At 40.7% G+C, this 72089-nt stretch overlaps 1 protein-coding gene across 1 annotated transcript; it reads right to left on the bottom strand.

The window, feature by feature from the left end:
• Nucleotides 1-20484: 20484 nt before the first annotated feature.
• On the bottom strand, nucleotides 20485-47896 carry LOC130870850 (cytochrome P450 3A11-like). Its single transcript, XM_057763750.1, has 13 exons — nucleotides 47758-47896; nucleotides 46737-46830; nucleotides 44591-44643; nucleotides 35462-35561; nucleotides 34848-34961; nucleotides 34671-34759; nucleotides 34226-34374; nucleotides 31451-31578; nucleotides 29027-29096; nucleotides 26898-27058; nucleotides 25251-25477; nucleotides 23624-23786; nucleotides 20485-20895 (listed from the first exon to the last, which is right to left on the bottom strand). Exons 1-13 carry the CDS (start codon nucleotides 47826-47828, stop codon nucleotides 20800-20802), a joined length of 1515 nt encoding a protein of 504 aa, XP_057619733.1. The 5' UTR covers nucleotides 47829-47896; the 3' UTR covers nucleotides 20485-20799.
• Between the last annotated feature and the right edge of the window lie 24193 nt (nucleotides 47897-72089).

Raw genomic sequence — 72089 nt, 5'->3', positions numbered from 1 at the left:
ATAAAGGGAGAAAATAAAGACTTACTAAAATTCAATAAAAATGAACCACACAACATACCTAAATTTAGGGGATGCAATAAAAGTGTTAAGAGGAAAATTCATAGCACTTAATGCCTACATAAGGAAACTGGAAAAATCCCATGCAAGTGAATTAACAGAACATTTAAAACCTTTAGAACGAAAAGAAACAGACTCACTGAAAAGAACTAGACAGCAAGAAATAATCAAATTGAGAGCTGAAATCAACAAAATAAAAAAAGGAAACAACACAAAGAATCAATGAGAGAAAAAGGTGGTTCTTTTAGAAAATCACCAAAGTAGACAGACCTTCATCCAAACTAACCAAAAGGCAGAGAGAGAATATCCAAATTGACAAAATATGAAATGAAAAAGGGGACATAATAGACATAGAAAAAAATCCTGAGAATCATCAGGTCATATTTCAAAAACCCGTACTCCACAAATTTGGAAAACTTTAAGGAAATGGACAAGTTTCTGGATAAATATCCCTTACCACAATTAAATCAAGATCAGATAAGCAAACTAAACGGACCTATAACTGCTGAAGAAATAGAAACAGTCAACAAAAGTCTCCCAACCAAAAACAGCCCAGGACCAAATGGTGTCTGCTCAGAATTCTACAAGATTTTCAAAGAAAAACTAATACCAATACTCCTTAAATTGTTTCACACAATAGAAACAGAAGAAAAATGGCCAAACTCTTTTTATGAGGGTATAATTACCCTGATACCCAAACCAAAGAAAGACATTACTAAGAAAAAGAATTACAGACCAATCTCACTCATGAACATTGATGCAAAAATATTCAATAAAATACCAGCAAATTGAAACCCAGAGTGCATCAGAACCAACATCCAACATGATAAAGTCAGCTTCATCCCAGAGGTGCAGAGATGGTTCAACATATGAAAGTTTGTCAACATAATCCACTGTATAAACAAACTGAAAAATAAAAACCACATGATCATCTCATTTGATGCCAAAAAAATCTTTCAACAAAACACAACATTCCTTCATGATAAAGGTTTTAGACAGAGCAAGGATAGAAGGAACATACCTAAACATAATTAAGGCAATACAGCAAGCCAACGGCCAACATCAAACTAAATGGAGAGAAACTCCCAGCAATTCCACTGAAATTAGGAACAAGACAAGGTTGTCCACTATCTTCATATCTATTCAATATAGTTCTTGAGGTCATAGCTAGGGCAATAAGGCAACAAAAGGAGATCAAAGTGATACAAATCAGAAAAGAAGAAGCCAAACTCTCACTATTTGTTGATGATATGATAGTTTACATAAGCAACCCCAAAAACTCTACCGGGAACTTCTACAACTCATAAACACTTTCAGTAATGGAGCAAGATAGAAGATTAATTCAAAAAAATCAGTAGCCCTTCTTTACACAGATGATAAATGGGCCGAGAAAGAAATCAGAGAAATATCACCCTTCATAATGGCCACAAATAGCATAAAAATCTCAGAATAACTCTGACCAAACAAGTGGAAGACTTGTATGACAAAAATTTTAAATCTTTGAAGAAAGAAATTGAAGAAGACACCAGAAAGGGAAAAGATCTCCCATGCTCTTGGGTAGGCAGAATTAGCATAGGAAAAATGGCAATCTTACCAAAAGCAATCTACAGATTCAATGCAATGGCCATCAAAATCCAAGCACAGTTCTTCACAGACCTTAAAAGAAAAATACTAAATTTCATATGGAGAAAAAAAAAAAAACAGAGGATAGCCAAAGCAATCCTGTAAAATAAAAGAACTTCTGGAGGCATCACAATCACTGACTTCAAATTCTACTACAGAGCTACAGTATTGAAAATAGCCTGGTATTGGCATAAGAACAAACAGGAGGACCAATGGAACTGAATAGAAGACCCAGATACCAATCCACACATCTTCAAACAACTGATTTATGACAAATAAGCAAAAAATATCAAATGGAAAAAAGTGTATTTAACAAATGGTGAGGGTATAACTGGATATCAACATGTAGAAAAATGAAAATAGAGCCATATCTATCACCATGCACAAAAATCAAGTCCAAATGGATCAAAGACCTCAACATAAAACCAGCCACACTATACCACATAGAAGAAAAAGTGGGAAGTACATTTGAACACTTTGGCACAAGAGACCACTTCCTAAATATAACCCCAGTAGCACAGACACTGAGAAAAACAATTAATAAATGGGACCTCCTGACACTGAAAAGCTTCTGTAAAACAAAGGGCATTGTCAACAAGACTAAATGACAGCCTACAGAATGGGAAAATATATTCATCAACCCCACTTCAGACAAAGATCTGATCTCCAAAATATATAAATAACTCAAGAAATGGGTCATCAAAAGAACAAATAATCCAATAAAAAATGGAGTACAGACCTAAACAGAGAAGTCTCAACAGAGGAATCTAAAATGGCTGAAAGACACTTAAGGAAATGCCCAACATCCTTAGTCATCAGAGAAATGCAAATCAAAACAAATCTGAGATTCCATCTTATACCTGTAAGAATGGCCAATATCAAAAACACTGATGACAATTTATGCTGGAGAGGTTTGGGGTATAGGGAACACTTCTGCATTGCTGGTGGGAGTACAAGCTGGTCCAGCCCCTTTGGATGTCAGTGTGGCAATTTCTCAGAAAATTAGGAAACAACCTTCCTCAAGACCCAGCAATACCACTTTTGGGTATATATCTGAAAGGATGCTCAATTGTGCCACAAGGACATGTCTAACTATATTCATAGCAGTGTTGTTTGTCATAGCCAGAACCTGGAAACAACCTAAATGCCATTTAGCCAAAGAATGGATAAGGAAAATGTGGTACATTTACACAATGGAGTATTACACAACAGAAAAAAAATAATGACATCTTGAAATTTGCAGGCAAATGGATGGAGCTAGGAAATATTATTTTAAGTGAAGTAACCCTCTTCACTTAAATACTCCTCTAGACATCTTTAACTGCTAATAGCACCTTAGGGAATTGTTAATGTTCAGTTTTATGTGGATCCATGGAAGGAATAGGGTCACTCTGTGAAGAATTTTTTATTTTGAAGCAGCAGGGGAGCCAGATGCTGGGGAATTGACTGACTGACTGTTGCCTCACAAAAGTCCTTTTCTATTGTTATACAACTTGTACCTTAGCAAGTCAATTTCCACATAATACCTCTTAGCTAAGGCTTCTCAAAGAAAACAAATGCCAAAGCAAATCTGAGTCAAAGGACATTTCAGATTTCTGAGTACCCCTAGGAAGGGGAAATAGACAAGACCTCATGAGAAAATTGGGAGTGTGGGGTGGGGGGAGAAGAGAAGACAGAGGGGGAGGAAGAGGGAAGAAGGGGAGGGGGAAGAGAATGAGAAGGAATGGTGGGTCGAGATGGGAGGAGGACAAAGAGCAAAAAAAGAGATATCTTGATTGAGGGAGCCATTATGGGGCTAGCAAAAAAACTAGAACTAGAGAAATTCCCAGGAATCCACAAGGATGACCGCAGCTAAGACCCTAAGCAATAGTAGAGAGGGTGTCTGAACTGGCCTTGCTCTATAGTCAGATTGGTGACTATCTTAAATGTCATCATAGAACCTACATTCAGCAACTGATGGAAGCAGATGCAGAGACCACAGCACAGCATTGATCTGAGCTCTCAAAGTACAGTTGAAGAGAGGAAGAAGTGAGAATACTAGCAAAGAGGTCAAGACCATGATGGGGATACCCACTATAAGAGCTTACCTGAGTTAATGGAAACCTTCCAACTCCAGCCTGACAGTGAGGGAACCAGCCTAGGACCAAACAAGGTTCTCAGAATGGGGGTGACAATTGTATAGCTGGGGCAGACTGTGGGACCAGTACTTATCCCTGTTGCTTGTTCTGGGTTTTTGGAACCCATTATCTCTGGAGAGATACCTTGCTCACCTAGATATAGTGGAGAGGGCCTTGATCCTGACTCAAAGCAATGTGCTAGATTTTGTTGACTCCCCATAGGAAAACTTACCCTCTCTGAGGAGATGGGGGAGTGGGGAGGGGGAGGGAGCAGGAGGAGGAGATATAGTGCGAAATGGAACTGGCATATAAAATGAGATAAGATAGGTTTTTTAAAAATAGAATTAAAAGTAGAAAAAAATTAAAAGAAAATAAGAAATTTAAGGGGAAGCCAACGTGACTCCAATGCTCTTGCATTCTATAATTTTGACCGATCAAACACCATGTAGACACCTCTATCTGCCATCAACACCAACTAAACTTAAGTCAATATGAATCACAGTTGCAGGCGAGGGTTGATTAGGTAAGAAGCAGGAAGCTGAATCTCAAGGAGTCTCTTGCGTAAAACAGGAGTCCACAGTTCAGGAATGGCTACTCCTTAGGCCCACCTCTTTCAATGACTCACTATCTCTTAATATCATTAGATTTGGAACAAAACTGCCAGTATCCCAATCTCATAAAACAAAGTAGAAGCAAAACACAGCATTTTCAATTTCATTATTTAATTTATTTTTCCTAACAAACCCTCAAAACCTTTAAGTGCACATGAAAAGCAATGATCCTCACTTCTTAGTAAGAGTCCAGTGACTCAGATATGTGTAAGTGAAGCACTTTGTTTTACAAACTCTGCAAGAACGCTAGGAATGCTGACTGAGGACAGAGAATGGCCTCTAAACACTACACACCCACCTTTCTATCTGCCTTGTTCTATCTCTTGAAGGGGAAGCTCAACCAATCACCTTTTTTGTGGGGTGTGTTCCCCTTAGGCTAAGATTTACTTATAAATCTTGCAGGTATGCTTTCAGCTTCCTCTTTGTTTTCCTGCGCTCCATTGAACCCTGGCTTTGTAAGCTCCCCTTCTTCCTTTATTAAAGCTGAATATTTTATATTAAAGCTAGTCTGGTTAATTCTAATTGCCGGCCATTTATGTCCCATCAATATCTCTGTGTCTGTCTCTATGTCTCTCTCTCTCTCTTTCTCTCTCTCTCTCTCTGTGTGTCTCACTCTGCCTCTCATTGTGTCCATGGCTGACATGGAACTTGCTGTGTAGACCAGGTTGACCTTGAACTCACAAATATTCACCTGATTTTCCATCCTGAATACTGCATACCACAAATTCTAATTGGTATTAATAATAAAAACCCAGATCCAAATATATGGGTAAATGATGAAGATCAGAAAAGCAGAGCGGCCAACCACAAGGAAGTTCTTACCTCTACCAATGCTCAGACCAAAAGGGTGATGCTGCCCTCAGACTGCCTGCTCCAGACTGCACTGTCCCTCAGACTGCACTCAGCTCCTGTCTCCTCCTGTTTTATATTCTCTCTCTGCCCAGCCACATCATTTCTATCTTCACCCCCCTAATACTGGGATTAAAGGTGTGTGATTCCAAGTGTTGGGATCACCTTTGTGTGAACTCTGTTTCTCTTTCAGACTAGATTATTTTTGTGCAGAACAGAATGGTCTTGAACTAATCACCCAAATTTTAATATTAAAGGTGTGTGCCACCACTACCTGACTTCTAGTAACTTAACTCTATATGCTGATCTTTAGGCAAGCTTTATTTGTTAGAACACACACACACAAAAATTACTATAGTGCTGGGATTTACAACATGTGCCACCAAACTTGCTTGGGCTTTCTTCCCCTTCTTACACAGTGATCAGGAAGACATAATCTCTATTTATTTATTTATTTATTTATTTATTTATTTATTTATTTATTTATGTTTATCTATCTATTGGTGTGAAGTTCTTTTTATTTATTTCGTATATGTTGGAAAGAAGAAACCAGGGAATTGTATTTCTTTTTATTGATAGATAAAATCTGTACACAATAATTATAAGATAGGAAAAGAATCCAATCCAGGACATCAGTTGCTATTGAGCTGCTGATACCACTGCTGATGTTGCTGGGTATTTTTTCAGTCAAAAGGGGGATGAGGAACCAGAACTAAGAATAATAGGGATAGAAGAAAGAGAAGTACAATTCAAAGGCACAGAAAATATATCCAAAAAAACCTTTAAAAAAATCTTTCCCAACCTATGGAAGGACATGCCTATGAAAGTACAAGAAGTGTACAGAACACTAAATAGACTGGACCAAAAAAAAAGCCCCCTCACCCCTCACCACATAATCAAACACTAAACATAAACATACAGAATATTGCAAGAAGAGAGCCCACTTGTTTGTTCTAGCAGCCCAGTTAGCTTAGCCCTGAAATAACCATACAGAAACTCTATTCATTAAAACACTGCTTGTCCCATTAGCTCTAGTTTCTTACTGGCTAATTCTTACATCTTAATTTAACCAATTTCTATTAATCTGTGTATTGCCACATGGCAGTGGCTTACTGGGTAAATTTCCCAGTGTCTGTCTCAGGCAGATCCATGGCATCTCTTTGACTCTGCTTTCTCCCTTCCAGAATTCAGCTCCATCTTCCCTACCTACCTAAGTACTGCCCTATCAGGTCAGGGCAGTTTCTTTATTCATTAACCAATAAAAGCAACATACAGAGGGGACTCCCACATCACCAGAATACTGAAAGACTTTTAAGAACTGCAAAGGAAACAGACCAAGTAATGAATAAAGGCAAACCTATAAAAAATACACACGGCTAATCAATGGAAACAGGTAAATCCAGAAGGCCATGGACAAGTGTTATGTAGACACTAAAAGACCATGGATGTCAACCCAGACTACTACACCCAGCAAAACTTTCAATCATCATAGATAAAGAAAGCAAGATATTCTATGACAAAATCATATTTAAACAATACCTATGCACAAATCAAGTCCTACAGAAAGTATTACAAATAAGACTCCAACCCAAAGAAGTTAGCTACACCCACAAAAATACATGTAATAGAATCTATCAGAGCAGAAAATCCCAAAGAAGGGAAATACTAACAATGCCACTATCATTACAACAAAAACAAAAATAACAAAAAACAGAAATTAAGGGTTATTAATATCCCTTGATAACTAGAGATTATTAATATCCCTTAAAAGCAAAGGTTATTCATACCCCTTAATAGAAATGGACTCAATTCATCACCTATAAAAAGACACAGACTAACAGGTTGAAACAAAAACAGAATCCATCCTTCTGCTGCATACAAGAAATACACCTCAACCTCAAAAATATACATGACTTCACAGCATTATTTGTAATAGCCAGAACCTGGAAGCAACCTAGATGTCCTTCAATGGAAGAATGGAAGAAGAAAGTGTATAATATATACACATTAGAGTACTACTCTGCGGTAAAAAACAATGACTTCTCAAATTTTGCATGCAAATGGATGGAAATAGAAAATACTATCCTGAGTGAGGTAACCCAGACCCAAAAAGAAGATCATGGGATGTACTCACTCATAATTGGTTTCTAGCCATGGATAGGGGCCACTGAGTCTATGATTTGTGATCCTAAAGAAGCTAAATGAGAAGGTAAACCCAAAGAAAAACATAGTTTTCTTCCTGGATATGGGAAGTAGACAAGATTGCCGGGCAAAAAATTGGGATCTTGGGGGCAGGTGGGATGGGGGTAGGGGGAGATGGGGAGAGAAAAGTGAGAAGGGGAGGATGGGGGGAACTTGGGGAAACGGGATGATTGGGATAAGGGAAGGGTAGATAGGAGAGCAGGGAAGCACATATCTTAATTAAGGGAGCCATCTTAAGGTTGGCAAGAGCCTTGAACCTAGAGGGCCTCCCAGGTGCCCAGGGCCATGTCCCCAGTTAGTTCCTTAGGCAGCTGAGGATAGGGAACCTGAAATGGCCCTATCTTATAGGCATACTGATGAATATCTTGCATATCACCATAGAACCTTCATCTGGCGATGGATGGAGATAGAGACAGAATCCCACATTGGAGCACCGGAACGAGCTCCCAAGGTCCCAATGAGGAGCAGAAGGAGGGAGAACATGAGCAAGGAAGTCAGGACCTTGAGGGGCACACCCACCTACTGAGACAGTGGAGCTGATCTATTGGGAGCTCACCAAGGCCAGCTGGACTGTGACTGAAAAAGCATGGGATAAAACCGGACTCTCTGAACATGGCAGACAATGAGAGCTGACGAGAGGCCAAGGACAATGGCACGGGGTTTTGATCCTACTTCATGTTCTGGCTTTGTGTGATGGAGGAAGGTCATTGGTTAAATAATAAAGAAACTGCCTAGGCCCATTTATAGGCCAGCCCTTAGGTGGGTGGAGTAAACAGAACAGAACGCTGGGAGAAAGAAGCCCAGTCAGAGAGTCGCCATGATTCTCCCACTCCAGACAGACGCAGGTTAAGATCTTCCCTGGTAAGCCAACTCGTTGTGCTACACAGAATATTAGAAATGGGTTAGATCAATATGTAAGAGCTAGCCAATAAGAGACTGGAACTAATGGGCCAGGCAGTGATTAAAAGAATACAGTTTCCGTGTAATTATTTTGGGTAAAGCCATGCGGGCAGCCGGGTGCCTGGGATGCAGCCCCGCCGCTCATATTACAACATTTGTGGGAGCCTAGACAGTTTGGATGTTCACCTTCCTAGACCTGGATGGAGGGTGGAGGACTTTGGACTTTCCATAGGGCAGGGAACCCTGACTGTTCTTGGGACTGGAGAGGGAGGAGAAGAGCAGTGGGGGGAGGGGGAGATGGGCAGGAGGAGGGGAAGGGAAATGGGAGGCGGGGAGAAGGCGGAAATTTTTTTTCAATAAAAAAAAACAAAAAAAACCCAGTAAAGGTTAGGGAAAAAATTCTCCAATCAAATGCACTTAAGAAGTAAGCTGGTGTAACTATCCAAGAATATACAAAATAGACTTCAAAGTAAAACCAATCAAAAGAGATGAAGAAGGACATTTCATATTCATCACAGGAAAATCCCTCAAGATGAAGTCTCAGTTCTGAACATCTGTTCCCCAAATGCAAGGGCACACACATTTGCAAAAGAAACATTACTAAAGCTTAAGTCACACATTAAGTCCCAAACGTTATTAGAGGGAGACTTAACATCCCACTCTCATGACTGGAAAGGACTGCCAGACAGAATCATAACAGAAAAATAAAGGATTTAGCAGACATAATGACTGAAATGGACTTAACAGACATTCCACGCAAACACAAAAGAATGTATCTTCTTCTCAGCACCTCGTGGAACCTTCTCAAAAGTTGACCACAAACTCGGTAACAAAGTAAACCTCAACAGATACAAAAAATTGGAATGATCCAGTGTATCTTATCGGATCACAATGTCTTTAAGTTAGAATTCAACAGCAACACTAATTTCAGAAACCCTAAAAACACATGGCAATTGAACAATACTCAGCTGAATCACACCTGGGTCAAGGAAAAAAAATAAAGAAATTAAATAGTTCCTAAAATTCAATGAAAATAACTGCACAGCATACACAAATTTATGTGACATAATTATATCAGTGTAAAGAGGAAAACTCTTCACACTAAATGCCTACATAAACAAGTTGGAATAATACCACACTAGCTAATTAACAGAACACCTGAAAGTCCTAGAACAAAAAGAAGCAAACTCACCCAGAAGAAGTAGATGTTGGAAAAATAATCAAGTTAAGGGCTTAAATCAATAAAATTGAAACAAAGAAAAGCATAAAAATAATCAATAAGACAAAGAGTTGGCTCTTTGAGAAAATCATGATTGACAAACCTTTTCCAAACTAACCAAAGGAAAGAGAGACTATCCAAATTAACAAAATCAAAAATGAAAAGGGGGACATAACACCAGATACTAAGGAAGTTCAGAGAATCATCAGGTCATACTTCAAAAACCTATAATCCACAAAATTGGAAAATTTAAAAGGAATGAACAATTTTCTGGATGAGTATCACATATCAAACTTAAATCAAGACTAAATAATAAATTACATAGACCTATAACACATAAGGAAATATAAACAGTCATCAAAAGCTTCCCAACCAAAAAGAAAACCCAAACCAGATGGTTTTAGCACAGAATTCTACCAGAATTTCAAAGAATAGTCCTAAAAATTGTTCCACACAATAGAAACAGAAGGAACACTGCCAAACTCTTTTTATGAGACTACAGTTGCCAGGATACCCAAACCACACAAAGATGCAAATAAGAAGGAGAATTACAGACCAATTTCCCCCATGAACATTGAGGCAAAAATATTCAATTTAATACTGGCAACCTGAATCCAAGAACACATCAGAAACATCCACCATGATCGAATAGGCTTCATCCCATAGATGCAGAGATGGTTCAACATATAAAAATCTATCAAGGTAATTCAAAATATAGAAAAACTTAAAGAAAAAAATACATGATTATCCCATTAAATGCTGAAAAACTTTCAAAAACATCCAATATCCTTGTATGATAAAGGTCTTCGAGAGATCAGGGATACAAAAAACATTCCTTTTTTTTTATTGAAAAAAATTTTTTTTGCCGCCCCTCAGCCTCCCATTTCCATCCCCCTCCTCCCCCTCCTCTCTCCCTCCCCAAACTCCTCTCCCCCTCCCTCTCCAGTCCGAAGAGCCATCAGGGTTCCCTGCCCTGTGGAAAGTCCAAGGTCCTCCCCCCTCCATCCAGGTCTAGGAAGGTGAGCATCCAAACTGTCTAGGCTCCCACAAAGCCAGAACATGAAGTAGGATCAAAATCCAGTGCCATTGTCCTTGGCTTCTCATCAGCCCTCATTGTCCACCATGTTCAGAGAGTTATCCCATTCTTCTTCAGTCACAATCCAGCTGGTCTTGGTGAGCTCCCAATAGATCAGCTCCACTGTCTCAGTGGGTGGATGCGCCCCTCACGGTCCTGACTTCCTTGCTCATGTTCTCCCTCCTTCTGCTCCTCATTGGGACCTTGGGAGCTCGTTCCTGTGCTCCAATGTGGGATTCTGTCTCTATCTCCATCCATCGCCAGATGAAGGTTCTATGGTGATATGCAAGATATTCATCAGTATGCCTATAAGATAGGGCCATTTCAGGTTCCCTATCCTCAGCTGCCCAAGGAACTAACTGGGGACATGGCCCTGGGCACCTGGGAGGCCCTCTAGGTTCAAGGCTCTTGCCAACCTTAAGATGGCTCCCTTAATTAAGATATGTGCTTCCCTACTCTCCTATCTACCCTTCCCTTATCCCAATCATCCCGTTTCCCCAAGTTCCCCCCATCCTCCCCTTCTCACTTTTCTCTCCCCAACTCCCCCTACCCCCATCCCACCTGCCCCCAAGATCCCAATTTTTTTGCCCGGCAATCTTGTCTATTTCCCATATCCAGGAGGAAAACTATGTTTTTCTTTGGGTTCACCTTCTCATTTAGCTTCTTTAGGATCACAAATTATAGACTCAATGACCTTTATTTATGGCTAGAAACCAATTACGAGTGAATACATCCCATGTTCATCTTTTTGGGTATGAGTTATCTCACTCAGGATAGTGTTTTCTATTTCCATCCATTTGCATGCAAAATTTGAGAAGTCATTGTTTTTTACCACTGAGTAGTACTCTAATGTATATATATATTCCACACTTTCTTCATCCATTCTTCCATTGAAGGACATCTAGGTTGTTTCCAGGTTTTGGCTATTACACATAATGCTGCTATGAACATAGTTGAACAAATGGTTCTGTAATATGATAGGGAATCTCTTGGGTATATTTCCAAGAGTTGTATTGCTGGGTCCTAGGGTAGGTTGATCCTGAATTTCCTGAGAAACCGCCACACTGATTGCCGAAGTGGTTGCACAAGTTTGCATTCCCACCAGCAATGGATGAGTGTGCCCCTTACTCCACAACCTCTCCAGCAAAGGCTATCATTGGTGTTTATGATTTTAGCCATTCTGACAGGTGTAAGGTGATATCTCAAAGTTGTTTTGATTTGCATTTCCCTGATTGCTAAGGAGGTTGAGCATGACCTTAAGTGTCTTTTGGCCACTTGAACTTCTTCTGTTGAGAATTCTCTGTTCAGTTCAGAGCCCCATTTTTTAATTGGGTTAATTAGCATTTTAAAGTCTAGTTTCTTGAGTTCTTTATATATTTTGGAGATCAGATCTTTGTTTGTTGCGGGGTTGGTGAAGATCTTCTCCCAGTCAGTAGGTTGCCTTTTTGTCTTAATGAGAGAGTCCTTTGCTTTACAGAAGCTTCTCAGTTTCAGTAGGTCCCATTTATTCAACGATGCCCTTAATGTCTGTGCTGCTGGGGTTATACATAGGAAGCGATCTCCTGTGCCCATATGTTGTAGGGTACTTCCCACTTTTTCTTTTATCAGGTTCAGTGTGTTCAGATTGATATTGAGGTCTTTGATCCATTTGAACTTGAGTTTTGTTCATGGTGATAGATCTGGGTCTATTTTCATTCTTCTACAGGTTGACATCCAGTTGTGCCAGCACCATTTGTTGAAGATGCTTTCTTTCTTTCATTGTATACTTTTAGCTACTTTATCGAAAATGAGGTGTTCATAGGTTTGTGGGTTAAAATCCGGGTCTTCTATACGATTCCATTGGTCGACTTCCCTGTTTTTATGCCAATACCATGCTGTTTTAATTACTGTAGCTCTGTAATAGAGTTTGAAGTCAGGGATGGTAATGCCTCCAGAAGTTCCCTTATTGTATAAGATTGTTTTGGCTATCCTGGGTTTTTTGTTTTTCCATATAAAGTTGATTATTGTCCTCTCAAGATCTGTGAAGAATTTTGATGGGACCTTGATGGGGATTGCATTGAATCTATAAATTGCCTTTGGTAGAATTGCCATTTTTACTATGTTGATCCTACTCATCCAAGAGCAAGGGAGATCCTTCCATTTTCTGGTATCCTCTTCAATTTCTTTCTTCAATGCCTTAAAGTTCTTGTCAAATAGATCTTTCCCTTCCTTGGTTAGAGTTACCCCAAGATATTTTATGCTGTTTGTGGATATTGTGAAAGGTGATGCTTCTCTGATTTCCCTCTCTGCTTCCTTATCCTTTGTGTGTAGGACGGCAACTGATTGTTGGGAGTTGATCTTGTATCCTGCCATGCTACTAAAGCTGTTTATCAGCTGTAGGAGTTCTTTGGTGGAGTTTTGGGGGTCGCTTATATACACTATCATATCATCTGCAAATAACGAAAGTTTAACTTCTTCGTTTCTGATTCGAATCCCCTTGATCCCCTTATGTTGTCTTATTGCTATTGCTAGAACTTCAAGCACTATATTGAGGAGGTATGGAGAGAGTGGACAACCTTGTCATGTTCCTGATTTTAGTGGGATGGTTTGAGTTTCTCTCCGTTTAATTTGATGTTAGCTGTCGGCTTGCTGTAAATAGCTTTTATTATGTTTAGGTATGACCCTTGTATCTCTAATCTCTTCAAGACCTTTATCATAAAGGGATGTTGAATTTTGTCAAATGCTTTTTCAGCATCCAATGAAATGATCATATGTTTTCTTTTCTTTCAGTTTATTTATATGATGGATTACATTGATAGATTTTCATATGTTGAACCCGCCCTGAATCCCTGGGATGATGTCTACTTGATCATAATGGATAATTTTTCTAATGTGTTCTTGGATTCGGTTTGCCAGTATTTTATTGAGATTTTTGCCTCGATGTTCATTAGTGAGATATGCCTGTAATTCTCTTTCTTGGTTGAGTCTTTGTGTGGTTTTGGTATCAGGGTAACTGTAGCTTCATAAAAGGAATTTGGCAATGACTCTTCTGTTTCTATATTGTGAAATACATTAAGGGGTATAGGTATTAGGTCTTCTCAGAAGTTCTGGTAGAATTCTGCATTGAAGCCGTCTGGCCCTATTTTTGGCGACTAACAGATCTATTAAGATTGTTCACCTGGTCCTGGTTTAACTTTGGTATATGGTACTTATCTTAAAAAGTGTCCATTTCTTTTACATTTTCCAATTTTGTGGCATACAGGCTTTTGTAGTAAGATCTAATGATTTTCTGAATTTCCTCTGTGTCTGTGGTTATGTCCCCCCTTTTATTTCTGATCTTGTTAATTTGCGTATTCTCTCTCCGCCGTTTGATTAGTTTGTATAGGGGTTTATCAATCTTGTTGATTTTCTCCAAGAACCAGCTTTTTGTTCCATTGATTCTTTGGATTGTTTTCTGTTTCTATTTTCTTGATTTCAGCCCTCAGTTTGATTATTTCCAGTCTTCTCCTCCTCCTAGGAGAGTTTGCTTCTTCTTCTTTTTTTTTTTAGAGCTTTCAGGTGGGCTGTTAAGTATCCAATGTGTGCTTTCTCCGTTTTCTTTAAGTGGGCATTTAGTGTCATGAACTTTCCTCTTAGCACTGCTTTCATAGTGTCTCATAGGTTTGAGCATGTTGAGTCTTTATTTTCATTAAATTCAAGAAAGACTTTAATTTCTTTCTTTATTTCTTCCTTGATCCAGGTGTGGTTCAGTAGTTGACTGTTCAGTTTCCATGAGTTTGTAGGCTTTCTGGGGGTAGCATTGTTGTTTAATTCTAACTTTAATCCATGGTGATTTGATAAGACATAGGAGGTTACTAATATTTTTTGTAACTGTGGAAGTTTTCTTTGTTACCGAGTATGTGGTCAATTTTCGAGAAGGTTCCATGAGCTGCAGAGAAGAAGGTATATACTTTCCTACTTGGGTGGAATGTTCTATAGATGTCTGTTAAGTCCATTTGATTCATTACCTCCATTAATCCTCTTATTTCTCTGTTAGGTTTCTGTCTGATTTACCTGTCCATTGGTGAGAGAGGTGTGTTGACGTCTCCTGTTATTAGTGTATGTGGTTTGTTGACTGCCTTGAGTATAGTAATGATTCTTTTACATAAGTGGGTGCTTTTATATTAGGGGCATAGATATTCAGGATTGAGACTTTGTCCTGATGAATTGTTCCTGTTATGAGTATAAAATGTCCCTTTCCATCTCTTTTGATTGATTTAAGTTTGAAGTCAACTTTGTTAGAAATTAGTATGGCCACACCTGCTTGTTTCTTAGGTCCATTTGCTTGATAAACCTTTTCCCAGCCCTTTACTCTGAGTAGATGTCTGTCTTTGTGGTTGAGGTGTGTTTCTTGTAAACAGCGGAATGTTGGATCCTGTTTTCGTATACTCAGAGATATTTTATGCTATTTGTGGCTATTGTGAATGGTGTTGATTCTCTGATTTCATCCCCACCCCTTTTATCATCTGTGTGCAGGAGGGCTACTGATTTTTTTGAGTTAATCTTGTATCCTGCTACATTGCTGAAATTGTTTATGAGTTGAAGAATTTTCATGGTAGAATTTTTTTGAGTCGTTTATGTAAACTATCATATCATCAGCAAACAGTGAGAGTTTGACTTCTTCTTTTCCAGTTTGTATCCCCTTGATCTCCCTTTGGTGTCTTATTTCTCTAGCTAGAATCCCAAGAACTATATTGAATAGATATGGAGAGAGTGGATAACCTTGTCTTGTTCCTGATTTCAGTGGAATCGCTGGGAGTTTCTCCTCATTTAGTTTGATGTTGGCTGTTGGCTTGCTGTATATTGTCTTAATTATGTTTCAGTATATTCTTTGTATCCCTGGTCTCTCCGAGACCTTTATCATGAAGGGATGTTGTATTTTGTCAAAAGTTTTTTTTGTCATCTAATGAGATGATCATTTTATTTTTCAGCTTGTTTATATGTTGGATTATGTTGGCATATTTTCATATGCTGAACCATCTCTGAAACTCTGTGATGAAGCTGACTTGATCATGGTGGATGATTTTTCTGATGTGTTTTTGGATTTGATTTGCCATTATTTTATTTAGCATTTTTGCATCAATGTTCATGAATGAGATTGGTCTATAATTCTCTTTCTTAGTAATGTCTTTCTGTGGTTTGGGTATCAGGGTAATTGTAGTCTCATAAAAGAATTTGGCAATGTTCCTTTTGTTTCTATTGTATGGAATAATTTCAGGAGCATTGGTATTAGTTCTTCTTTGAAAGTCTTATAGAATTCTGAGCTGAAGCTATCAGGTCATGGGTTTTTTTGGTTGGGAGACTTTTAATGACTGTTTCTATTTCTTCAGCAGTTATAGGTCTGTTTAATTTGCTTATCTTGTCTTGATTTAATTTTGGTAAGTGATATTTATCCAGGAAGCTGTCCATTTCCTTTAAGTTTTCCAATTTTGTGAAGTACAGGTTTTTGAAATATGACCTGATGATTCTCTGTATTTCCTCCATGTCTGTTGTTATGTCCCCCTTTTCATTTCTGATTTTTTAAATTTGGATATTCTGACTCTGCCTTTTAGTTAGTTTGGATAAAGGTTTGTCTATTTTGTTGATTTTCTCAAAGAACCAACTCTTTGTCTCATTGATTCTTGTATTTTTTCTTTGTTTCTATTTTATTGATTTCAGCTCTCAATTTGATTATTTCCTTCAGTCTAGTTCTCTTAGGTGAGTTTGCTTCTTTTTGTTCTAAAGTTTTCAAATGTTCTGTTAATTCACTAGTGTGGGCTTTTTCCGTAGGCATTTAGTGCTATGAACTTGCCTCTTAACACTGCTTTCATTGTATCCCATAAAGTTGGGTATGTTGTGTGGTCATTTTCATTGAATTTTAGGAAGTTTTAATTTTCCCTCTTTTTCTTCCTTGACCCATTGATGATTCAGGTGAGCATTGTTTAATTTCCATGTGTTTGTGGTTTTTCTGGAATTAGTACTGTTGTTGACTTCTAGTTTTAAACCAGGGTGATCTGATAAGGTACATTGGTTTATTCCAATTTTTGTATTTGTTGAGGTTTGTTTTGTTACTGAGTATGTGGTCAATTCTAGGCAAGACTCCATGAGGTGGTAAGAAGAAGGTATATTCTTTTGTATTTTGTTGGAATGTTCTGGAAATGTCTGTTAAGTTCATTTGAGTCATGATATCTGTTAGTTCTCTTATTTCCATTAGTTTTCTGCTTGGTAGAACTGTCCATTGGGGAGATTGGCACGTTGAAGTCTCCTACTATTAGTGATGTGTAATTGATGACCCTCTTTAAGACCCTAAGCAATAGAGGAGAACATGCCTGAACTGGCCTTGCCCTGTAATCAGACTGTTGAACATCTTAAATATCACCATAGTACCTTTATCCAGCAACTGATGGAAACAGAGGCAGAGACCTACACCATAGCACTGGAATTAGCTCCCAATGTCTAGTTGAAGATTAGGAGGAGTGAGAATGTGAGCAGAGGGGTCCATACCATGATGGACACATCCACTGGAACAGTTTACCTGACTTAATGGGAGCTCACCAACTCCAGCCAAACAGGGAAGGAACCAGCATGGGTCCAAACTTGTCCCTCTGAGTGTGAGTGATAGTTGTATGACTGGGGCAGACTGTAGGGCCACTGGTTGTGGCACCAGGATTTATCCTTACTGCTTGTACTGTCTTTATTGGAACCTATTCTCTTTGGATGAATATCTTGCTCACCCTAGATGTAGTAGGGAGGGCCTTGGACCTTCCCCAAAGTTGTGTGCCTTATCTGCTCTGAGGAGTGGAACTGGTGTGGGTTGGGGAGGTAGGTGGAGGGAATGGGAAGAGAGGAGGGAGAGGGATCTGGAATTGGTATGTAAAATGAAAAAGATAGTTTGTTTTCTTTTTAAAAATATAATAATAATAAAAAGAACAGGAAAAAATAAAATAAAATTATATCATCTTCCTTCTTCTCCTTCCAATTCCTCCCATGTCACCATCACATCTCAATAACATGGTCTTTTTTTAACATGGTCTTTTAAAAATTATTATTGTTACACATATATAAGCAGAAATATATGAAAACAACCTGCTGAGTCCATTTAATATGGCTTGTTTGTATATTTTCAGGGCTGATCACTTGGTTTTGGACAATCAATTAAGGGACTCATCCTTAGAGAAGAACTCTTTCTCTCAGAAGTTATTAATTGGCTATAGATAATCATCTAGGGTTGAAGTCTTGTGAGTTTTTTTCCATCTATATGTCTATTGGTGATGTCAGTGTTCAGATCTTGTTTAGGTCACCATATTGTTGCCATTTCATGTATGTGGCTTTCCTACCATTTCTAGGAGACACCATCTCACAGCAGACTTCCTAGTCCTCTGACTCTTACAATATTACTGTCTCCTTTTCCTCAATGTTTCTTGAGACTTAGATGTGGGGGTTATGCTGTAGATGTCATCTAATGAAATGATCAAGTGGTTTTTACTTTTCAGGTTCTTTTTATGATGGAATACATTGACAGATTTTTGTATGTTGAACCATCCCTGCATCTCTGGGGTGAAGACAACTTGATCATGGTGTCTGATGGTTCTTATGTGTTCTTGAATTCAATTTGCCAATATTTTATTTAGTATTATTGCACCAATGTTCATGAGTGATTCTACATAGCATGTTCTAGGCCAGCCAGGGCTACACAGTGAAATTTTGTCTCAAACAAAAAATAAAACACAAATTAAGATATAGAGAGAGAGACTGAGAGAGAAAGAAAGAGAGAGATGTATTGTTGTTTAGAACCCATTTTCTATGCTCAGCCAGCTACCTAGTATCCTAGCATTCTGGAAGAGTTTGAAAAAAAGTGCCTCACTTTCACACATGAGTTCCAGGTACTCTTATTGCAAAGAGAAGATTGTTGTTGTTCAGGTACACTTACAACTTTTTAAGGAAAAATTTATATGTATTAAACATTGAAATTTAAAACTGTGATTTGGTTTTACTTTGTCCAATGAGAATTGATATGTTGGAAGCTTGGTGTCAAATTTGAAGATATTAAGAGATAGTAAGACCTTGAAAGAGGTAGAGTCTAAAAGAGGTCATCTCTGTGTATCCCTGAGCTGTGGTCTCCTGCCTTACCCAAGGGAAATCTTGAGATTTAGCTTTCTGCTCCTCAGATGCAACCATGAGTCAAAACGACTTAAGCGTAGTTGATGTGGATGACAAAAGGGGGCATCTATCTGGTGTGTGATCTTTCAGACTCACAGAATGCAAGAGTGGTGGAGTTGTGGTGCAACTGTGACACAAATGTTATGGGAGTAACCAACCACTTTTTAATTGAATTTCAAGCCCATACCCAACAATGAGGTCAATGAGATCAAGAACCTGAGACTATATAAATCATGAGTCCCAGGAGAATACCTACTACTGATAATATATTGAATGTATATAGCAGTAAAAAGATTCCTAATGACCCAACCCTCATCAGAAAAGCATCTTCTTGTGGTAGACTGTAACTAACAAGAAAACCTACACCTTGTCAACATGAAGCGAGGAAGAGACATCGAAATGCTCGGCTCTGCCCAGGATGTCTGTGTCACACCTCCCCCCTCAAGGCTCAGGGATCCAAATGAAATAAAAGGAAGAAAGAGTCTAAAAGCCAGAGGTAGTGGATGACTTCAAAGAAACAGCATTTTCAGACACAGCATGGCAGCTGCACATATGAACTCCCAGAGACTGTGGCAGAATTCACACAAAGTGAAAAAGCTCAAACCAGAAAAATCTTAGTGCAGAGAAGCTGAGAGTCCTACCCGTAGCCAAGCAGATATTGTCAACTGGTAGTTGCTGAGAGAAGGAAGGCCAGTTTTCTTCAATGGGGTGATACTGGGTTTGTCAACCACACTCTAGGGCAGCCCTCACACTCAAGAATTTTTATCTAGCATGCACTGGACTCCACAGTATGTTTTGTTTTTAAATAGTGAGAGACAATATAAAGCTGGGTAGAAGGGAGATGGGGAAAGATCTGGGAGGAGTTTGAGGAAAGGAATTAATATGACCAAAATACATTGTAAGCTCTAAAAGCATATAAAATGTGTTTAAATTGGTTTTTTGGTCTTTAAGAGACTTTTAAACTTTAATTTCATTTATACAAAGATAATATATGAAGATATGAAAGGCATTTACTTTACTTAGTAGTATAATGGACTTGGGAAATATTTAACAAGCATTAATATTTATTATAAGGCTAGCAATGACCATTGTCAACATGCCAAATTTTCATAGGGCCTTTTATTGCTTTGACTGAGAAAGGATGATGAGGGGTTTTGTAAACAGTCTCTCTTACACCAGAGATGATCTACTCTTCTACCTGAGTTTTGATGACAATATCCTTTCTAATGACTGTGATTATTTTGATTGACAATTATCAAGAAGGTGGAGAATCAACTACTTGTTTTTTAAGATTGTAGAGCTTAGGTTTACAGATCTCATTAATCTCAGTGTCAGCAATCCATAAAAGATCAGCTTTGTAGACCAGGGTTCCTAGTTAAGTGTTTATGTTTTTTACACAAAGCATTTTCCAAGCGGTCAGATGGTCTTAATAATTAGAAATTTAACTGCCCTGAATAATGTTGCTCAGCACAGACTGGCCATAACTTGAGTACACTATTGCCCGACTACCAGTTATAAAGTTTTTTCCATTTCTTTTTTTAATTGGGTTATTAAAAGGGATGTCAATTTATATTTTCAGTGTAACATTAGTGTATCATTTCAGTGTAACATTAGGAGCCAAAACATATGATAACAATTTTACAACTAGAGCTGTTACAATTGTTCAGATTTTAATTAAAAATTTATTGATCAAATTACAGAGACATGGTTACTCTCCAAAGAACTCAAAAGAAATTGATGGAGACAATCTGATATAGATGGAGATGGCCCCAGGAAGACAAGAGAAGATGAATTTCTCATTCTCTCAGCTGACTTAGTCATTTCCTTTACATTAGATTTGTACTGTATATTGACAATGAGAAAGCTCAGTGGATGCACTGAATCCTTAACCATGCACCAACTCCAGTTGATTAACCTTCATCTTCATCTGGGTTTTATTCATGAAGTAAATTAAAGATTTCAATGTTCTGCAGACTCCTTGAGGGAAAGTCACGCTCCAGTTATGATCACATCCCGTGGTACAACCTTTAGAACAATGGGTTTTTCTGGTTGAAGAAGTGGTTTTCTGTTTAATTTCAAGGGAATCTGCAACAGTACAAGTAATATTGAGAATCAATGAGTGAGCCAACCACAACCCATAAAGAAAAGTAAAAACCACTCAGGATGGTGATGCTTTGCAGGGACATCTAAGCTGCATTTGAAGTCATATGCTTGGACTTCCTTATCCTTCAAGCTGTGACCATTAGATGGTGAAAGCATGCTTCCAAATATGCATAAGGCAATACATTTATTGAGACTCTACTGTATACAGGGTCTGAGATGAAGCCATATCAGTTTATGTTATTTCTGTTCTATGCTAATTTGGGGTAAAACTGTTGAATATAAATTTTGTTTTGTTTTTCCTGACAGGTTCTCACTTTGTAGCTGTGACGGTCCTGCAACTCACTGTGTAGACTAGGCTTACTTTAACTCACAAAGATCTAACTGCTTCTGCCTCCTGAGTGCTGGAACTAAATGCAAGCATCACTAAGCCCAGTCAGTATAACATATTTGAGCCCGATTCTTAGTTACTATGTCATATTGTTTTTCTTAAGTTCTGAAAAGTTATTTTTGGCTTGTTGACATTTGCAAATTAACCCTGAGAGGATACGTTTCACCTCTATGAACAGTCCTCACAGCCAGCCTAGATCATATGTCACTAGCACAGTTGAGCTAATTCTGGACAAGTCTTTAGGAGGACAGATATTTGCTTGCTTTTTGGCATCTATTTGTGGCTTTCAAGGATGGGATGAATGAAGAATTCTGAGTCCTACAGTATTTTCAGTGATGGTTTAGCATCATGTTATTCAGTGATGGAGGGGAACGGAGGAATAATCTTTTGGTCACAGGAGAAGGGAGGGGAACAAAGTAGTCGTGGAGATAGAGAGGTGTCAAATTTAAGATGACTGGAGCTTGCCAGAGCATCTGCCCTTGACAGGTGTGCCATTGGCTCTCAAAACTTGAACCTTGTTTTGTCTGTTTTAATCTCTGTTCATGCTTATGGTTTAAACATTTTAGTGAGAAAGTAGTAAAAGAAGTGAGATTATGTGTTGATAAATCTACATGAGTGCCTTGAACCAGAAATTACAGAACAAATATTCCTATCCCTCTACTCAGCCAATAAAACTATTTGTCAAAGAGAAGCCACATTCTAAACACACAAGTACCATAAATTTTTAGCCATCTCTTTGCATGAAACAGGAATGAGTTGTTCAGAAAATGTGAATGCTTTCTCTAAATGTTCCATCTTATTCTTTTAAAATTTTAAGTAGTATACATGTGTTTTCCATGGAAGCAATAAAAGAGATGTAGATAAAATATATACACAAGTGTGATCTGTCATTTTTAATTAGTTTTAATTTCTGTGAAAGAATATTATAATTGTAGGTTCTATTTCAAAACATTTACCAAAGGCTTTCAATACACAAATTCTCCACAAAGGACCATTGGAATTTGTGGAAGAAATGATATGAGGTGATATAGAAAAGATATGGGATATCCTTCAATACTGAGAGAAAAAGCACAACCAAACTGGAGGCTTTAATGACAAAGTATTAGCATAGGTGGTAAATACAGCCTGCAGAAGACAAAAGCAGAGTAATGAGGTCATAAACCCAAGAGGAAGATTCATTTGGGGAATGAACAAAAATTTGAAGTATGAGAACACAGTATGTAGGGGATACAGGATACACTATTTATGGAAACATGACAACTACTTGTTTGCTGAAGCAGAGGTCCTGAGAAGTCAGGCAAAACCATGAAGATGCCCCATAAGGTTGGAATTCATCATAAGCAGCAGCTTTGTAAAGATTTATTTATTTTTATTGTATGTATAGGAGTGTTTCACCTGCACATGTATATATATGTGTATATATGTGCAGGTATATATGTGCAGTCTCAACGGAAGTCAGAGAAGGACATAAGAGTTACAAATGATCGTTAGGCACCATGTGGGTGCTGAGGACTAAATTCAGGTCCTTTGTAAGAGAAACTTGTGCTCTTAAACATTACACCGTCACTTGAGCCCTAGCAATTGCATTTTAAAATAATGACTCGCAACTTTGCATCACATGGGAAGTCAGACGACAAGCTTTTAAAACTACAAATTATTTTAGGGTTTCAGAAATAACCAGGCATCATGAGTTTCTGTTTTTGCTTTTGATATGGGGTGCCATGTAGCTTCTGCTGGCTTCAAATTCACTATACGGCCAAGGATTGCTTGAATTTATGATCGTATTTCCTCTACTTCCTGAGTACAGGACTGCAAGTATGCTTCACCAGCGACTGCCACAGTTCTTGGGATGGGAACCAGGGCTTTGTGCATGTGAGGTAAGCATGTTTCTATTTGAAAAACATCTCAGATCTCATATACGGATTTATAAAGCTCCTTGGTGATTCTAATGTACAGCCAGTAGTTGACAAGACTCTCAGAGGAGGGCTTCTGACAGTTCTGGAAGAATTCACCGCCCAACAAGCATGAAAACCTGATCACTGAACCTCTTCAGGGCACATGACGTACCCAATCTCTAATGGACATGACTGGAACATCAACTAGAATGCACATAGTACTGCCTGCACTAACTCTTCATAATGCTACAGTTGTACTCTATACTGATAAAGAACCAATGGCCCCTTAGCTCTTCACAAATAACTCATTAGACCATAAAATGAATTAGCAAACCTCAAACAAGCAGATTAGATTTTATACACAGAAGTTTCAATTGAAAAATGTCTCCCATACATTATTTACAGAGATAGATTTTTTTCCCCTCACCTGTGTTTCCTTACAAGACTGGAATGAGAAATTCTGCAGGACTTTAGTGAGAGCAAGTTTCATGTTCATGAGAGCAAACCTCATGCCAATGCAGTTCCTGGGTCCATACCCAAAGGGCATGTACACATAAGGATCAATGCTGCCCTTGTTCTCCTTGCTGAACCTGGAGACACACAGTCATGACAAGTTAGCAAAGGATAAAAGCGTAAGAACTATATACATGAAGTTGCCTTTAAACATCTAACCAGTACCATACAGGTAGTTTGGGAAAGGTTCATTGAACTTCTGCTTCCAGGTATTTGGCTCTGAGAATCGTACAGTAAAAGTCCTTTCTGTCCCCCTTGTCCTATAAGACTTTCCATATGCTAGATGAGACAAATGCTGTTTGAGAGAAAAAAATAACCTATGTGTCCAATAATACAATAGTGGTGTTATGGGATAGTGGCAACCAACTATTATCTTATTGCATTGGACTTTCCATTTATAGAGGGAGTTAATGCCTAGTACTATAAATCTGGTCAAAATCCAAAGGCTAGTGAGGACCTAGGCTCTAGGGGAGAATGTACTACTGTTGTTTCACTAAGTGTACATGGTATCAAACTGTTCTCTATATATTTATGTTTATACACACAAATTAGTGCTGCTCTTAGTCTTGGACAGAGACTCTCCTGAGTGCAGTGGAGACAGTTAACACAGAGACTCATAACTGGTCAAGATGCTGAGAATGAGTGATGGTGGAGTGCTCAGTGCTCAATGGAACATCTATATCATCCCCTCCAGGGCTCAGGGAACATCTCAGAAGAGGGGCAGGAAGATGTAAGAGCCAGGGAATGAAAAGGGTGCTGTGAAACACTATATTCTGAACCTGACACAGCCATTGTCCTCATGAACTCCCAGCATCTCTGATTGCCTGCACAAGACTGGATCATGTTGATATATTCCATCATGGATTAGGGAAAGAGTTCCTGAAGTGCCATTTCCCTAAAGAGCTACTGACACCTAATGATTCCTGAGGTTCGGGAAATACTCTTTTCAGTTGTGCAGCTACTGGTGAGTTGTCCATTTGCCAATAAATAACTCCTATACCTGCACTTACAAAGCAACCCTAATTAAACCCATGAGTCACAAGAAAACAGAAAGACATGAAAACAGAAGGAAGACTTTATGGGGACATGTAGGGATTCAAGATGTGTATAAGAGAGAAGAGACAGGACAATGTGAGGTGAAAATGACGAAAATACATTGTACACACATGCAATTGTCAAAGAATAAAAAGAAAAGCAGAGGGATTTAACTCTGAACTCCAGGAGTTCCTTCACGATAATGCTGGGTCGCATTTATGCAAAGCACATGTCAGTTAGACTGAAGGAAAGCGGGTTCCTGCTTCACACTTTAGTTGATCATTTGTTACTTGAGTAAAAATGAGAAAAACACTCTGTATTTAAATTCTCATCTTTTCTTATCGTGTCTCTTTCCCTCTCCTCTTTTCCCCCTTTCTCTGTCATTCTCCTCAGAGAATACAAATGGATGTAAAAATCACATTTAGACCATCCTCCCATAAGAGACACCCATGCATGTACCACCCAGCATAGTTCAGAGTCAATACCCACTCCTGGGATTCTAGTACCTTTCAGGGCGGAATTCCATGGGCTCTGGCCAGTACTGTGGGTCATGATGAAGAGAATAAAGTGGTACCATCACTACGGAGCCTTTGGGAACAAACACACCATCCATTTCTACATCTTGTTTACAGACTCTCTCAAGTCTGTTAGCAATTGGGTATAATCTAAGGGTTTCACTCAGCACCATGTCGAGGTACTCCATCTCCATCACTTTATCGTAACTGGGAGGTGCCTGGGAAAAAGAAAAAGGGTTGTGCTGGAATTTTAGATTAACTTTCAATTGGTCTGCATGAAATTGTTGAGGTCTCAGTAGCTCCAAAGTTGAACTCAGCATTGCAAAGGTCCTAGGTACTTCAACATTTTAAAGGGGGTTTTTAAAATTGTTTTAATTTAGTATAGGTGTTTTGCCTACATTTTTTTTTAATTTTTTAAATTTTTATTGAGCTTTAAATTTTTCTCTGCTCCCCTCCCTGCCTCTCACCTCCTCTTCAACATTCTCCCAAGGCCTCCATGCTCCAAATTTACTCGGGAGATCTTGTCTTTTCCTACTACCCACATAGATTAGATCTATGTATGTCTCTCTTAGGGTCCTCATTGTTGTCTAGGCTCTCTGGAATTGTGATTTGTGGGATGATTTTCTTTGCTTTATGTTTAAAAGCCACTTATGAGTGAGTACATGTGATAATTGTCTTTATGGGTCTGGGTAACTTCACTCAAAATAGTGTTTTCTAGCTCCATCTATTTGCCTGCAAAATCCAAGATATCATTATTTTTTCTGCTGTATAGTACTCTGTTGTTTAAATGTACCATATTTTCCTTATCCATTCTTCAGTTAAGGATCATTTAGGTTGTTTCCAGGTTCTGTCTATGACAAACAATGCTGCTATGAACATAGCTGAGCACATGTCCTTGTGGCATGGTTGAGCATCCTTTGGATATATACCCAAAAGTGGCATTACTGTGTCTTGAGGAAGGTTGTTTCCTAATTTTCTGAGAAATCGCCACACTGACATCCAAAGGGGCTGTGCCATCTTGCATTCCCACCAGCAATGCAGGAGTGTTCCCTTTACCCCACAACTTCTCCAGCATAAGTTGTCATCAGCCTACATATGTTTTTGTGCACCATATGATTGCAGTGCCCACAGAAGTCAGAAGAGGGCATCATATCCCTTCTGACTGGTATGACAGATATTTGAGGGCTACCATTTAGGTACTGGGAATCAAACCTGAATGGAACTTCTTAAATAACATTCAGTGCTCTTGACCATTGAATCACCCATCTAGCCTCTTCCAGAGTGGTTAGAATAACTATCACTTGGGCCTTAAAGATATTCCAGTTAGTAAGTTGCAAGCCTAAATTTAGATACACATCATTCATAAAGACAGATATAGTGGCTCACATCTATAATTCTAGCAGAGGGGTGGGGCAGAGACAGGGCATGCCTGTTGATCGTTGGCCAGACTGCATAGCCAAATTGATGAGCTCCAGGTTCAGTTTGAAAGCCTGTCTCAAAAAACATGGTGGAGAGTGATTTAGAAAAATTCCCAGTATAGGTCTATGATCTATAACCCTCCCCCTCCACACACACACACCACTGTAGTTGATGAGAAGGTATCTCTTTTTCCTCATATTCCAACCACTAACTATTCACCTTATTGGGCAGAGCCACATTGATCTCCTCCTGAAGTTTCTTCTGGATATCAGGGTGAGTGGCCAGTAAATACAGGATGAAGGCAAGGGTGCTGCTGGTGGTTTCATAGCCAGCAAAAATAAAGACAACTGACTGGGCCATCATCTCCATGTCAGATAGAGCTGAAAGTAAGAAAACATTTCAGAAAGTTGGGTAGGGTGTACCAACATAAAAAAGATGAGGGGAGAATCAAATGATGTTCCTGTTTCCCTAGAGAGATATATGGAGAAGCCACTCAGTCACTCTGGGACTGTTATCACCCTGACATCAATGTGACAGCCAGAGAAGGAAAAGATTGCTTCAGCCAGGATGTCCCATGGTTTATGCTATTTTCATAAACCATCACCATCAGTGCACAACTTCAAGACATGTAATTTACTATTTTTAGGATTTATTTTTATTTATGTGTATTTGTGTGTGTATGGGTTCTGTGTATGGAGGGGTGTCTGTGGAATCCAGAAGAGGGTATTTGATCCCCTAGAGATAAAGTTTTAGAAGCTTGTGAACTTACAGAGGTAGGTCCTGGGTACTGAACTCCAGTCTTCTGCTAGAGCTTAAGATTTATAATTTTTATTTATTTGTGTATGTGAACTCACATGTGTACTAGTGCCCATGGAGAACAGATGATGGCTATGGAGCCCATGAGCTGGAGTTACAGGCAGTTGTAAACCTTTTGCCATGAGTGCTGTGACTCTTTTGTTGGTAAAGTTTTTCCCATTTAGTGTAAATCCTTGCTACTAAATTGACACTGGACTATAAACCCACAATCAGTGTATATTTTAAAAATTAATATCTGTTTTAGCGATCAAAATTGAAACAGAAGGGCTGAGGATATGTAGCTCCATAGGTAGAGCGCTAACCTGGCGTGCATAAAGTCATGGGTTGAATCTCCATCACTGAATAAAGTAAGCATGGTAGTATAGAAGTTAAAAGGTCATGCTCAGGCACACCATGAATGTGAGGACAGCCTGGGCTAAATGAGACCCTGTTTCAAAAGGAGGAGGAGAAAGGATAGATCAATTTGAAGTTGGCTGATCATATGAAAGGGCTTCATGCAGATAAACTGGAGAGAATTCAAACACAAAATACATAATGACTTTGAAAAGCAAATTTGGGGATCTAAAAGATCATATTGCTATACACGAACAATTGTATGTATTAGAAATAACGAAATAGGTAAGAATGGAAGACTCCCGTTACATTAGCTACTGATAAACACATGTGGAATAAAGTCTATAAATTAGCAACCATGATAGTAATGATGCTTTTAAATTAAAACTTAAACATAAATGGGAGGCAAGAGAGATGACTCAATGGGTAAGAGAATTTGCTTCACAAGCATGAGGACCTGAGTCAGAATCCTCACAGTGCTCATGTCAAAAATCAAGTGTGGTAATACAATCGTATAACCCCAACTCTTAGATCATAGGGACCTTCTGGCTGCCAGACGGGTTTAATGAGAGACTTTGTCTGGAAAAAAGGCAAAGTTTGATTGAGGAGAACACTGGGTGACTTCCTCAGGAATCCACACACACATAGAGGTGCACACATGTGAGCACACTCATGCACACACGCATATGCTACCTTAAGAAGATAAAACTGTAAAGGTAATTTTAAGTGTGTAAACGAATGAAGAGAACCAGTGTATTTGTACAAGGAGGCTTTCCCAAGATTCCACTTATTTAACACATAAGCAGAATTTTTTACCAGAGATTCATGTAGAGAATACATGTATACAAGGGGCTCCAAAAGTATAAGTACCATTTGGGTACATGCCTCCTGACTGGATGTTTAGACTCAAATGTCTAGGCAGAGCTCCCAGTTAGTATGCTGAAAAAGACAGAAATAGCACCTGTATAGACCTAGGTGACTCACAGAGACTGTTGAAGACTTCCATCATGGCTATCCTTCATGTTTGGAACAAACTTGTGTCCATGTGCTTCTAGAAAATTCCATGTAGATATAGCTGTGTTCTTTCAGTAACCTGACAGAAGTATTCTTCTGCTAAACAACCTTCCCACACATTTTCTGCGCAACCTGACCACTGCCCATGGGCTTCCTTGTTCATAGACCAGGGAGACCTTGGTTACCTTTATGAGATTCTTTGTCTCTGGAATTGTTATGAGAGTTCATCATCAGCTGAAGAAAATCCACTCGGTGCTGGAAGCAAAAGAGAAGTTGAAAAAATAATAGGTCAGTGGTCAGAGGTGGACCAGGAGTGCAGAAGCTTAACCACCTTTCTGAGAACATAGCTTGTTGTAGTAAGAGCGGCGGGGCTGCGTCCCCGGCACCCGGCCACCTGCATGGCTTATGTCCCAAAATAATTACACAGAAACTGTATTTTTTTGATCACTGTCTGGCCCATTAGTTTTAACCTCTTATTGGCTAGCTCTTATATATTGATCTAACCCATTTTTAATATTTTGTGTAGTACCACGGATATAAATAATTTGCATTGGTGTGGATTTTAAGGTCAATTTTGTTATATGTATATGCATATTTCTAATCTTGATTAAGGTGTTGTGATTGTATAGTTCATTTAAAAATATAATGTATATAGGTTGTTAATGGATAATCATCGATAATTGTCAAGCTTTTAGTCATGTTAGTTAGATTTTCTAGATGTGCATAGATATATTTCAGCTAGATAGACATTCTTCATATCTTTCAAAGACTGCAAAATATGGCATTTAATGTTTTAATAATTTAGGGCTTTTCATGACAATGAGACACGTCTGCTCCTGGCAGCACCAGCTACTTCAAGAGGAAGATGGGCATCAAAGAAGCTCCTTATAGAGTTGGATAGCCATTTGGGCAAGAAACTGCTCTTGCCTGGACTGTTGCATAAACTGGACACAAAAAACCCACAAAAAGAGGACTACTAAACTTGCCTAAAGGTGAGATGATCTTTCGGGGTTACTGACTCATGAAAGAGTCTGTGAGACATTCTACAGGACACAACAAAAAGTGACTAAACTGTCTTTAAAATTTCCTGCTTCATGAAAATGTCTACTAAATACTATGGCCTGTAGGCTAAAGATGGATGCCCCAACGGTACAAAGAAACTTTAAGTAACTGTCCAGGCAACAAGATGTCTCTGTCATTATGAGAGTTTTCTTATTTCTTGTTTACTTAGGTAATATTATATCCTTCTGGAGTCTTTGATGGAGTTAAAAAATAAATAGATAGTTATAGTTTTCCTTAGTTATGATAAAAGATAAAGTAGATATAAATATTGTAACTGTAATTCTTGCTTAATAACTATTTTGTTATATGTAATCTTACTATGGTAAAGTAAAAGCCATTTTTTGTTTAAACAGAAAAAGGGGAAATGATGGAGGTGGGTCATCTTTCTATCTGTTGTTTCATTGGTTAAGTAATAAAAAAACTGCCTTGGCCCCTTTAATAGGACAAAAAATTAGGTAGACGGAGTAGACAAAAAAAAATACTAAAAAAAAAAAGCCGAGTCAGGAGTCGCCATGATTCTCCCACTCCAGACAGACGCAGGTTAAGATCTTTCCTGGTAAGCCAGCTCATGGTACTACACAAAATATTAAAAATGGGTTAGATCAATATGTAAGAGCTAGCCAATAAGAGGCTAAAACTAATGGGCTAGACAGTGTTCAAAAGAATACAGTTTCCGTGTAATTATTTCGGGACATAAGCTAGCCATGCGGGTGGCCGGGTACCGGGGACGCAGCCCTGCCGCTCTTATTACAACAATAGCTCCCTAAAAGTCACAAATGTGGCTAAGGTTGCTTGAGCCATGACAGAACAAAAACACCAGTGGCTAAGCCAGGAAGCAATCCAGCTACCCTATCAACCACTTTTACAATAAATTACAACAGATACAATTTTAAACAATAACAGTGATTTTTTGAAAATCTTTTTGAAGGAGATGAAAATAATATTTCCCTTATTTTAATCACTTTTATGTTTTCTCAGAGAATTTCATAGATGTATACAATGAGATATGGTCATACCCATTCCACCATTTCCTCTATTCAATTCCTTCTAGATCCCTTGTAACATTTCTTCCTCAAGATCATGGCCTTTTCTTTTTAATAATCCATTGAGTTCAAATGATGCTGCCCATATGTACTTGGCTGTAGGACTATCTGTTGGTGCATGGGAAACTTACTGGTAGCAATACCCTCCCTCTGCAGTCATCAACAGCCAATATTTCTTCAGTAAGGACTGAAACTTGGAGAGGTCGTCTCTCATCTAAAGTGGAGATTTTGTGGTCTTGATGTTGCACAGGTCTTTTCCCTTGCCATTTTTTCCCAATCCTTATGCAGTGCACTCTTGGTTTCATTCCTATGGTTAAGAGTTAATTCCTAACTTACTTTCAGTATTTTTTTAAATTTTAACCTCTCTCACAGAAATAGAAATATTCTTTTTCTCTCTCTAAATCTAGTCTTCTTTATCTACCTTTAAATGAAGGGAAACACACACTTCACATATTCACAGCCCAACATGTTACCAAACCCTTGACCTCTCATGAAAATATTCACCTTCTGCTTAGAATTTAGGCGATTTTCCTTTGTTCTTTCCAAAAATTTTTTGAAAAATGCCATCGAATCCTTAGGGAACATGGAGACATTTAACCTCTCGAACAATGGAGTGAGGAATGGAAAGAGTACTGGAAAAGAAAGATAAAAAATTAGTTTTAGTGAAGATGCAAGTTTCATTTAGAGAGATCACAAAGCAATCCAAAGAATAAGTCACCTTGGTCTCAACCAACCAAGGTCTCTCTGTGACCTTGCTCACACTGGATCACCATCATAATGCTTCTTCTGCACTCTGGGGTACTTAAAGGAACAAATCTGACTATTGGATTTAACTCTGCTCCTGCAGTTTGTGTGGATTCAAAATACAGACATGGTTCAACAACTAAAGGGTCCTGCAGAAGAGCCTAACAACCTGAGTTTGAGAACTTCATCACACACTGTGGAAGGAGAGAACGAACTACTGTGAGTTGTCCTTTAATCTGCACATTTCACAAAACACCAAAGCACATGTGTGCAACACAGACAAATAAATCAATAAATTTCTTTTTAAACTAGTAAATCAATCAATCAGTGAATAAATAAATAAACAAATAGTAAAGAAAGAATAGCAAGATAGCATTTGTTTCTCAACAGGTGTGATATAAACAAAACAAACACCAGAAAGGATATTTGGAAAGTCAGAGGTTTGTGCATATTGACAATACACTCTTGCTAAATAACCAATAGGTCAATGAACCCCAGCAAGATGTGGGAAAATTTGTTGAGATGTAGTTTCATGGTGGAGTACTTTCCTAGCATGCATGAGATCTTGGGATCCCCTCCAAATCAGCACAAGAATGGAAAATGTCTTGAGAAAGTATGAAATGAAGTTAAACCAAGATCATGTAGAGAAAAGGCACAGGGAGGCTTATGGTGTGGGATAATCTTTTTGTACACTGTGAAGATGTGTTTCTGTAAAGGACCTTCTAATTGGTTTAACAAACAACTGAATGGCCAATAACTAGGCAGGAGAGGACAGGTAGAACTTCCAGGGAGAGAGAGGTACTTTGGGAAGAAGAGAAACCCTGACTTGAAAAAACAAAGAAAGAAAAAAGAACTAGTTGAGAACAAGTTTGAACTAAGACCAAGCTTTCATAATTAATAAAAAGTCTCTGTGCCATTATTTGTGTTCTGGCGGTCCAAATACAGTCCATCCATAGGCTTACAGCCTTCGTCTATAAAATCTCAAATAACCAAACTTTACAGTATCAAATTCAATTTTATAACAACTAACTCCAGGGCAGGAGAGATGTCGATTGATAAAATACTTGTCATGCATGCACAAGACCTGAATTCAGTACCCAGAACCCTTGTAAAGCCAAGCTCAAAGACAGGTCATCCAAACTCAGAAATAAAGGAACATCACATGATCTCCCTCATGTTCAGAGTCTAGCCTATAATGAATAGATGCAAATATGTGAGCAGGTGTAAGTGTGGATATGGGATAATGCTCAAAAGGAGACCAGGAGAGGACAATATTAGGTGTTAAGAAAGGGTGAAATGTAGGCAAAACGGCACATGAGCTGTGGATGGAAAAGTAATTGACAGAGAAAGTATTAAACCTTTAAACGAAGCACCACTGATAACTGCACCCAGAACATACATAAAAATACTACAGGGACTGGAGAGATGGCTCCGCAGATAGCACTGGTGGTCTACAGAGAACCCAGGTTTGATTCCCAGAACCCACATGGCTGCTCTCAGCCATGTGTAACTCCAGTTCCATGCCCTTTATGGCCTGAGCAGGCGCTTCATCCATGTGATACAATATGTCCAGGTAAAACACCCATACACATAAAATAAAAATAAATAAATCTTTTAAAAATGTTAAAACAATTCAGTTATGTAAGAGAGATGATCAAAAGCAGACATTAACACATCTAGCTTAGCTTTTTAATTGCATTAGGACCAGGGAAATTCTAATCAAAACTACAGGTTCAGCCTGCAGCATATCCACTAAGTGGCAATGATCAAAGTCATAGGAGAGCCAAGTGTTGGATGAAACATGGCGAATCTGGAACTCTCCTGCATTTCTAGAAGACATAGAAAATGCTATAGATACTATGGAAAATAAGTTCTCATTTGTTTAATATGTTTAAAATGGGGTTACTTTGTAACTCAGGAACAACAATTCTGAACATATAAACCCAAACAAAAAAACAAATATCAAATACAACCTTGTATGCAAATTCTTATAGCAGCAAAATTATAGCAAACATGTAAAACTAACTTCAGTCCGTCAACTAAAATGGAATATTAATTGTTCATAGACACAGAAGACAGTAATGCTTACTTCCTTTAATAATGTGTTAAATGACAGAGGTCTGTCACAGAGGTGACATAGTCTATGAGCCCATTGGTAGGAAATACTTAGAATATGTAAATATAGAGAAAGTGAATTGGTGGTTGTTCAGGTCAAGGCTGCTTGAAGGACAATGGTGCAAATGTACAGCATGGCTAGAACAAAATCCTCTGCCATTGACATTGGTAATTGACCATGTAGATCATCAGTCAGTGCAGAGCCCTAAGTGGTCAAAGTGTTGGGAATAAGTGATTGTTGAGTGCTGAACCCTGCGTGGAGTATCTGTATCAACACCCCTACCACTACAGGCTCAAGGAGCATCATGAAAGTCGATGTGGGAGTAAAGTAAGAGGCAGGGAGTAGTGATGCAACACGCCATATCCAGGACGAGGCGCGGCCCACTCCTCAACTGACCACCTGCATGAGATCATACATACCTACTGACATGAATAACGGATCAAAAAAATCCAATCTCATTAATTTCTTGGTTTTTTCCACAAAAGGGTCCTTTGGGTTGTTGAGGGAATCGACGTTCACACCAAATGCTGAGCTCGTGATGACATCCATACTGTAGGCCCCAAACACTCTGAGGAAATAAAGACATACACATTTAACACATGCAGCAAGAAGCCTGAAATAATTCATATTCTCAGCCAAGACAGGCTAAACCACCTTAGTATTGATCAAGCACCTTCCCCTCCTACCCATCCTTTATCCTTGCGACCTTGATACTATCATGTTTCTTTCTCAACTGTACATTTGTCACCCTGTGTCTAAAAGGGAAGAAGGAGCAGCTGGACATGTGAGACACACAGAAGGGTGACCCTTCTGCCCCTGCTGCCCTTCCTCTCCCAGAACCACAGTGGATGTACCACTACTCACTCTTTCATGTCGAGAGGCTTGCCTTTCTCTGCCTCTCTTCTCAAGTATTTTACCAAAATATCTCCATACTCTTCAATGATGGGGAACATCTAAGCACAAAACACAAAGGCACCCATGGTTGTTAGGTGTGGAGACTCAAGTCACACAAACATTTCAATTAATAGTCCTTTTAGTCACCTCTTTGAGTTTTCCACTGGTGAAGGTTGGAGACAGCAAGGCTCGAATTCTCTTCCACTCCTCATCCTTAGAGAAGGTGATGGCTTTACTCATCATACCTACTGGTCCTACATCCTAGAGTCCAAAAAAAAAAAACAAATATTTGCTCTTTGTAAGACAAGAATTTTCCATGGTTTCAAAAGTCAGGCAGATCTCTGTGAGTTCAAGGACCACCTGGTCTACAGTGTGAATTCCAGGGCAGTCAGGATTACACAGAGGAACCCTGTGTCTGAAAAACCAAAATAAACAACCAAAATAAATTCAATAAGAAAAATACACTGCTTTGAATTATTAAAATAGGGAGGCTTGGGTGATGGTTCAACAGTTTAGGGTGCTTGTTGATCTTCTGGAGGAGAGAGGTTCAGTTCACAACACCCATATCAGATCCCTCCAACTGCTTGGAACACCAGATCCAGGGGATCTCATCCCCTATTCTGGACTCCATAGTAACCAAAACACATATAGCATTCACTCATAAATATACATATTCAATCACACACACACACATATAGTGTTATATATACATAACAAAAAATAAATCCCTAAATTTTTTAAATTTAAAAATCGTTACCTACCCGTCGGTTTGTGAACACAGAATAGCATTCCTTCACTAGCATATTCTTCATCATCTCTATGTCCGTGATAACTAACACAGGTGTCTGACCATCAAACAACCTGTGTGAGGAAAACAGCTGATTAATCCATCAGCTTATGAAAGGGGAAACCCAAATCCACACTTTGATTCCAATGTTACATGACTTTCACTCTGATTATACAACATGTTGTCGCAGGAGTTCCCAGTCCAACTTAGAGAGTCTAACCACAGATCCATGGGGTCTTTGTAAAGTGACAGATGAAGTCATTCAATAAACAATGAGTCACTTAAAGACAAAAGAGTTCATAGTGAGAATCTAGTAGAGTCATTGTATCTTGGGTAAACATTAGAAGGAAAAAGTTGTTTCTCACTGTAGGTAGGGCAATGTGAGAATGTATTAGCTGTTTATTGAAGGTCCCAAGACCTTGAAGATATGATAGTAGAGAAAAGTAATTATTTTCTATGATTTATAGAGTGGTTTTTCTGAAGTTTTGTTTGTTTTCTTTAATCTGTTACATGACTGTAACCACAATACTATCCAGGCCTGCTTGGAGGCCTTGAGTTATTGGGTAGTGCAAACAGTGCACAATAAGGACTGAAATTTCAGGGATGTAATGATTTCTTTCAGAGAACATATAGAATATATTACAGGGGCTTTAATATGAGGAACTTATTATACCCCAAATACAACCATTGTGTACAATCGGTAAATATGTTTATGAATAGAGAAGCTTTGCCTGCTGCCAAGGAGCCTAAAATTAAACTCTAGCGACTCTCCTCATTTGAATGTCCTGCACAATACAAAAACCCATCATCAGTTCCTAGAGACATCATAATTAGAAATAACAAATGGAATTTTTAAATCTAGATGTCTATGTGTGATGAGACCATTTTTGTGACTTTTGCTTACTTAAAATATTGCAAGAGACTGATGAGATGGCACCACAGTTAAGAACACATATTGTTTTTGCAGAGGACCTGAGTTTGGCTCTTAGCACTCATGTAGGATGGCTCACAACCAATTATAACTACAGCTCCAGAAGGACCCAAAGCCTCTGACCTCCATGCTCATCAGCGCTTAATGTACAGAAACACAAACACACATGCAATATATGTAATTAAAGCTAATAGAAATAGAGGTTTAAAAATAAAATATTAGTGTTGGAGAGATGGCTCAGTGGTTAAGAGCACCAGCAGTTCTTCCAGAGGACTCAGGTTCAATTCCCTGAACCCACATGGCAGTTCACACCTGACTGTAACTCCAATTCCAGGGACTCTGACACCCTCACATAGACATACATGCAGGCAAAACACTAATGAATATAAAATAAAATTAAATTAAAAGAAATAAATAAAATATTCAAGTAAAATTAATAATAAATGTTAAAATAAATATTAGTATCAATATTAAATAATTGAAAATGAAAATAAACCCTTTAAAAATTAAATTAAAAAATCTTAAAAATAATAAAATATTTCAACATCTTGGCTTGAGATGTAGCTTTGTGGTAGAAGGTCTGCCCAAGGACAGCCTAGAGTATACCAGGCCCTGGTTTTGATACATTGAGAAAAAACATGCAAATGAAAATACACAATTTATATGAGGCACCAGTACTAACTTCTATAAAGCTCAGAAAGAACATGAGAGTCAGGTGGTGGAGAAGAGACCTGCAAAATGCTGTCGTCCATATTCTGGAACTCACTGCAGCTAGGACTACCTCAACAACAATCCCTGTGGGTGATTTGATTGTCAACATTCCAGCAGGAGGCTCAAGGTCCTGAGACTGCGTGAGGATTTACACACAGCTAGCTCATGGGATGGGAAAGCAAAATGGCCCAATGAAAACCAGCTCAGTGCCTGGGATCTACAGGGTTGAGTGAGAGAACTGACTGCCACAGTTGTTGTCTGAACTTTATATGTTCACCACGGAACACATGTCCCTTTGTGATAAGTAAACAAGTATAATAAAAAAAAATCAAAAGGAAAATAGTTGGAAAGAAGTCTATGTCAATGGTGAATCACTGTTGTGTTGCTCGCACTCCTGTAAATAACCTCTCGCTCACTCATGTTTCTGTAAGTCAGTCCAGTTAAATTCACTGGTATACACACACACACACACACACACACATTCACACACACATAAAACAAATAAAAAATGTAAGAAAAATGTTTCATATAAAAACAATATTAGGGGGAAACTGGACTGAGCCAGTGTCCTAGGCTGGAGCAGGCCTGAGACAGCAAACTCCACAGGAACAGGAGAGGATTCAGATCAAGGATATTTGCAGAACAGGATTGAGCCAGTGACCTCGGCTGGAGAAGGCCTGAGACAGCGAACTCTGATGGAGGAAATGATGATCTGTCTATGTGTTACTCTCATTGGTTAATAAAGAAACTGCCTTGGCTTTTTGATAGGACAGAAAATTAGGTAGGCGGAGTAAACAGAACAGGATGCTGGGTAGAAGGAAGTGAGGGCAGATGCGATGGAGCCATCTGTCAGGTCAAACATGCCGAATCTTTCCCGGTAAGACACCACCTCATGGTGCCACACAGATTACTAGAAATGGGTTAAGCAAGATATGAGAGTTAGCCAAGAAGAGGCTAGATATAATGGGCCAGGCAGTGTTTAAAAGAATACAGTTTCTGTGTAATTATTTTGGGTAAAGCTAGTCATGCGGGAGCCAGGTGGGACGAAAAGCAGGCCTGCCCGCAGCTCCTTCTACAGAACTCCACAGGAGCAGGTACATGGAAGCAACTACTGAGGGAGTGGGCTGGAGCCAGAGATCTCTGTGTGTCCAGGCATGAGTCTAGGACTCTGAGGGAGTGGGCCTGAGCCAGGAACTCTGCAGATCCATGCATGAGTTTGGACCTCCAAGAGAGTAGGCAGGAACCAGAGACTTCTGCAGGTCTGGGCATAAGTCTGGGACATCCGAGGAAGTAGACCTGAGCCAGGACCTCTGCAGGTCCATGCATGAGTCTGGGATCTCCAAGGAACTAGGCCTGAGCTAGGACCTCTGCAGGTCTGGGTGTGAGTCTGGGACCTCCAAGAGAATAGGCAGGAACCAGAGACTTCTGCGGGTCCAGGTGTGAGTCTGGGATTTCTGAGGGAGTAGATCAGAGGCAGAGACCTTTGCAGGACCAATCCCAAGCCAGGGACCTCTGCAGGAGCAGATCTAGACCAGAAATACTACTGAGCCAGCAACCTAGGCCAGAGAAGGTCTGAGACAGCAAACTCCACAAAAGCAGGGCAAACCCTGGGAGTGCTGAGCTACCTCCAGAAACATGGAGTGACAGATGGAGTGACTGGAACTATGGCGCTGACTACACCACAAGAAGCAACCATCTGAGCCTTGGATTCGCTGGCATCTGAAAGACTGATCACCAGAGTCACAGAGAGTCCCAACTACACCAATTAGAGGAAAAGATGAGTGGACAAGGTAAGAACAGAGGCAACACCACAAAGAACAACACGACACCAGTAAAATCTAGTGGCCCTAAAACAGCAAGACTTGAACAACCAAATATAGATGAAACAGAAGTAAATGACCTAAAAATAACTTTAGGATAATGTTTGAGGCCCTTAAAGAGAAAAAGAAAAATTCCCTCAAAAAATGGAGGAAAAGACAAACAAAAAATAAGGAGGCATCAATAAACCCCTTAAAGAAAACCAAGGAAAAGCAATCGAACATATGAAAGAAATCATTCAAGACCTGAAAACTGAAATAGAGGGAATAAAGAAAACACAAGCGGAGGAAATTATAGAAGCAGAAATCATGAGAAAATGATCAGGAACCACAAATGCAAGCAGAATACAAGAGATAGAAGAAAGAATCTCAAGTGCTGAAGATACAATAAAAGAAATAGGCTCATCACTTAAAGAAAACATTAAATTCAACAAAAGCTAACACAAAATATTCAGGAAATATGGGACACGATGAAAAGACCAAACATAAGAATAATAGGGATAGAAGAAGGAGACGTTCAAATCAAAAGCACAGAAAATATATTTAACAAAATCATAGAAGAAAACTTTTCCAACCTAAAGAAAGATTAAGCCTATAAAGATACAAGAAGCTTAGAGAACACCAAATAGACTGGATCAAAAAAAAAAAAAAACCCAAAAAACAAGCAGTCCCCTTGCCACATAATAATCAAAACACTAAACATACAGAGTAAAAGAAGAATATTAAGAGCTGCAAAGGAAAAAGGCCAACTAACATATAAAGGCAGACCATGGTGGACAATGAGAGCTGACGAGAGGCCAAGGACAATGGCACGGGGTTTTGATCCTACTTCATGTTCTGGCTTTGTGGGAGCCTAGACAGTTTGGATGTTCACCTTCCTAGACCTGGATGTAGTGGGGAGGACCTTGGTCTTTCCACAGGGCAGGGAACCCTGACTGCTCTTGGGGCTGGAGAGAGAGGAGAAGAGGAGTGGGGGGAGGGGGAGAGGGGCGGGAGGAGGGGGAGGGAAATGGGAGGTGGGGAGGAGGCGTAAAATTTTTTTTTCAATAAAAAAATTAAATAAAAAACAAAAACAAAAAAACCAAAAAAACAAAATTGCACCTGATTGGAGCAGAAGGAGAGACAGCACGAGCAAGGAACTCAGGACCGCGAGGGGTGCACCCACATACTGAGACAAGGGGATGTTCTTTCGGGAACTCACCAAGGCCAGCTGGACTGGGTCTGAAAAAGCATGGGATAAAACTGGACTCGCTGAACATAACGGACAATGAGGACTGCTGAGAAGTCAAGAACAATGGCATTGGGTTTTGATCCTACTGTATGTACTGGCCTTGTGGGAGCCTAAGCAGTTTGGATGCTCACCTTACTAGACCTGGAAGGAGGTGGGTGGTCCTTGAACTTCCCACAGGGCAGGGAACCCTGAGTGCTCTTCGGGCTGATGAGGGAGGGGGACTTAATTGTGGGAGGGGGAGGGAAATGGGAGGCGGTGGCAGGGAGGAGGCAGAAATCTTTAATAATTAAATAAATAAAAAAATAAAAAAGAGTAATTTAATGATAAAACCCATTAATGTTTTATTCAATTCCTGGGAAACAACAACATTCTGGTAATAAAACAGTTCAGAAATGTCAAAAAAAATTGCACCTGATTTCTCAATGGAGACAATGAAAGCCAGAAGGTCCTGGTCAAGTGTTATGCAAGCATTAAAAGACTATGGATCCCATTCCAGACTACTATACCCAGCAAAACTTTCAATCACCATAAGAGGGCAAAACACAATATTCCATGACAAAACCAGATTTAACCAATACATAGCCACAAACCTGGCCACACACAAAGTATTAGAAGAAAAACTCTAACCCAAGGAAGTTGACTACATCAACAAAATCACAGACAACTGATGATCTCACAGCAGCAAATCCCAAAGAAGGAAAAACACACAAATTAACATCAGCAACAATGAAAACTAAATTAACAGGAGATAGCAATCACTGGTCATTAATATCTCTTAATATAAATGCACTCAACTCACCTATAAAAAACACAGGTTAACAGATTGGATACGAAAACAGAATCCATCCTTCTGCTGCATAATAGAATCATACCTCAACCTCAAAGACAGACATTGTCTCAGAGTAAAGGGTTGGGAAAAATTTCCAATCAAATGGACTTAAGAAACAAGCTGGTGTAGGTATCTTAATATCTAACTAAATAGGCTTCAAATTAAAATCAAAAGAAACAAAGAAGGATATTTCTTATTATTTACAGGAAAAATCCATCAAGAGAAAATCTCAATAATGCCCCAAATACAAGGGCACCCTCATATGTTAAAAAAACACTTCTAAACCTTAAATCATACATTAAACCCCACACACAAATAGTGGGACACTCCAATCTCACCACTGGACAGACAGGTCAGCCCGACAAAAATTAACACAGAAATAAGGGAATATATAGGTATTATGACTCAAATGGACTTAACAGACACCTATAGAACATTCTATCCTAACATAAAAGAATGTACCTTCTTCTCAGCAACTCATGGAACCTTTTCAAAAATTGACCATATACTCGGTAACAAAACACACCTCAACAAATACAAAAACATTGGAATAACCCAATGTATTTTATCAGATCACCAGGGCTTAAAATTAAAATTCAACAGTGATACTAATATCAGAAAGCCCACAAACATATGGAAATTAAATAATGATCACCTGAAGTGTCAACGGGTCAAGGAAGATATAAAGGGAGAAATTAAAGACTTTCTAAAATTCAATGAAAATGACAACACAACATACCTAAATTTATGGGACACAATGAAAGCAGTGTTAAGAAGAAAGTTCATAGCACTAAATGCCTACATAAAGAAGCTGGAAAAAATTCCACACTAGTGAGGTAACAGAACACCTGAAAACTCCTTTACACAGATGATAAATGGCCTGAGAAAGAAATCAGAGAAACATATCTCTTCACAATAGCCACAAATAGCATAAAATATCTTGGAGGAGCTATATCCAAACAAGTGGAAGACTTGTATGACAAGAACTTTCAACCTTTGAAGATAGAAATTGAAGAAGACATCAGAAAGTTGAAAGATCTCTAAGTTCTTAGGTAGGTAAAATTAACATAGTAAAAATGGAAATTTTACCAAAAGCAATCTACAGATTCAATGAAATGCCCATCAAAATCTCAGCAAAATTCTTCATAGACCTCAAAAGAATGGTATCCAACTTCATATGGAAGGAACTCAAGAAACTGGTCATCAAAAGAACAAATAATCCATAAAAATGGAGTATAGACCTAATATTGTTGAAAAACACTTAAGGAAATATTCAACATCCTTAGTCATCAGATAAATAAAAATCAAAACAACTCTGAGATTCCATCTTATACCTTTAATAATGGTCAAGATCAAAAATACTGATGACAACTTATGCTGAAGAGATTGTGGGGTAAAGGGAATACTCCTGCATTGCTGGTGGGAGTGCAAGAAGGTACAGTTCCTTTGGATATCAAAAAATTAGGAAACAACCTACCTCAAGACCCAGCAATACAACTTTTAGGTATATACCCAAAAGATGCTCAATCATACAATGAGGACATGTGCTCAACTATGTTCATAGCAGCATTGTTTGTCATTGCCAGAACCTGGAAACCACCCAAATGCCCCTCGACTTAGCATGGATAAGTAAAATATGGTACATTTACACAATGGAGTACTACACAGCAGAAAATAATAATGACATCTTGAAATTTGCAGGCAAATGGTTGGAGCTAGAAAACATCATATTGGATGAGGTATCCCCGATCCAGAAAGACAATTATCATATTACTCATTCACAAGTCATTTTAAAACATAAAGCAAAGAAAACCAGCCTACAAATCTCAATCCCAGAGAATCTAGGCAACAATGAGGACACTAAGAGAGACATACATGGATCTAATCTACATGGTAAGTAGAAAAAGACAAGATCTCCTGAGTAAATTGGGAGCATGGGAACCATGGGAGAGGGTTGAAGGGGAAGGGAGAAGCAGGGAGGGGAGCAGAGAAAAATGCTCAATAAAATTAATAAAAAGTACTTACATTACAATATTATATAACAAAATTAATTAAAAACAATATTAGAGCCAGGCATTGTGGCAATGCCTTTTATCCCAGCATTTGGAAGGCTGAATCAAACAAATGTCCGATTTCAAGGCTGATGTGCATATGCAGTTCTGGGACAGTCGGGGCTACATAAAGAGTTCCTGTCCCAAATAAATAAATACTAATAAATAGATAAATAAATAAATTAGATATTATGTCACTGAAAAGTTGAAAGGACACTATCAAGTGCTGACAAGCAATAATATTGCACAGAGGCCCTCCCATGCTGGGAGCCACTGGACAAAAAGCAAAGTCTGCTGTTGACATTGAATGACATGGCCTTAAAGAACTTTGTCAACTCAGCAGATTCCTGTTCTGGTCTGTGGTTTCTAAGGATAAATGAGAAGAGATGAAGAGGCAGGAAGATCCAGAGCCTCCTCCCACTTGTTCCTTTCTCATAGTATAAGATGACACCTACTCCAAAGCTCTAACAAAACTCCACATCAATGACAGGGAACAGTTACTGCTGCTGGCTCAGCTGCTTTACAGAACCATTAAGGACATAGATCCAAGGAAAAAACCTTCGGTTATTAAATTGGATCTCCAAAGTCAGTTCAATAAGACAGAACACAATGATATACACTTCTATCCAAAGTCTTGGCAGGAGTAGTGAGGGTGGGGGTGCACGTCTGTAGTTCCAGAACTCAGGAGGTGTATGACAGCAGGTGGATAACTGTGAGTTCAAGGTCAGTTGTCAGGAGCCATGTCCCCCCAAAATTTACAGGAAGCACTGCCGTGAGGAGTTTTTGCAGAGGGCTTCACTTTCCAATTGTATTGAGAATAGTTTTATTGACCAAGCCTATCCCACACCCAAATTAACTGTTAATAGAGAGCTATCTGTTAAGGGAACCTGCCTCACATTCCAAACTATCTAGACAACTAGGTTGTCACCTTGTGACTTCCTGACCAAGGAATCGTGACCTGACCGATTGTAACCCCTTGGCCTACGTGACGGTGTGGACCACGTGGCAAGACCCCGTGCCCCAGCCCCCCAAGCTCCTCATCCAGGGGCTATATAAGCTGTAACCATGACTCTAATAAACAGAGGCTTCGACAAATATGCCTAGCCTCCTTCCTTCTTATCAGCCTATGTCTTTCAGGTGGTGCCTCTCCGTGACCCTGGAATAACTGACCAGCCAGGCGGGTTACAAACCCTAGACAGAGTGACCCGTCGAGGCGGCTACAGTCAGTCTGGTCTACAGAGTGAGTTCTGGGACAACCAAGACTATTACCCAGAGAAACACTGTCTCAAAAACAAAACCAAACAACAAAAACACTAGGTCCAGAGTCCATGGAACATCAAAGCCTGCCAAAAAACCACAGTATGCAATGTTTTTACGATAATTAGACCTGTGAACCACGGCACTTAATGACACATGGCATCACCTTTACAACAGAGAGGTTATTACTACAATTCTGGGCTGGCATTGTCCTGAACAAGTAGAGTATATCCTCCTGAAAAGAGTCAACTCCATGGGACTTTCCAGAATACTCACCCCCACATTTTTCCATACTTTTTATAACACTCGGCATCAAATTTCCATAAACCCTGAAAAAAGAAATAGCATGAAATCTATTACTGTCCTGTATGTACCAATGATGGAGGAGGGTCATCTGTCTATGTGTTACTTTCATTGGTTAATAAAGAAACTGCCTTGGCCCTTTGATAGGTCAGAACATAGGTGGGTGGAGTAGACAGAACAGAATGCTGGGAAGAAGGGAAGTGAGGCAGCCGCCATGGAGCCAGCCGCCAGGACAGACATGCTGAACCTTTCCCCGTATAAAGCTAGCCATGCGGGAGCCGGACAGGATGAAAAGCAGGCCTGCTTGCCTCATCACTACATACCAACCCTTCTGCATCCAGGGAACCAAACCCTCAAATCCCATGAAATGGGGTTTGCTGTTTCTGACAGAGAAGAGTCCTTAGTAATGTTTAGTGGCACCAGCAAGATGGATCAGTGGGAGAAAGTAGTGTGATAGGGCAGGACACCTGACCCCTTCCTGTGGATTCTGCATGCAAATTCTTAGACATGTACATGTGCACATCATCAGATACATACCACACACTAATAATAATAATAATAATAATAATAATAGTGATGATGATAAAATTGTTTTAAAGAGTATTCAAGGTAAGCATAGAAACTCTAGGATGAAAACTTGAGCAGACACCTTGCAAGTTTTGCCTCTTGCCCTCTGGATGTGAGCTTGGGAATGTATGTTGTGGACAGAACACGGGCCAAGTGTCAAAGCAGGTTTGTCACAAATGATCCACCTAGACTTAAGTGTGGCATATGACATGCTCATTGTTGAATTTCTATTTTGTTAAATCATCCTTTTCCCAGTGGTTTTGCTGTTTCTCATGGGCTTAATCAGAACTTTCTCACAGTCCTCAAGGATATTTGGAGCAAGCAGAGAAAGCAATACTGAACTTAAATTATTTCTCTAAGTCAAACATGACTCCAGATGGAAATTGAATCATATGTGAGCAACCACATGTGATTAAGCCCATGAGAAAGAGTATTTTTGCTCAGATGAAAGAACACATGATCTAATTAGATTAGGGCTGGTGTATGACAGCCTGAGGCACTCCTTCTTAGTGATTGGTAGCTGTTTTCTACTAACTGCATTCTTGTATTGAGATAATGCACCTGCTTTAGTTTCTTTCCAAAGACAGTGCAGGGGGGTGGTTAGCTGACTCTACTGCCCTTTGTTCTGCCTTTTACCTGTAATTAATATATATGCTGGCTGAGAAATAAATTTGGGCTGTTTGGTATCAACCTTCAGTTCTCCCAGTCTATCCTACATTTCTGTCATCATTTCTCTTAATCTAACATTTCCTCAGTCTCAGTGCCCTGTTCCAGGGTACCCCCAGCTGGTTTATGCTGGAGCAAGCTCGACACACTTACAGGAGGCAGAGACAAAGGATCTCGTCAGCAAGCTGGCCAGCTAGACTAGTCAAGTCAGAGACAGCTGGATTCAACTGAGAGACCCTGCCTTAAAGTATAAAGTGAAGAGCAATCAATAAGACACCCAATAGCAACCTCTGCCCTCTACATGCATACACATATCCATGCATATGCACCTTCACACATATGGGCACTCATACACATGCAAATAGATGCACAGCACACACAAAGAAGCACTGGACAGCCTCTAGTATCATGAGAACACACAGTATGAGGGCCTGAAGTCTCAGAATTACCTTCCAAACAGTATTTGATGGAAGTAAAAAATTATTGGCTCTCAAGAATCAACATTTGGTGTAGGAGGTCCTTCTGTCTGTGTGTTGCTTTTCTTGGTTAATGAATAAAGAAACTGCCTTGGCCTGTTGATAGGGCAGAACTTAGGTAGGTGGGAAAAGCTAGGCAGAATGCTGGGAGGAGGAAGGTGGAGGGAGAGATGACATGGATCCACCAGAGGCAGAGGCTGGGTATTTTACTTGGTAAGTGACTGCCATATTGTAATACACAGATTAATAAAAATGGGCTAAATTAAGGTTTAAGAATTAGCCAATAAGAAGTTACAGCTAATGGGCCAGGCAGTGTTTTAATGAATACAATTTCTATGTGGTTATTTTGGGGCTAAGCTAGCTGGGCAGCCGGGACAAACAAGCCAGCCGTCCTTGCAATAAGTACTCACCTTGTAGTAATTCAGCAGAGTTCCTAAAAATGGCAGGGGTTTGGGCCCAGGAATTCCCTGTTTCTTAAAAACATCATGTTTACGGGTCCCAAATCTAAAACGTGAAACAGAAAGCCTTGTGACCACACATACAGAAGAGCAGAGATTAACATGACCAAAGTCAGACCATGAAACATACCAAAAACTTGGTTGCCAGAGAGCTTAGAAAAAGGGTGAGGGGGTCCAGTGTGCACTGCGGTCCAGTTTGTACATCTATTTCTACTGAGTTCTGGTGGATCTAGGGGTAATCTGAAAGTCAATCAGGTCATACCAAAAGTAAATCCTTTCAGAAAATCCCCTCAGCTCAGCAAGAGGGATTTGAAAGTGAGTGTGTGTGCCCAGCAGATCTGTTTAGCATCATTATGAACTTCAAGAGCTAGTGTCCCTGGAGATATGGCTCAGTAGTAGAGTGCTTGCCTAGCACATATAGGCTCTGGTTTAATTCCTCATTCCACCAAAAAAAAAAGCAAAATGAATTTAGTTGTCATTTTATTTTGGGCCTTCAAGATAACTGCACAGGTAAAGGCACTGGCTGCCAATGTTGATAATCTGAGTTTGAACTTCAGGATCCTATGTGATAGAAAACTGACTTCCCAAAGTTTTTTCTAATTCCCCCCGCCCCCCCCACACCTATCTCATGTGCTTCTGCTAGCCCAAATATAAAAATATGTAATTTTAAAATGTTTTTTTACAGGCGTTAATTTCAACTTCGGCTATCATTTTTTAAAATTGTATTCTAGTGCCTGTGGAGGGTATCAGATTCCCTGGAACTGTAGTTACAGATAATTGATGATTGTGAGCCACATGTGTTGACAGAATTCAAACCTCTAGAAGCGTAGTCAATGCTCTTAACCTCTGAACCATCTCTCCAGCGCCTGCTTCCTATGTCACTTTTGACATTGCAGTCAATACCAGAACAGAGGTCTGAATACAACCCTAATTCCAAGGAAATGATGGAAGAGAAACTTTGGTGATTACTCACCTGTATAGCAGCCCCAGGGTGATAGCTAAGAGGACCCAGGTTTCCAGTGAGAGAGCTGAAGTCAGGTCCATCGTTGCTTGTCTGTCAGCAATGTTCCCCTCTGTGTTCTCCCTCCAGCTGTGTGTTACCCTTTGCAGGGCTTCCCTTCCACCAATGGTGTGGAAGGGTGCAGAGCTTGTGGTGTTTATACATCGGAAAGATGGGTGGGTCCAGGGCTACAACCAGTAGATGGCTCACCTCTGCATCACCTGAACTTTGGTATCCTCTTATCCTTGATGGATCATGAAGTTCATCACAGACTGTTTTGACCTCCAGTGAGTTAACATTCTGTGCAGGATCAATAAACAATGTTGTCATTTCAGGAAGACCAAAGGTTCTCTCTCTTCACCAAAAATTAAATAAATTTATTGACATGAAATGCCCCCTCACCACCAGTGACTTCATTTAAAAATACGTGAAGTAAAGCCAACATTGTGCATTCTGCATGCAGATCTTTACAAAGAGTCTTGGTGCTTCTCTGAAAGATACTTCATCCTTTTTCACAATTCAACTCAGCAAAACAAAACCTAACAAAAAACAGAAACAAACAAACAAAGTCTCTTTGAATCTGTCCTCACCTGTGCCCCTAACAAATAAAGTCACTTCTCCCAAGGTAGGACTCTCACGCATGCACCCCCTTCCCCCTCTAACCCAGCACTGAGGGTCTTCCTGTATAGCTCTTACTAGACTGTGAGAATATTTTGGGCAGTAGTCACCACTATGTAACAGAGTGTAATGGAGTGGCCATTTAGACCAGCCAACTTGAGTTGGGAGAGGTGTCTGGATCTAGTATATCCCAATGGACAGGTTGCTAGGCACAGTTCAATGAGGTCAAGTTTTACAGAGGGAGGAAATGAGACTCAAGCCTGCAGATGACCCTGAACACTATGGGTTATAACAAAAAGAGTGCATGAAAAGCTAATAGGAAGTGGTCTCTCTCTCTCTCTCTCTCTCTCTCTCTCTCTCTCTCTCTCTCTCTCTCTCTCTGTGTGTGTGTGTGTGTGTGCATGTGTGTGTATTAAAATCCCTCTGTTCCATTGCTAATAAATGTTAGGGGAGCTATTTTGGAGTGATGAGAGTGATTAGAATGTTCTAAAACTCACTGACTGTGTAGCTTGTATAACCATATAGAACCACATTTAAAACATTGAAAATTGCACTGCAGATGGATAAATGATGCAGTGTGTGAATATGCATACCATTAAAGCTGATGTATTGCTTAAAATTTTTATTTTTATTTGAGACTACTGATGTTTGTTTGAGAAAAAGAAAATCCAGGAGCAGTGATAAAAATCATCTGGGAGAGTGACAGCTCAGCAGTCACAAAGCTCTGGCCAGCATCACGTAATTGGTGGTGCACTTTTGTAATCCCAGAACTCAGGGAGTAGAGGCAGAGGTATCACACTTTCAAAGAGGAAATTCAAAGCTACAGAAAGAGTTTGAGACCAGTATGAGGCAGATGAGACACTGTCTTGGGAAAAAATATAACAACAAAAATCAAATTCTTCTACTCCTTCTATCCACCACAATTCAATACCTGCCCTCCCTGACAGAAGTGATCATGAGAAGAGACAGACCTTACCACTTACTGTTGAACTGTTGACACCTAACAGGTTCTTGGGGAGATGAAGGCATTGCATGCATTTGTGTGTTAGCCCACTGGTGAGTGGTGAGCCCACAGGCTCTAATGGACAGTTCTAAACCCATGGTAACATGGATGGCACTAGTTAAAGCCTGCAGGACACAGAAGAAATCACAAGTATGGGAAAGAGATTTGCAGGTAAGAAGTAAGACTGACAAGTGTGGGAAAAAAAGAGAAGGTGGAAAAAATTAATTAGAATACATTATATACATGTGTAAAGTTGTCAGACTACAAAAATTATTAATCAAAAATAAATACAGTATGGTACTCTGGGTTGGGGATGTAGCTCAGTTGAGAGAGTACTTGATTAGTACTCACAAAGCCCTAGGCTGGATCACCAACACAACAGACCAGGGCCTGCTGGTGGTTCAAATCCCAGCACTCCAGATATAGAGACAGGAATATCATAAGTTCAAGTGTTGTAATAGGAGCGGCGGGGCTGCTTCCCACCGCCACCCGGCTAGCTTTACCCGAAATAATTACACGGAAACTGTATTCTTTTAAACACTGCCTGGCCCATTAGTTCCGGCCTCTTATTGGCTAGCTCTTACATATTGATCTAACCCATTTCTAATATTCTGTGTAGTACCACGAGCTGGCTTACCAGGGAGAATCTTAACCTGTGTCTGTCTGGAGTGGGAGAATCATGGCGACTCTCTGACTTGGCTTCTTTCTCCCAGCATTCTGTTCTGTCTACCCCGCTTACCTAATTTTCTGTCCTATTAAAGGGCTAAGGCAGTTTCTTTATTTAACCAATGAAATTAACTCCTCCATCATTTCCCCTTTTTTCTGTTTAAACAAAAAAGAAAGGCTTTCACTTTAACATAGTAAAATTACATATAACAAAACAGTTATAAGGCAAGAATTACAGTTACAATACTTACATCTATTTTATCTTTTATGATAACAATGGAAAACTGTAACTATAACTCACCATTCTTCAACTCCATCAAAGACTCCAGAAGGATATAATATTACCTAAGTAAACAAGAAATAAGAAAACTCTAGAAATGACAGAGACATCTTGCTGCCTGGACAGTCACCCAAAGTTCTTTTGTACTGTTGGGGCATCCATCTTCGGCCTACAGGCCCATAGTATCCAGCATACATTTTCATCAAGCAGGAAATTCCAAAGACAGTTCAGTCACTTTTTGCTGTGTCCTGTAGAATGTCTCGCAGACTCTTTTATGGTTCAGGAACCCCGAAAAACCATCTCACCTTTAGGCAAGTTCAGCAGTCCTCTTTCTGCGGGTTTTCTGTGTCCAGTTTATGCAACAGTCCAGGCAAGAGCAGTTTCTTGCCCAAATGGCTATCAAACTCCTTAAGGAGCCTCTTCGGTGCCCATCTTCCTCTTGAAGTAGATTGGTGCTGCCAGGAGCAGACGTGTCTCATTATCATGAAAAGCCCTAAATTATTAAAATATTTTAAATGCCATATTCTGCAGTCTTTGAAAGATATGAAGAATGTCTATCTAACTGAAATATATCTCTATATATCTAGAAAATCTAACTAACATGACTACAAGCTTGACTATTGATGATTATCCATTAATCTATATTTCTTAATTATACATTACATTTTTAAATGAACTACACAATCACAATACCTTAATCAAGATCAGAAATACATATACACATAACAAAATTGACCTTATAATCCATACCAATGCAAATTATTTATATCTATATCATATTCCCCTTTAAATGTAAAAGAACATTTATAAACCATTTTGGGAACATGGGCGCAGTTTTTCTCTCCAAACTGCTTCCTGCTGAATGGGGGCGCTGTATTCAGATCTTTCATGGTGTAACCTGTGTGTCAGGGTCATCTCAGTCGGCAGTTGAGTGAAGTAATTTTCTGAAGGTGTTCACAGCAACCTTTCAGGAGGGCGTGGTCTATCATACCATATTGGGATAGACGCAATCCACAGAGTCTCATCCTCTGTGAAAACAAAAGAAGACCCTCTCCAAAGCATCATATCCTTAGACCCATATTCTGAAATCACAATACCCTTATATCCATTCTGGTTTAGCTTGGCAGCCCATATAATGAAATGTCTCTCTGCACTTAGCTCCTTTACAGTCAAAAATTTTAAAGAAAACACAATAATACAAAGAATCCAGACTCTCTGTGAATTTTCCATTTTTACGTGGCTTATTTTTCTTTATTTCTTTTAATCTATAACTATCTGTACTCTGTCTCTTTAAAGACTTTACCCTGTTTTTAAGACATTAACTTTATTCTTCTTTATATATATTTTTTTCTCTCTCTCAAGCCTACGTACATTCATCCAACAGTGTCTGAATCAGTTCTATTGTGAATCTGTAAATTTTTTACTATCCAGGAGCATTTCTTAAAATGTTAAGCATTTCTTAAAAACTTAAGTTGCACCATGTACAGATAATACGGTACCAACTGTGTACTGCCCTGTCTAAACATTAACTGCCCTGTTATTATGGTAATTACGGTAGTTCCTGCCTGAGACCAGCACAGTTCAGCATGGCAGAGCTGAGCCCTCCTGCCTCAGAGCCATTTGGTGCCCCTGAGCCACTCACAGTTCCAGGCACACAGCAGTCCACATTGCCATCAAGCAAGTCATAGCACTTTACTCCAAATGCTCCATTCAAAAGCTCTGTCTCCCGCAGGAGCCAGACAGAGATCGCGATGGTGGCACAGCCCAGAAAGCCGGCATTTTAAAACAGCCAGTTTTTTCCTGTTGCTGAGTCAGGACAATTTCTTTGCGGCACGCAACCCACAAACAGCAAAAAGCTGTCTTAAATTCTCTCTGTGTCCTTTTTAAGCCCTCTCAGGTTTTACGTGGAGTTCATTAGCACGTTGGGTTCCACTCTGTAGTAATAAGAGCGGCGGGGCTGCTTCCCACCGCCACCCGGCTAGCTTTACCCGAAATAATTACACGGAAACTGTATTCTTTTAAACACTGCCTGGCCCTTAGTTCCAGCCTCTTATTGGCTAGCTCTTACATATTGATCTAACCCATTTCTAATATTCTGTGTAGTACCACGAGCTGGCTTACAAGGGAGAATCTTAACCTGTGTCTGTCTGGAATGGGAGAATCATGGCGACTCTCTGACTCGGCTTCTTTCTCCCAGCATTCTGTTCTGTCTACCCTGCCTACCTAATTTTCTGTCCTATTAAAGGGCTAAGGCAGTTTCTTTATTTAACCAATGAAATTAACTCCTCCATCATTTAAACAGTCCCAGAGAATTAACAGCTGAAGCAGAAAAGGAACTGACAATGATTGAGGAAAAATTACAACAGGCACATGTGGATAGGGTAAATCCAGAGCTCGGCTGTATTCTCGTCATACTACCATCAAAAATTTCCCCTACAGGAATTTTAATGCAGAGAGATGATAATATCTTGGAATGGATCTTTTTACCACATAAACCAAGTAAGAAACTGAAAACTTATGTGGAAAAAGTCTCTGAGTTAATTATAAAAGGCAAGTTGAGACTTTGTCAACTAGCAGGCATAGACCCAGCAGAAATTATAGTGCCTTTCACTGCTGATGAACTAAAGAAATTATGGGAAGATAATGAACCATGGCAAAGAGCTTGTGCTAATTTTTTGGGAGACATTAATAACAACTATCCAAAAAGCAAGAGGCTTAACTTCATAAAGAGAACTTCTTGGATCCTTCCTCGAATCGTCCGTGATGCTCCAATAACTGGAGCCCGTACATTCTATACTGATGCCAATAAATCAGGGAAGGCAGGTTACAAATCAGAAGACTTGGGTAAGGTGGAACAAAGTCCTTATGATTCTGTCCAGAAGGCAGAATTATATGCCATTCTTATGGTGCTAAGGGATTTTAAAGAACCTATTAATATAGTTACTGATTCACAATATGCAGAAAGAGTTATTTTACTATTGAAACTGCTGAATTTATACCTGATGATACAGAACTAACCTCTTTGTTTATCCAGGTACAAGATTTGATTTGGAACAGGCTTTGCCCTATGTACATAACACACATCCGATCCCATACGGGTCTGCCAGGTCCTCTAGCACAAGGTAATGCAGAAATTGATCAATTATTGATTGGTAGTGTGCTACAAGCCTCAGAATTTCATAAAAAACATCATGTTAATAGCAAAGGTTTGAAGAAAGAGTTTTCTATTACATGGCAACAAGCTAGGGAGATTGTAAAGAAATGCCCTACTTGCTCTTTCTATAACCAAACGCCACTGCCTGCAGGGGCTAATCCAAAGGGCACCCAAAGGAATGAAATCTGGCAGATGGATGTGTTCCACTTTGCAGAATTTGGCAAATTAAAATATGTTCATCACACCATTGACACATATTCAGGCTTTCAGTGGGCAACGGCTTTAAGTTCAGAAAAAGCTGATTCAGTTATCACTCATTTATTAGAAGTCATGGCTATCATGGGTATACCTACACAAATAAAGACAGATAATGGTCCTGCTTATGTCTCTAGGAAAATGAAACGGTTTTTTGATTATTACAATATCAAGCATGTTACAGGTATACCATACAATCCTACAGGTCAAGCAATCATAGAAAGATCAAATCGAACTATAAAGGATATGTTGAACAAACAGAAAGGGATGGAAAACACCCCCAGAAATAGGTTACATAATGCTTTGTTAACCTTGAATTTCCTCAACGCTAATGAGAAGGGAACATCGGCTGCAGAAAGACATTGGATAATGGAAAAGTCTACTGAACTAAATCAACCAGTTTATTTCAAGGATGTGCTGACCTCACAATGGAAGCCAGGAGATGTGCTGCATTGGGGAAGGGGATTTGCTCTTGTCTCCACAGGTGAGGAAAAATTGTGGATTCCGTCAAAATTGATAAAGGTTCATTTTGATGAAGAGAAGCCATTTGGGAAAGATAAATAACAATTCAATCACATGGATGGCAATCATACTGATGGTAAGTAATGGGGGCAGGGTTCTCTTCTTATCTCCACAGGAAAATACCCATCTTCAAAGAATTTAAGGGACCCCTAATATTTAATTACTGATGGAGGGAGTTGTTCTGTAAGTATTAATTTATATATATATATATATATATATATATATATGTCTTAAACTTTTTTTGCTTTTCCTCATATCTGTGTCTTTTTTTATATGTCAGTATATGTCCTTGTTGTTAATGTTTAAATTTCCCATAACAAGCAACACATTTTCCTACAGTAATCTTTGAAGTTTCCAGGATGAAGATGGGGCCCCACGACATCAACTCCATCTGGTTTTATGACGTCATGATTTTTTTTTTAAAGCGCTAATATTAGACCTGTTTTTTGGTACCAACTACAAGAGACAATTTCGAATGGTGCACATTTTTGACAACACTCTGGTCGGACCTTCTCAAAACGCTCTGAGACTAGTTACAATTTTCTTAGGTCAAAGGTTAATTTGGGAATTTTACCATCATTTGCTTTCACAGGACCCCCTAAGAAGAACGTCGCCCCCATGTCAGCTAGAAGCAATCTTAGAGGACGACATCCCCTCTCCCAACAGAGTTTGCCCTCAGGGTTGGGGACATCTTTTAGTGGTTGGTTTAGGGTTGAGGGGATGGGGTGATATTTTTTTTTGAAAAAAAATAAAAAGAAGAAGAAGAAGAGGAAGAAGAAGGGGGTAACTGGTTTTTTAGGATGATTAGTATTTGTGAATTATTGTTTATAGAAAATTGTACTGGTACTGTTTCTTGTATATTGATATGTTGAATATTGAATGTGAGTGTTCCTACCTCTATTTTTGTATGAGTATGCTTATAACTTTGTCTATATTGTATTGATACATCTACCATATTACATTGTACATTTCTACCTCTGATACTATGACATTGTTTACAGTTGAAGATCATTGTCTTCATATATTGCACAGTTGTTTATTCTTTTAGTCTTCAAGTTAGATAGGTATTGAGAATTATATGTTTGTCATATTTATTTTTAAGTTAATCAGGTCTTTTAGTTACATAGAGATTATATTTAGTATAGATAGTATGATCTTCAGCCTCTTCAAGAGCTGTAGAAAATGGCCTTTAATCTAACCTAAAATTTCTGTGCCAAAGAGACACAATTACTCCTGGCAACACCACTCTACTCCCGAGAGAACGTTGAGCACCAAAGACACTCCACTGGGAGCTTGTCTTCTTGGCAGAACTGGCCTTTGGGTTAAGAAAAGCCCATACCTCAACTTCTGACAAAGATACAGAATATCCCTAAGTGGATGAAACAGGATTGTCCTATCTTGCCAAGACAGGGTAGGATAGTCCTAAGAAAGTTCCTTGCCTTTAATAATGGTATGCCAGTTATGTTAGGCCTTAGCCAAAGTTGGTTGACTCAACATTGCAAACGAGACTTTGGGTGATTGCCCAGGTAGTCAGTTGTCTCTGTCAATTGTTGCACATTTTGGATATCTCTCGTTTGTTAAGTAATATTTATTCCCTTCTCAGATCTTTGACGGAGTTGAAGATTATATAATTGTAGTTACTCTCTATGTTATTTAGACTCCTTGAGATAGAATGTTTAGCAAAAGTTTTGTTCTCAATATTGTTTGTTATATTTATTATTTTTTATTATTGTATATAGTTGTATTTGGTTTAGTTCTATCTTATTTAGACAAAAGGGGGAGATGTAGGGATATAGCCCCACCCATTGGGGGCGTGTTCGCCTCGGGCTAATGTTTACGGATAAATCTGCTGGGCGTGATCCCAGCAGCCCCTTTTCTTTTGCTCCGCCGCGGGAACCTGTGGTCCTGTAAGTCTATTTCCTTATTAAAGCTGTATATGTCTATATAATCTGTCTGCATTCATTCACGCCGCCACATTCAAGACCATTCTTGGCTACATAGCAAGTTTGAGGCTAACCTGGGTTACAGTGTTAGACCCTGTATTAAAAAAAAATGATCCTGTAATATGGAAATCAGTAGACAGAGACTCCAGGTTTCTAAATTATAATATTATAAACAGCATATACAGTGATTTTTATATACTTGTATATAAAGTATACTTGTATACTTTAATAAAAAGTGTTGCATCAACATGTTCTCTCTACATATAATTCCATTCTATGAACATAAACAACACAAATGCTGCTGGAAATGTAGCTCAGTGGTAAAGCACATGAGCAACACACATGATTTCCTAGATTCAACCCCCCATTAAATATTTTATTTTATTTTTTAAAAGAAAACAATCTTTTAAAAAATTATTTTATTTATTTTTTTAAAAGGAAAACAAACTATCTTTTTTTTGTTTTACATACCAATTCAAGTTTCCACTCCCTCCCTTCCTCCCATTCCTTCTGCCTAACCCCCACCCAACCGCTCATCTACTCCTCAGAGAAGGTAAGGCACATTGCTTTGGGGAAGGTACAAAGCCCTCCCTACTATATTTAGGCTGAGCAAGGTATCCATCCAAAGAGAATAGGTTCCCTAAAGCCAGAGCAAGCAATAGGGATAAATTCTGGTGCCACTGCCAGTGGCCCTGCAGTCTGCTCAGCCATACAACTGTCCCACATATTCAGAGGGACTAGTTTGGACCTATGCTGGTTGCTTCCCAGTCTGGCTGGAATTTGTGAGCTCCCATTAGCTCAGATAAACTGTTTCAGTGGGTGACCCCATCATGGTCTTGACCACTTTGCTCATATGCTCACTCTTGTCACTCTACAACTGGACTTTGGGAGCTCAGCCCAGTGCTCTACTGTGGTTCTCTGTTTCTGTTTCTGTCAGTTGCTGGATGAAGGTTCTATGGTGACATTTAAGGTATTCATCAATCTGACAACAGGGCAAGGCCAGTTCGGGCACCCTCTCCTCTATTGTTTAGGGTCTTACTTGGGGTCATTCTTATGGATTCCTGGAAATTTCTCTAGTGCCAAGTTTTTTGCTAGCCCCATAATGGCTCCCTTAATCAAAATATCTCTTTCCTTGCTCTCATCTCTGCCCTTCCTCCATCTTGACTATTCATTCACTCAAGTTCTCCTCCTCCTCCTCCCATTCTACCCTCCTCTTCCTCTTCTACCCTCTCTTTTCCCCCCACCCCCATGCTCCCAATTTTGTCAGGCGGTCATGTCTATTTTCCCTTTCCAGGTGGATTTATGCTTGTTTTTCTTGGGGTTCACCTTGTTACTTAGCTTCTCTAGGATCATGAACTATAGACACAAAATCCTTTGCTTTACAGCTAGTATCAACTTTTGAGTGAGTACATACCATGTTCATCTTTCTGGATCTGGGTTACCTCACTCAAGATTTTTTTTCTAGTAGAAGACAGAAAATAATCAAATTAAGGGCCACATCTCCTAATAGTGTCACTCCTTTTGGTGGCCATTTTTCTTCCAAACCACCACACACACATAGTGGAAAGATAGACCTGATGCCCACATGTTGTCCTCTGACCTTAAAGGTACCCCCATGACATTCATGCACACTCACATAGAGAGAAATAAACAAATGTAATTTTAATAACATTTTTAGATTTTTAAATTTTGTTTTGTCTGAAACAGGATTTCCCTGTGTAGCCCTAGCTGCCCTGGAACTTGCTCTTTAGGCCATCCTGGCCTTGAACTCAGAGATTTGCCTGCCTTTTCCTCTGGAGTGCTGAGATTAAAGGTGTGCAGCACCACCACCTGGCTAGACTTTTAAATTTTTAATTGATATGTATTAGTGTTGTGCCTGCATGTTGTAAGCAAGAAACTACCAAACAGCTTAAAATAACAACAATAACAAAAACAATAATAACAATAACAAAATATCCACTGTCTAGATATCTTGGACCATACCAGCTGGGTTTTATATGGGTGGATTAAGATGAGGGGGCTCAGAAACTTGAACAATCAGGTGGTTACTGGGGACTTTTTCAGATAGAGGAAGAAGGTGCTGATAGATGTTTAAGAGTCTTCAGCCAGCCTTTAAGGGCTTCCAGAGAAATGCTTTGGGTTTTTGTTTCCTGGTGAAATCCAGCTCATGTGGGAGTAGAAACATTGCCATAAGCACTGGCACTTTGGGGCCTGCTTTGGGAACCTAACATATATGTCTGTGCACCATGTGCATGTCTGGTGCCCATAAAGGTCAGAAGAGGGCATTGGATCCCAGGGAACTGGAGTTATACATAATGTGTGGGTGCTGGAAATTGGACCTGAGTCCTCTTCAGGAGCAGCCAGTGTTCTTAGTCTAAGTCATCTCTCCAGCCCCTAGCTAAGTTGTATTAGCTTAGCTACTTTTCTCAGCTCTATGACAGAATAATGGACAGCAAGCTACTTAAGTGAAAGATAGTTCTGTTTGGCTCACAGTTCCAGAAGGAATGGGAAAGCATGGCAACTAGAATAACTTAGTTCATGATGAAGGAGCTTGTGCCTAGTCTCATCACGGAGGGAGTCAGGAAGCAGAGAGCTAGACTAGAATCAGAACTGGCTACAGCATTCAAGGTCAGCCCTTGCTAGGCTCTACATCCCAAAGGTTTCATGATCTCCCTAGACAGCACCAACAGCTGGAGACCAAGTGTTCAACACATGAGCCTGAGAGGGATGTTTCAGATGCAAACCATAACATCCAGCCAGGAGAGAAAAAGAAATCATGGGCTGGGGAGATAACTTAGTAGGAAGATGCTTGCTGCACATTTCTGAAGACCCGAGTTTGAATCCTCAGTGCCCATGTAAAGACAGGCATGGTAGTGGAAGTCTACAATCCCAGTGCTCCTATGGTGAGACAAAAGGCAGAGCTTGTGGACTAACTAGACTGCTGTATGTAGGGTAAGAAAGAGTCCCCTCAGTTCTGCCCTAGTCTGGTGGGCATGGCAGAGGAGTATGTGTGTGCAGTGGTAGCTAGCAGCAAGCACTATTTTCAAAGCAGAGTTCCTAGCATGGGGCACTGGTTGGTGTAGGGTATCCATCTCACCTGCTTGCTCCACCTAGCCTGTGTTGTGCTAATTATACATCAGGTCTACAAGTGAGAACAAGAAGAATCTCTGACTGGAGATCTCACAGTTTCTGAATCCTATAAAATAGCATTCTCTTAGAGCTTGAGGGGGCATATTGGGCTGTGAGCACATTTGTCCCAAAGGTTCCACACTTGTTAATGCATCTTCTGCAAAATCACCTGGTCTTTGTTTCTACAGGCTATGTTCCAGTGACTTGCCTAAAGTGCAGCGAATGGTTTCTTGGAAATCTGTTTTTCTACATTAAAACCAAGAGATTTAAAACAGTGTGCTTAAAAAAAAGTGTCCCTTTCACAAAACAAGGTGAAAGGCGTGGGCCAGCATAGGAGGTTGTCCTCTGTCCTCTTCAAGCACACCACAGCATGTGCACACCTGCACACGTGCACATAACAAACATGTAACACATCCACAGATGCACACATACTCAAGAAAAGAATCATCCAGGTATGGTGGTGCATGTCTTTAATCCTTAGCATTCAGTAAGGTGAGATAGGCGTATTGTGAGTTCAGTTCAGCCTGCATTACATAGTGAGTTGTAGGCTATCCTGGGCTACTGTAGGCAATGCACACTGTACACATGCCCATTAGTTGGTCTTAAGAGTTCTTTGTTGAGCGGCTGTTTCCGACCTGATAAAGCGGCGTTGTCCCCGCGCGCTGGCCGCAGCCTCGCAGCGCTCCCTCAGTGCCCGAGTCGCTGGCTGATGGACCCGCCCGGCCGGCCTCCGCCGAGGGCGCAGCCCCCGCCCGCCGCCGCCCCGGTGCGTCCGGGGCCCGCACCCCAGCCGCCAGCTAGCCCCACCAGCCCCGCGGCCCCGGCTGGAGGAGACAGGATTGCTTTTAGAAAACACAGTTTGAGAGTCAGGCCCGGCAGGCAGGCCTAGGCGGCGGAAGCACCGGCGCACAGGCAGGCCCGGGCGGAGGAGGCACCAGCACGCAGGCAAGTCCGGGCGGCAGAGGCACCGGCGTGCAGGCAGGCCGGGGTGGCGGAGGCACTGACAGTCAGGTCCAGCAGGCAGGCCTAGGCGGCGGAAGCACCGGCGCACAGACAGTTCCGGCCGGCGGAGGCACCGGCAGGCAGGCCTAGGCGGCGAAAGCACCGGCGCGCAGGCAGGCCCGGGTGGCGGGGGCACCAGCACGCAGGCAAGTCCGGGCGGCAGAGGCACCGGCGTGCAGGCAGGCCCGGGTGGCGGAGGCACCGACAGTCAGGCCCGGCAGGCAGGCCTAGGCGGCGGAAGTACCGGCGCGCAGGCAGGCCCAGGTGGCGGAGGCACCGACAGGCAGGCCTAGGCGGCGGAAGCACCGGCACACAGACAGTTCCGGGCGGCGGAGGCACCGGCAGGCAGGCCCGGGCGGCGGAGGCACTGGATGCAGGATAGTGCGGGCAAGAAACAGTGAAGCCTGCACTGAGAACAGATTGCCCCGCTACAATTAAATCAAACCCAATAGATAGCATCGGTAAGAGGAGATGGGCAGACGCCAAGGCAAGAATTCACCCAACAATCTGAAAAACAACATGAAAACACCAGAACCCAATGATCTTACAACACAAGGACTTGAACACCCTATCACAGGAGAAGAGGAAAAAACTGACTTTTTGAAAGCAATAGAGTCCCTTAAACAACATGTAAAAAACGCCCTCATAGAAATGGATGAGAAGTATAACAAAAAGTTTGAAGAAATGAGTAAATACGTAAATGATACCCTGGGAAGCCAAGAAAAAACGATCAAACAGGTAATGGAAACAGTCCAAGAATTGAAAACTGAAATGGAAGCAAGGAAGAAAACACAAACTGAGGACCAGCTGTGTTATTATTTTTTATGCGGGGGTGTTGTTCGGGAGGGCGAGACACGAGACGCGCGGGGTTGGGGAAGGAGAGACGAGACACGCGGGGTCCCACGTGGGTAAACTTTAATGGGGGAGGGTAACATACAAGGAGCGGGAGTGAAGAGACGGAAGGGAAAAAGGGAGGGGAGAGAGAGAGAGGAGAGAGGGAGAGAGGGCGGGTTGGAACGCCCATTTTTAAAGGGCTCTGGTCATTCTGGGAAAAAGTGTCCTGCGCGTGCGTGGTTTTCCATTGTACCACTGGGGTTTGTAGTCCACTTGGAGACTGTATTTTCTGCGCATGCGTGGCCTTGTCTCCAAAGGAACAGCATTCCACCCTTTTGGTTTTATTAAAAAAAAATTGAGGGGGGGGGTTGAGGGTCTTAACGGGTAGGGAATAGGGGCGTAGCCCGGTCTCTCATGACTGCTTCCTGCTGACTTTGGGCGTCGAGGGGTCCGGGGAGCGTCCTATTGTCCTGATGATCAAGTGGCTGATTGAAGAAATCGCATCTGTCTGGAGATTGTATCTGTCTGGCTCTTGAGTAGCTGGGTCACCGTTAGGATGCTGGAAAGCAAAAGTCGCATTAGTAGAGAGAAAAAAGTTAGAGGGGAGATTTGGGGTGGAGGGGGTTGGGGTGGAGGGGGGGGCTTTTAGGAGGCCAGGGGTTAAGAATAAGAATAAAAAAGGTAAATGATACTTATTCCGTTAATTGAATGATACTTATTCCGTTTTGCTTGTGTCTGCTTTGTCCAGGTGGGTCCGGCTGGTGTCTTGGAGCTTAAAGAAAATGTCTCAAAAGAAATAGATTTTAATCATATATTCCTTAACATTTTAGGAGTCACTGCTGCAGTCAGTGACAAACCTGTTATGTCAGGAACTTGGTTAAGCATTTGCTTATCACCTGAACCTCTTGGCTCTGTGTTCGATAATGATTCCTGTAGAGACAACTGGATGGTTATTTAGGAATTTAGAAAAGGGAGGGTGTATTAGCACAGGAGGAAAAAAATGAAAAATGAGACCATTGTTTTCCTTAGGCTGGAGTAGAGGGGGTTGGACCTGTTGTCCTTTGGAACTTGAGGGAACATGGTCCCGTCTGAGTTACCGTGTAAGGAGGATTGTTCTGAGCTGTAGGGATGAACGGTTTCAGATGTGACAGGTGAATCCAGTGAGGAATTCCCTCGAGCTTGGCAGCTGTGGGAGTTAGAAGAATTACCCTGAGAGGACCCTGCCATTTAGGGGAAAGGGGTGAGGGACGTTGACCTGGAGGTGAGAATAAAACCTTATCTCCTATTTTAACCGGCGGTGGACATGTGTTAGCACATGGTTGAGGTAGTGAGTGATCCGTGAAGTCCCACAGCAGTGAACGTAGGTGGAAAAGGAGGGGAGTGAGCAGGTGATCAGGAAGGGGAGAGGTTCCCGATGGGAGGCCAGGGGTTAAAACTGGCCGCCCATACATGAGTTCAAAGGGTGAAATGAAAAGAGGGCCCTTTGGGAGAGCCCGAAGCCTGAGAAGGGCCAGAGGCAGAAGCCTTACCCAGTCGAGGTGAAGTTCTTGTTACATCTTAACGAGGGCATCCTTTAAAGAGCGGTTAGTCCGTTCTACCTTACCTGAAGACTGGGGGTGGTATGGTATATGAAAATTCCAGGGGATTCCAAGTGCCCTAGACAGATTCTGAGAAATCTGGGAAGTAAACTCTGGGCCGTTATCTGACTGAAGAGAAGTTGGGAGCCCGAACCGCGGAACAATTTCTCGGAGGAGGATATCAGAAACTGTCTGGGCTCTCTTGTTAGAGGTGGGGAAAGCTTCAACCCACCCAGACATTGTATCCACCAACACCAGGAGATATTTAATTTTTTTAACTGTGGGCATATGAGTAAAATCCAGCTGCCAGTCAGTTCCCGGAAGGGAGCCCCTGGCTTGGTGAGTAGGGAAAGGAAAGCTACGATATTTGGTCCTGGGATCTGACTTTTGGCAGATCTCACAGGAGGCAGTGGTAGCCTTTAGGAACCTGATATCCTCAGGGAGTGAGCGAGGCGGCGGGCGGGAGTGGAGCCCAGAGGGGCTTTGGAAGATCGCGGCCGAGGGACGGGGCGGGAGGGGGATGGGGAAGAATCCGAAGACGTTTCCGACTGTCTGCATGTCCTGCGGTGGGGGTGGGTGGAAGCCTCAACCCCCCCCTGCGACCTGCGGTGGGGGTGGGGAGAATTTTCCAGCCGCTCCTGGGATCGCTCCCGGGATCGGCGGGGGCGGGTGGAAGCCTCCACCCCCCCCTGCGACCTGCGGTGGGGGTGGGGAGAATTTTCCAGCCGCTCCCGGGATCGCTCCCGGGATCGGCGGGGGCGGGTGGAAGCCTCATCGGAGGAACTGGGCGAAATCCCTGTAGATCCAGAACGGGAGCTTGTTGGGGAACTAGACGGAGAACGGTTAGGTGACCTGGAGGAGGATTTTCTGTGCCTAAAAGAAACTTTGGAGGAAAGGGGAATGGAAGAACCATCGTTAGATCTGGCAGAACGGGAAGGAGTAGCCCCGCGAGGCCGGGGAGGTGGAGGTTCGTCCGCGGGGTCCATAGCAGGAGCAGGAGGTTCCGGGTGGGGCGGCATTGCTAAGAACATGTGAGCAGGTGAGCACTGAGAGACAGTAGAAGGATCCGTTTTTAAAGCCATGTAAAAGAATGCCATAATATACATCATTTCTTTCCATTTAGCAGAACGGTGGCAAAAGTTAGCTAGTTCCCGTAGAATATCGGGGTCAAAAGACCCGTACGATGGCCATTTAAAGTTCCCCTGTAGGCCGTAGGAAGGCCACACCTTAGAGCAAAGACGGATGAGTGTAGATAATTTAACAGAAGGAATTAAGGCGTGGGGCTGTAGAGCTTCCAACAGCTGTCCCAGAGGAGAAGAAGGGGGAATTGGTTTTGAAGACTTAGCGCCCATGGCTAGAACCGTGAAAATATCCGCAGAAGGCACCCGAAGATGCTCCGAACATAGTTGCTCTGGACACAGGCGTTAGAGTACCCAGGGGACCGTGCTATGGGCTAGCTGACCCAGTCCTAGTTTTCGACGGGAGACGGGGGTCTCGGCTAGGAGGGGACAGTTACGCCCGAAGGCTGCCCGTTGCAGCCGAAGCCGTAAATGGCACGAACACCCAGGCCCTGTGAAAAGGCGTCCGATTTCACAGGGGGGGTGGTAGGACCTTGGCTGAGTCGAATTCAGCCAAGGTCAGGCCGCACCGTAGTGGGCAGCGGGCCGCACCGTAGTGGCGGATACGATGAAAAGAAGGAAGAAAAGGAATGAAACAGAGGACAGAGAACCAAAAGCATCGGAATTTTGGGCGCGGATAAAAACAGGTCTAGCCTAGGGCGGAAGGTCGGGGGAAGAGGGGGGGGTTAGCAACCACACCCAGGACACGCCAGAGGAAGCCGGGAGCTCGGCCGGCCTCCTCCAGGTGAGAGGGGATGGTTAGCCAGCCCAGGTAAACTCACGAATTAGCCGCTGACGGTTGGAGAGGGAGGGCCGTGTCGAGATGGCTGGAACACGTGGAATGGTCGCAGGTCGTCCGGTTCTGACCTTGTCCCGGGGGAGGCCCCGAGCTCCAGGAGGCGCCAAAACCCAGAGCCGAGGCCTCAGGTGAGGGCCCCGGGGCGAGAAGGTCCCCGAGCAGACGGCACCAAAATGTTATTATTTTTTATGCGGGGGTGTTGTTCGGGAGGGGGAGACACGAGACACGCGGGGTTGGGAAGGAGAGACGAGACACGCGGGGTCCCACGTGGGTAAACTTTAATGGGGGAGGGTAACATACAAGGAGCGGGAGTGAAGAGACGGAAGGGAAAAAGGGAGGGGAGAGAGAGAGAGGAGAGAGGGAGAGAGGGCGGGTTGGAACGCCCATTTTTAAAGGGCTCTGGTCATTCTGGGAAAAAGTGTCCTGCGCGTGCGTGGTTTTCCATTGTACCACTGGGGTTTGTAGTCCACTTGGAGACTGTATTTTCTGCGCATGCGTGGCCTTGTCTCCAAAGGAACAGCAAGCTGGATATGGCAAATATAGGTCAACGAGCAGAGACTACAGAAACAAGCATAATCAATAGAATACAAGAGATAGAAGAAAGAATCCCAGATTCTGAAGACAACATAGAGAAAATAAACGGACTGATCAAAGAAAACACCAAAATCAACAAATTCTCATCACAAAACATTCGGGAAATCTGGGACACAATAAAAAGACCAAACCTAAGAATAATAGGGATAGAAGAAGGAGAAGAGGCACAGCTCAAAGGTCCAGAAAACATTTTTAACAAAATTATGGAAGAAAACTTCCCCAACATAAAGAAAGATATTCCTTTGAATATTCAAGAAGCATACAGAACACCAAACAGACTGGATCAAAAAAAAACGTCCCCTCGCCATATAATAATCAAAACACAAAATATACAGATTAAAGAAAGAATATTAAGAGCTGCAAAGGAAAAAGGCCAAGTAACTTATAAAGGTAAACCGATCAGACTTACACCTGACTTCTCTATGGAAACCATGAAAGCCAGAAGGTCCTGGATAGAGGTACTACAGAAACTAAGAGACCATGGATACAAACCCAAACTAGTATACCCAGCCAAGCTATCGTTCACTATCAATGGAGAAAACAAGACATTCCAGGATAAGAACAAATTTAAACAATACGTTGCCACAAATCCAGCCCTACAGAAAGTAATAGAAGGAAAATCACAACCCAAGGAATCCAACATTGCCAACATTGCCTACAATAACCCAGGCATCTAGCGACCCTTCAACAGCACAACTCAAAGAAGGGAGACACACAAACTCTTCTACCAAAAGCAGTAAGAATAACCAGAGTTAACAACCACTGGTCATTAATATCACTTAATATTAATGGTCTCAATTCACCAATAAAAAGGCACAGGCTAAGAGATTGGATACGAAAACAGGATCCAAGAGTCTGCTGTTTGCAAGAAACTCATCTCAACCACAAAGACAGGCATCTACTCAGAGTAAAGGGTTGGGAAAAGGTTTTTCAAGCAAATGGTCCTAAGAAAAAAGCAGGTGTGGCCATACTAATTTCTAACAAAACTGACTTCAAACTAAAATCAATCAGAAGAGATCGACAGGGACACTTTATACTCATAACAGGAACGATTCAGCAGGATGAAGTCTCAATCCTGAATATCTATGCCCCTAATATAAAAGCACCCACTTATGTAAAAGAAATATTGCTAAAACTCAAGGCAGACATCAAATCACACACACTAGTAGTAGGAGACTTCAACACACCTCTCTCACCAATGGACAGGTCAATCAGACAGAAAACTAATAGAGAATTAAGAGAATTGTTGGAGGTAATGAATCAAATGGACTTAACAGACATCTATAGAACACTCCACCCAAATAGGAAAGAATACACCTTCTTCTCTGCAGCTCATGGAACCTTCTCGAAAATTGACCACATACTTGGAAACAAAGGAAACCTCCACAGATACGAAAAAATATCAGTGTCCACCTGTGTCTTATCAGATCACCACGAATTAAAGTTAGAAGCCACCAACAAAGATACCCCCAGAAAGCTGACAAACTCATGGAAACTGAACAGTCAACTACTGAACCACACCTGGGTCAAGGAAGAAATTAAGAAAGAAATTAAAGTCTTCCTTGAATTTAATGAAAACAAAGAGACAACATACTCAAACCTATGGGACACGATGAAAGCAGTGCTAAGAGGAAAGTTCATAGCACTAAGTGCCCACTTAAAGAAAACGGAGAAAGCATACATTGGGGACTTAACAGCACACCTGAAAGCTCTAGAAAAAAAAGAAGCAGACTCACCCAGGAGGAGTAGAAGACTGGAAATAATCAAACTGAGGGCAGAAATCAACAAAATAGAAACACAGAAAACAGTCCAAAGAATCAATGAAACAAAAAGTTGGTTCTTGGAGAAAATCAACAAGATTGACAAACCCCTATCCAAACTAAACGACAGAGAGAGAACAGGCAAATAAATAAGATCAGAAATGAAAAGGGGGACATAACCACAGACACAGAGGAAATTCAGAGAATCATTAGATCTTACTACAAAAGCCTGTATGCCACAAAACTGGAAAATGCAAAAGAAATGGACACTTTTTTAGATAAGTACCATATACCAAACCTAAACCAAGACCAGGTGAACGATCTAAATAGACCTGTTAGTCGCAAAGAATTAGAAACAGTTATCAAAAATCTCCCTTCCAAAAAAAGCCCAGGGCCAGATGGTTTCAATGCAGAATTCTACCAGAACTTCCAAGAAGAGCTAATACCTATACTTCTTAATGTATTTCACAATATAGAAACAGAAGAGTCATTGCCAAATTCCTTTTATGAAGCTACAGTTACCCTGATACCAAAACCACACAAAGACCCAACCAAGAAAGAGAATTACAGGCCTATCTCACTCATGAACATCGACGCAAAAATTCTCAATAAAATACTGGCAAACCGAATCCAAGAACACATTAGAAAAGTTATCCATTATGATCAAGTAGGCTTCATTCCAGAGATGCAGGGCTGGTTCAACATACGCAAATCTATCAATGTAATCAACCATATAAATAAACTGAAAGAAAAAACCCATATGATCATTTCATTAGATGCTGAAAAAGCATTCGACAAAATTCAACACTCCTTTATGATAAAGGTCTTGGAGAGATTAGGGATACAAGGGGCATACCTAAATATAATAAAAGCTATTTACAGCAAGCCGACAGCTAATATTAAATTAAATGGAGAAAAACTCAAAGCCATCCCACTAAAATCAGGAACACGACAAGGATGTCCACTCTCTCCATACCTCTTCAATACAGTGCTTGAAGTTCTAGCAATAGCAATAAGACAACATAAGGGGATCAAGGGGATCCATATTGGAAAGGAAGAAGTTAAGATTTCATTATTTGCAGATGATATGATAGTATACATAAGCGACCCCAAAAACTCTACCAAAGAACTCCTACAGCTGATAAACACCTTTGGTAATGTGGCAGGATACAAAATCAACTCCAAAAAATCAGTTGCCTTCCTATACACTAAGGATAAGGAAGCAGAGAGGGAAATCAGAGAAGCATCACCTTTCACGATAGCCACAAATAGCATAAAATACCTTGGGGTAACTCTGACCAAGGAAGTGAAAGATCTATTTGGCAAGAACTTTAAGTCTTTGAAGAAAGAAATTGAAGAGGACACCAGAAAATGGAAGGACCTCCCTTGCTCTTGGATTGGGAGGATCAACATAGTAAAAATGGCAATTCTACCAAAAGCAATCTATAGATTCAACGCAATCCCCATCAAAATCCCATCAAAATTCTTCACAGATCTGGAGAAGACAATAATCAACTTTATATGGAAAAACAAAAAACCCAGGATAGCCAAAACAATCTTATACAATAAAGGATTGTCTGGAGGCATTACCATCCCTGACTTCAAACTCTATTACAGAGCTACAGTACTGAAAACGGCTTGGTACTGGCATAAAAACAGAGAAGTCGACCAATGGAATAGAATAGAAGACCCTGACTTTAGCCCACAAACCTATGAACACCTGATTTTCGATAAAGGAGCTAAAAGTATACAATGGAAAAAAGAGAGCATCTTCAACAAATTGTGCTGGCAAAACTGGAAGTCAATCTGTAGAAGAATGAAAATAGATCCATATCTATCACCATGCACAAAACTCAAGTCCAAATGGATTAAAGACCTCAATATCAGTCCAAACACACTGAACCTGATAGAAGAGAAAGTGGGAAGTACTCTACAACACATGGGCACAGGAGAACACTTCCTACGTATAACCCCAGCAGCACAAACACTAAGGACATCATTGAATAAATGGGACCTCCTGAGACTGAGAAGCTTCTGTAAAGCAAAGGACACTGTCACTAAGACAGAAAGGCAACCCACTGACTGGGAGAAGATCTTCACCAACCCCGCAACTGACAAAGGTCTGATATCCAAAATATACAAAGAACTCAAGAAATTAGACCGTAAAAGGTTAATCAATCCAATTATAAAATGTGGCACTGAGCTGAACAGAGACTTTTCAACAGAAGAAGTTCAAATGGCCAAAAGACACTTAAGATCATGCTCAACTTCCTTAGCAATCAGGGAAATGCAAATCAAGACAACATTAAGATACCATCTTACACCGGTCAGAATGGCTAAAATCAAAAACACCAATGATAGCCTCTGCTGGAGAGGTTGTGGAGAAAGGGGCACTCTCATCCATTGCTGGTGGGAATGCAAACTTGTGCAACCACTTTGGAAAGCAGTGTGGCGGTTTCTCAGGAAAGTCGGGTTCAACCTACCTCTCGACCCAGCAATACCACTATTGGGAATATACCCAAGAGATGCCCAAACATACAACAAAAGTATATGCTCAACTATGTTCATAGCAGCATTGTTTGTAATAGCCAGAACCTGGAAACAACCTAGATGTCCTTCAATGGAAGAATGGATGAAGAAAGTATGGAATATATACATATTAGAGTACTACTCAGCAGTAAAAAACAATGACTTCTTGAATTTTGCATACAAATGGACGGAAATTGAAAACACTATCCTGAGTGAGGTAAGCCAGACCCAAAAAGAGGAACATGGGATGTACTCACTCATATTTGGTTTCTAGCCATAAATAAAGGACATTGAGACTATCATTCGTGACTCTAGAGAAGCTAAATAAGAAGGTGAACCCAAAGAAAAACATATAAGCATCCCCCTGAATATTAACCTTCATCAGGCGATGAAAGAAGACAGAGACAGAGACCAACATTGGAGCACTGGACTGAAGTCTCACGATCCAAAGGAGGAGCAGCAGGAGAGTGAGCACGAGCAAGGAACTCAGGACGGCGAGGGGTGCACCCACACACTGAGGCAATGGGGATGATCTATCGGGAACTCACCAAGGCCAGCTGGCCGGGGACTGAAAAAGCATGGGACAAAACCGGTCTCGCTGAACATAATGGACAATGAGGACTACTGAGAACTGAAGAACAATGGCAATGGGTTCTTGATCCTATTGCACGTAATGGCTTTGTGGGAGCCCAGGTAGTTTGGATGCTCACCTTAATAGACCTGGATGGAGGTGGGTGGTCCTTGGACCTCCCACAGGGCAGAGAAACCTGCTTGCTCTTTGGGCTGAGGAGGAAGGAAGACTTGATTGGGGGAGGGGGAGGGAATGGGAGGTGGTGGCGGGGAAGAGGCAGAAATCTTTAATAATTAAATTAATTAATTAATAAAAAAAATCAGCAAGGAAAAAAAAGAGTTCTTTGTTGTAGAATATTAATTGAAGATGTGTACATTCATTTATGCTCTGGGGATATTTGTTTAATGATGCAAAAATGTGTTGCATTCTTTCACATTGCATTTGTCTAACTCTGTGAAGTTGTGCTAATTTGCTTGTCTGAGATACCTAATTGTTCTAATAAAGAACTGAATGGCTGAGATCTAGGCAGAAGAGGAATAGGTGGGGCTGCCAGACAGAGAGAATAAACAAAGAAGAGAGGAGAAGAAAAAGAGTGAGAAAAGGAGGCGAGGAGGATGCAAGGGGCCAGTCACCCAGCTACACAGCCAGACTTGGAATAAGAAGGAAAGAAAGGATATACCAAAATAGAAAAAGATAAAAGCCCAAAGGGAAAAGGTAGGTGGCATAATTTAAGAAAAGCTAGCTAGAAATAAACTAAGCTAAAGTTGGGTATGCATAAGAAAGAATAAGTCTCTGTGTGCTTATTTGGGAGCTGGGTGGCGGGCCCCCCAAAGAGCAAAGAGTAAAAAAAAAGAACTATATTTTTTGATTGTGCTGAGCTTTGAGTGGCAAGACAGAGAATGGAGTGTGCAGTAAGCACCAACACAAGCTGGGCTGTCCAAAACCTTCACAACTATAGAAAATGAATTACCAAAGTCAACCAAGTGTGCACGCCATGTGAGGTGGTTTGAATGAGATGCCCTTGGGCACTTGAATATTTGGTACTCAGTTGTTGGCTGTTTGGAGATAATCAGGAGGTGTGGCCTTGCTGGGGGAAATATGCCACTGGGAACCTTTGAAAAGATGTGCATCATCTCAGGCTGGCTCTCTCTGCTTCCTGCTCTGTGAATGGAGATGAGCTCTCAGCTGCTGCCCTAGCACCACACCTGCCTGCCTGCTGCCATGTTCTCCACTGTGATGGTGACAGGCTCCTATCCCTCTGGTACCATAAGCTCCAAATAAACCCTTCCTTCTTAGGTCACCTTTGTCATGGTGTTTGTCACAGCATTAGAGAAGTAACTAAGATGCCATGCATCTATGATATACACCCAATTAAAATCCAGGATACCAAAGTTCAGATAAAGATACTATGGTCATCTCCAATGGATGTGTAACATGTGTTTCCTTCCTCAAGGCCTGTTTTGACTGGACTATATTTTCATCAACCTCACAGGAGAATGAACTTCATAAATAATAAATTGAAAATTGGGTCTAGAGAGAAGAATCAGCAGTTAAGAGAAATTACTGCTCTTCCAGGGGGACCTGAAGTTAGCTCTCAGCATCTATGTTGGGCCACTCACAAGTGTCTGTAACATCCAGGGGATGACACTCTGTTCTGGCCTCAGCACCTGCACTCATGTATTCATGTGTTAACACACACACACATGCACTCATACACACACACTCAGAGAGAGAGAGAGAGAGAGAGAGAGAGAGAGAGAGAGAATTTTTTTTGTAGGATTCCCCACCTACACTGGCTTTAAAAATAAGATGTAGTAGAGAATAACCTTGAACTTCTAATTAATCCTCCAGCCTCTAAAGCCTGGTGTGGGTCCATGGGGGTTGCACAAAAATGGGGAACAGACCATTAAAGTCTCATAAACCATGAGCAAACTTTATTCCAGGAAAACAA

This window comes from Chionomys nivalis, chromosome 3 (assembly GCF_950005125.1).
Source record: "Chionomys nivalis chromosome 3, mChiNiv1.1, whole genome shotgun sequence".
Lineage (NCBI taxonomy): Eukaryota > Metazoa > Chordata > Mammalia > Rodentia > Cricetidae > Chionomys > Chionomys nivalis.
This window is presented reverse-complemented; position numbering and strand designations above follow the sequence as displayed.

Bases quoted from the DNA above. Each gene is read 5' to 3' on its own strand.
- LOC130870850 (XM_057763750.1), bottom strand. From the start codon at position 47,828: ATGGACCTGACTTCAGCTCTCTCACTGGAAACCTGGGTCCTCTTAGCT. The intron at 34,375-34,670 runs GTGAGTAGTGGT...TTATTTCCTCAG, and splicing joins AAGCCTCTCGACATGAAAGA to AGTGTTTGGGGCCTACAGTA. The intron at 20,896-23,623 runs GTGAGGGGAAAA...GTACTGTTGCAG, and splicing joins AGTCTTGTAAGGAAACACAG to ATTCCCTTGAAATTAAACAG.